We start from the raw sequence: 72089 nt of genomic DNA on the forward strand, positions 1-72089 counted from the left end.
TTGTCACTAACGTGTTCACTACTATGTCTTCTCTATGCAACACAAAGCCTGACCCAGGCTCAAAAAATTTGCATTGATTTAGTAGTTAGGTGCATTCACTGATGTACCAAAACACATTGTTTTCTGGATCTCTGTCAACAGATTTTATTTTATTTGTCTCCGTATCTCCAGGGCATTAGAAAGTACCTGGCATACGGAAGTAGGCATTTAATAAAATGTGATAGATGAATGAATAAGTCTACAGATCTTCTATAAATTCTTACAAGGTTCTTTTCTTAGTCTTAACCTAGTCAATGTTCTGAACAATGACTTGGCTGAAGATACATTAAAACAAGGGATTATCAGTTATTACAATTGTATACATTAAAACAATTAACACATGAAATACAATGGACCAAAAGGACATAGATCAATACCTATATGACAAAATTTAATATCACTAAATGTATATTTTAAAAATGCACAAATGAAGGATAGGGGAGTTCCCAGCGTGAAGTAATTTATTCTGTAAAAAGATATGACAGCTCTCATCAAAAAGACCACAGATAACAAACATTGGCAAGGATATGGAGAAAAGGGAACCCTGTACCTTGTTAGTGGGAATGTAAATTGGTACGGCCACTATGGAGAATGGTACAGTGGTTCCTCAAAAGACTGAAAATAGAACTACCATATGATCCAGCAATTCCACTCCTGGGTATATATCTGAAGACATGAAAACACTCTTAAGGGAAATCAGAAAATATTTTGAATTGAATGAAAATAAAAATAAGACATACAAAAAATTGTGGTATACGATGAAAGCAGTGTTTATAGGGTAATTACATCATTGCTTATTTATATTAGGAAAGAAGAAATGTAATCCACTATATTAATAGCCAAAAAAAACGCATGATCATCTCAACTGATGCAGAAAAAAATATTTGATAAATTCAACATCCATCCCAGATAAAAACTCTCAGCAAACTAGGAATAGATGAGTTCTTTCTCAATCTATTGAGAAAAGGCACCCTCAAAAAAAAAAAAAAAAAAAACCCTACAGCTAATATCATACTAACTGATGAAAGACTGAATGTGTTCCCTCTAAGGTCAGAAACATTACAAGGATGTTCACTCTCACCACACCAATTCAACATCATACTAGAACCCTTAACCAGTGAAATAAAGCAAGAAAAAAAAATGCACACAGGTTTGAAGGAAAAAATAGAACTGTTTTACAGACAATGTGTAGAAAATCCCAAGGGAATCTATAAAAAACCTCCTAGATCTAAAAAGTGAATTTAGCAAGATCACAGGCTACAAGGCCAAAAGACAAACGTCAATCATATTTTCATTTAGTAGCAATAAACAATTAGATACTGAAATTTAAAACACAATACCACTTACAGCAGCCCCCCAAAATGAAATATCTAGGTATAAATCTTGTAAAATATTTACAGGAACTGTATGCTGTAAACCTCATAACACTGGTTTTAAAATAGACCTATGTAAATGGAGAGACATACTATATTCAAGGATTGGAAGACTCAGTAAAGATGCCAATTGATCTACAGGTTTAATGCAATTCCAGTCATAATCCCAGCGGGATTTTTGATATATTTGGGAAATCTATGGGAAAGCAAAGGAACTAGAATAGCCACAATAATTCTGAAAAAGAGAAATAAATTTAGAGAAATCACACTACTCTATTTTAAGTTTTACTACAAAGCTACAATAATCAAGAGAGTATATTATTAGCACAGGAATAGACACAAATCAACAGAACAGAATAGAGTCCAGAAATAAAATCACACATATATTAATTTTGACAAAAATGGAAAGGCGTTTCAATGGAGAAAGGATAGTTTTCTCAATAAATGGTGTTTGAACAATTGGACATCCATATGCAAAAAAAAGAACCTCAACCCATACCATGAATCATAAACAAAATTTATCAAAGTGCGTCATAGATCTAACTGTAAAACACAAAACTATACAATGGTTAGAAGAAAAAAAATAAGAGATTCATGGCTTGGGTTTAGGTAGAGTTCTTGGACATGACACCAAAAACACAATCTATAAAAGAAAAAAATTGATAAACTGGACTTCATCCAAATTAAAATTTCTATTCTATTAAAGATAATCACTGTTAAGAGAATGAAAGACAACCTACAGACTGGGGGATATTATTTGCAAATCATATGTTTGTTAAAGACATATCTATTATATATATGTATATATATATATATTTCTCAAAACTCAATAATAAAACAACTTAAAGGTTGAGAAAAAAAACTTGAACAGACATTTCACCAAAAAGGATATACAGAAGGCAAATTAGTATAGTCCAACATCTTTAGCCATTAGGGAAATGCAAATTAAAACCAGGATGAAATCAGTAAACACTTATTAGAATGGCCAAAATTTTTTAATACTGACAATACCAGGTACTGGCAAGTATGAAGAACAACTGTAACTCTCAAATATTGCTGGTGGAAATGCAAAATGGTACAGCTACTCTGGAAAGTCATTTGAAAGTTTTTTTATAAAGTTAGGTGTATCTCAACAATTCCACTCCTCAGTATTTAGGAGAAATGAAAACTATGTTTGTACAAAAACTGGTACATGGGTGGTTATAGTAACTCTATAAAAATTGCCCAAAACTGGAGACAACCAAGTATCTTTAAACTGGCAAAGAGATAAACAAGCAATGGTACATCCATACAATGTAACACTCAGCAATAGAAAGGAATGAACTATTGATACATGCAACAAGTTGAATGAATCACAAAGGCACTATGATGAGTGAAAAAAGCCAGTCCAAAACTTACATACTGAATGATGCCAACTGTATGACATTCTTGAAAAGACAAAACTATAAGTGATAGGAAACAGACTAGTACTTTCCAGGGCTGAGAAGTCAGAGGACGGTGTGATTACAAAGGTATAGTAGAAGGAAATTTGAAGGCAGGTGGCGAGAGATGGAATTGTTTTGTATCTTGATTGTGGTGGTGGTTACACAAATCTATACATGTGTTAAGATTCACAGAACTGTTCACTAAAAATGTTAATTTCACTGTATGTTAATTTTTTAACTATACAAATTTTAAAAATGAGATATGACAGTTTTTATTGATCACAGTTCAGTATATGCCAAAAGTATGATGATTACCAAAACAAACAAACAAAAAAAAACAACAAACAAAAACCAACCAAACAAAACCCAGCTTGGGCTCCATTAATGGGAGAACTAAATCCAAATCAAAGAAAGTTATAGACCCATTAGACCCTAAATTGATCAGACCACATCTATAGTATTCGGTTCCATTTGGACGTTGATAAAATTAACTGTCTTGAGGAAGGAGACCACGATAGCTAGGGGATGGTGGAAAGAATTGAGATATTTAACTTGGAGTAAGGAAGGAATGACATGGTAACTCTCTCACTATAGGAAAATTGCCCATTAGTTTACTAAGTCTTATTCTTTACTACCCCTGAGGCAAGAACTGGGTTCCCTAGAAAGTAGCTGCAAGAAGGCAGACCTCAAATCATTATACAGAAAAGCTTTATTATAATTCAAGATGGGAATAAATAAAATGACTTGCCTAGGTAAGCAGTGAGCTTCTTGTCATTGGAAATGATTAAGCAGATGTTAAATAACCATCTATCAAGGTTATTGTCAAAGGGATTACTTCATTGAGTAGAAGATTGATCTCTTTAACCTCTAAGGTCTCTCCAAACCCACCTCCTTTATTCTAAATTATAAAGGATGTTGTAAATCACTCTCACCCCATGTGTACCTCCAACTCCCTACAACTCATTACATTGTACATTATATAGAGTGCTCACAAAATCCCTGTGGACTCCTCCTAACACTAACTGTCCCAAAACAGCCTTCCAGGATGTTTTAATGATTTCCAACCAGCAACAGGGAAGAGGTGCAGAACATGTTAAAATTTTTTAAATTAAAAAAAATTTCAAAAAATAAACTAAACTTGTGCATAGAATAGGTAACTTCTAACAAGAATATACAGGGAATGTTTGGCCCTGCTCTATGTTCGAAGAGTTATTGTATCAACCTAAAAATGCACTAATGTGAGGTTTGAGACCTATTTTGAGTTACCTTTGCTCTAGTCTAGAAAAGGAAACTGGGAAGTTTCATGTCTTAAAATTGACCAAAAAAAAACACAAATGCCCCTATTCTTTCCTGTCCTTTTCAATTCCTTGAATCTCACTCTTCATGTTTTACTCTTTCGTTTTTCTCAATCTGCATTACCTAGGCCTAGACCTTTCAGAAGTCTCCTACAAATTAAGAGCAAGAGCACCTGGTTAAGGCCATAGTGGGCAGCACAGCGGGCTTAGCAGACAGCAAGCCAACAGGACTGGGATGAGGGGAAGGCTACGGAGGTCAGTTTTGTCTGGCAGGTCATGAGTCAGGGCAACCGATTAGTACTGGTACTCTCTGAAGTTGGAAGAGCAAAATTTAAAGCAGCAGATCAGGCATGGGTTAGACAGGACTTCAATCAGAGGTCTGGTGGTACCCCAATGATTGCAAGAGAGCCAAGTTGTGTTGTCCAGGTCCAAGGCTGTAATGATGCCTTCCCACATCAGAGTCCATAGGCCTACCTGGCTCTGAAATATTTACACCAATGCAACTTTACTCTTTTCAGAGTGCTTATGAAGGTATAATAGTTAGTTCCCTTTATGAGTCCATTATAGAACCAAAAAAACCTGCTTGGCAGACAAAAATGATATATGGTATTAGAAGCCAGGTAATTTATGTGGCAGGTAATCACTGAAAGGGAGCATAGTGGGGGGTTCTGGGGTGCTGGTTATATTTCTTGATCTAGGTTCATCTAGATTTTTTTTTTTTTTTTTTTTTACTCAGCGGCATGTGGGACCCTCCGAGACTGGGGCATGAACCCGTGTCTCCTGCATCGGCAGGCGGACTCTCAACCACTGTGCCACCAGGGAAGCCTGCATCTAGATTTTTAAAAATTCTAGTTGTATACTTATGATTTGCACGTTTCTGTATTTATGTTATCCCTAAAGATAAGGAAAAAGCCCTTGGCAGGGGCTTCCTAAAGCCATTCTGGTGAGGGTGCAGCCAGCAATGCAAGCGCTAAGCCTCAGCCCTGAACTCTCAGCCCTCTTTCTTTCTTTCCCTGTGTGTGTGCAGGCTCACACATGCTCATTGTACATACACACACCCAAACACAAACTAGATCTGTTCAGAGACAGAAGAGGCACACACCTGAGGAGTGCATTTGCCTTCTCTTCCCAACCCTGTCCCAGATGCAGCTCCAGGGCTTGGCTGATGTCACTCTACAGACCAGGATTTGACATTCTATACTCAGTGTTGAAAAGGGGCTCCTCCTTCTCTCGGTAGAAATCCAGACCCCCCAGGTGGAACAAATAGGATAATTTTAAGCATCAGTTAACCAATGATACCATATGAATATATTATTCATGAATGTTTAGCAAAAAAGGAAAAAAATATATCAAATGTTAACCATTATTATTGCTGAGCTATGGGATAAATTGAATATTTTTCTTTATCCTTTTCTCTAATTTTTATGTTTTCTATGGTGACTGTGTACTTTTTATAATCAAGGGAAAAAATGTGCTGTAAATAAAAATTTATGTTTGTGTAATAGAATATCACTTTCAAATTTATAAGCATAAGTTTTCTCAATGGATTCTCTGTATATGTAGAATACAAATCCTTTATCAGACATGTGTTTTGCAAATATTTTCTTTCAGTCTGTAGCTTGTCTTTTCATTCTCTTAACAGTCTCTTTTACAGAGCAGAAATTTTAAATTTTAATAAAGTCCAACTTATCACTTTTTTTTTCATGGATTGTACTTTTGATTGTATCTAAAAACTCACCGCCATCTGTTGATTGTTACAATAATTCTCTGACATTATTATCTCCATTTTGCAGATGAAGAAATTGAGACTTGCTAATTTGACTAAGCTCAAACAGGAAGAAGTAATAGATTTGGGACAGATTCCAATACTCTTTCCACTCTACAAAGTTGTGCTGCTATCTAACCCTATCCTTCTTGCCTTTTTTCTCTCTGCCTTTCTTTCTTTTTTCTTTGAAGTTTTTTTTAAAGCTTCCCCACCACCCTCCTTTGGCCGATGCACGGCTTGTGTGGGATCTTAGTTCCTCCACCAGGGATCAAACCCGTGTCTGCTGCAATGGAAGTGCAGAGTCCTAACCATTGGACCTCCAGGGAATTCCCTTAAGTTTGTTTTTAAACCTAGGGTGAGCATGGTTTGCCAGGAGAAATGGCAACTTTCAAAGAAAAAGAGATTCATGAAGCTAGTCTAAAGTATATAATCATGGCATTGTTAGAGCATGCTCTAATATAGCAATGTCAAGTGTTATGGGAGCAAGGAACCTGTGGGAGCATATTACTAAAGGTAAGAGTCCATTTCCCTAGAAACACACATGCACACATTTTCCATACAGTTTAAGGGGTTCTGGATGCCATAGCGTCTCTAGACAGAGATATATCTAGAATTAGTTTAGCACCTGATCATCTGGGTGAAATATAAAATACTAGAAAGAAATAATATCCATGAAAGCACTAGCATAGTTCTTGTGCCTCAGAGGCACTCAATACATTCTCATTTAATTTGAAGTCTGGTTAATTTGGTTAATAGTACAAGTAGACAAGTAGGGAATCCACACCTACTCTGTTTAATACAGTCTATTATAAGAATTTACCACAGGGTGTCACTATCATTCTAAAGAATAGCTTAAACGGAATCCACTCCCCCCCACCCACTCACACCCACACCTCCCCTTAATCATATGATATCACTTATATGTGGAATCTAAAAAAAAATGATACAAATGAACTTATTTACAAAACAGAAACAGACTCAGACTCTAAAAACAAACATGATTACCAAAGAGGAAGGGGGGGAGGGATAAATTAGGAGCTTGGGATTAACAGATACACACAACTATATATAAAACAGATAAAAAACAAGGTCCTACTGTGTAGCACAGAGAACTATATTCAGTATCTTATAATAACCTATAATGGAAAAGAATCTGAAAAAGAATGTGTATATATGTGTGTATATGTATATGCATATGTATAACTGAATCACTTTGCTGTACACCTGAAACTAACAAACATGGTAAATCAACTATACTACAATTCAAAAAAAATTTTTTTTAAAGACTAGGTAATGCCTACATAGTGAGGAGGGAGAGGGCACTACTTTTGTATCCTGAGCTCTTTTTTTTTAAATAAATATATCAATATAATTCATTGTGTTTGAATGTTCTAAATATACTGCATCAACACATTTCAGAGCACACTGCAGTTGTCCCAGGTGTAAAAAAAAACAAACTGAAAACACTGCTTGTGTTCAGAGACTTTACTCCAACACAGAGGATCCATGGGGAGTCTCAGTCACTCATTTATTCATTCATCACAGACTTATTGAACACCTGCTATGTTATAGGCACCATGCAAATCAGAGTATGCCAAGAGGTTTGGGCATGTCTGGTCACTCTCACCATAGCTCTGGATAATTAGGCCTTGCTTAGGGTAGCAATAGAGTAGGGATTTGGTTTAGGATCCCTGTGGAGAACTTGGTCACCCCAAATAGCCTCTCACAGTTACTCAACCTGAAAACTGTCATCATAATCCTGCATCCTGTAGTGCTGCTATCCGTCTATCACTGCTAAGGTGAGCAGCAGTCATCTGTAAAATATCCATCTGGCTGGTGCCTTCTTCCTTCTCGGCACTGAGGCAGAAGAGGTAAAGCCAATAACAATCACATGAATGGTTTTATTTTATAATAGCATTTTTGAGATACTTACATACCATGAAATTCACCCACTTAAAGTGTACAAGTCAGTGTTTTTCTTGCATGTTCAGAGAGTCGTGCAATCATTACCACTATCTAATTCCAGAACATTATTGTTACCCCTGAAAGAAACCCCACACCCACTAGTAGTCACTCCCCATTCTCACCCTTTCCCCGGAGCCCTGGCAACCACTAATCTACTTTCTGTCTCTACGGGTTCCCTTATTCTGGAAATTTCATATAAATGGAACCATAACACATGAACTGTTTCAAAATGGCAAAGGAAAGCAATTCTTTATCTCTACTCCAACTACCATGACTTGATTGGGTGGATTTCTGCTTTCAGAAAAGTGCTTTCAGAGTAGTGACCAATATACAAATTTATACATCCTTATTACTATACATCATGGGTTCCCTTGGGGGGAATTTCTAACTTAGCTAAACTCTACAGCCAAATTGAAGTGAAGTTGATTTTACTCAGGACAAAAGTGGCTGAAATTAATCATCTTCTGAAATCATTATTTCTTTTTTTTTTGGCGGTACGTGGGCCTCTCTCACTGTTGTGGCCTCTCCTGTTGTGGAGCACAGGCTCCGGACGTGCAGGCTCAGCGGCCATGGCTCGCTCCGTGGCATGTGGGATCTTCCTGGACTGGGGCACGAACCCGTGTCCCCTGCTTCAGCAGGCGGACTCTCAACCACTGCGCCACCAGGGAAGCCCCACTATTTCTTAAGTATGGCCTGTGAGAATGTGGAATCTGTTTGGGTACAATACTTGTATCTATTATCTTATATTCTGAGGTAGGAGACAAGAAAACTTAACTGCAAAATTGCTAGTCTCTCCTAATTAATCCTTAAGTAAACATCCAAGGCCTCCATCCAGGCCCACAGGGTAGAACGAGCTGACAATAACCTGCCTGGAGATGGAGAATAACATCAACAGAGAGAAAATCACGCCCCAGGCATTGTACTAGCTGTTTCCTTCCCACCAATCCTGCAAGATAAGTACTATTAAAATGAGAAAATAAGACTCAGTGAGCTTCAATAATATACCCAAGTGCAGTTGCATCCCTCGTATGTGGAAGTGTCGAGTAATGGATAAAATCACAGAATCAGAACCACACCTTCTGGGTTCAAATCCTGAATTCTATAACATACCGCCTGTATGACCTTGGGCAAGTTCCTTTACCTCTCTGTGCTTCAGGTCGCCTCTGTAAGGACAGGATGCTAATACCCACCTTCTAGGGAGGCTGTAAGGTTCAACTAAGTTAATACCTAAAGCACTTAGTACAGTGCCTGGCATATGAAAAGCCCTATGTAAGTATTAACTATTACTATTATTAGAATCCAGATTTGCCTGGATTTAAAGTCCTTGACCTTGATGAAAACCATGCCTCTCCACGCCTACCCCATATTCTTGCAAGTTAAAAAGGTGACTGAGGAGGCCTGTGGCCTGAGCTGACCTGGCAGTGCTGCAGGATGTGGGCTCTCAGTCAGTCCCGACCTGGTACAGTGAGCACATTGGAGATGCCACCCTGCTCACACTCCAGATGTCTGCAACTTGAATTTTAAGTATTCTTAGTAAAATGTATTATCTCTTTATCTGTATAATTGCCTGCTTGTCTCCATGGAATCATTCTGGAGAATTAACAGGGGTAAATAAATAAATCCCTGCTGTTTGTAACATTAGTACTGCTGTTTAGGGTTGATCATTTAAGTAGAAGCTCATTAACAATACAATACCTACAATTTGGAACACCTGCCACTGTGCAGGTGGCACAGAAACCTCTGTTTCATTTTTCTCCAAATACTTAGGTATTCTATAAATATCTAGGGTATCTCTCTTTATTGAAGGAATTCTCAACCTTGGTTATACATTGGAATCACATGAGGAGCTTAAAAACCATTGATGCCTGGGCTGTGCCCCCAGAGATTCTGACTCCATTTGTCCAGGGTGCAGCCTGGGCATCAGGAATCTCAAAGGCTCCCGACTTATAGATAGCCAAGTTTGAGAGCCAATGCTCAGTTGGTAGTCACATGACCTCTGGTCCTGCCTCAGTTTCAGCTGTTGGGGAGAATGGCTACCCATATTTTCAGGTTTCCTTAGAGGTCCCTCCATGACCAAGTGAATTTTCATTTTCTACATGCCCCATGATCCAAGTATTATGTCAGATGATTCCAACCCAAGCCTTCAGGGCAGGTCTCCTAAGTGGCCATGAAATAGTGACTGTTAATTTTCTTATAAACTCAACAGAGATGAACCTGATAGTTACCCAAGTCTAGAGATGATCTAAAGGAAGAGGTTGAAGATAAACTTAGAAAAGAGTCTTAGTTCTGGTAATGAGTGTGGATTGTTTAAAAATTATATTCATATGTTCAATTCTGTTGCTCTTCTTGTTTATATTATATACTAGAATCTATACTTCAGTATAGATTCCTAGATAAATATGTAGCATAGTTAAAATTTGTAATTTGGGCTTCCCTGGTGGCACAGTGGTTGAGAGTCTGCCTGCCGATGCAGGGGACACGGGTTCATGCCCCGGTCCAGGAAGATCCCACATGCCACGGAGCGGCTGGGCCCGTGAGCCATGGCCGCTGAGCCTGCGCGTCCGGAGCCTGTGCTCCGCAACAGGAGAGGCCACAGCAGTGAGAGGCCTGCGTACCGCAAAAAAAAAAAAAAAATTGTAATTTAACTGTAGTGTATTTCCTTTTTTTCTTTTTTTTTTGGCTGTATAGGAAGATGAAGATCACAATGAAACCAAAGAGCAAAGACAGAACATCTCATAAGAAAATTGGGCCAATGAGAATGAATTGAGCATTGAATCATTTCCATTCCACATTTATAAAGTATCTACTAGGAAGCTGGCACTGTGCTAGGTACTCAGAATTCAAAAACATCCCTTGTAAGGCTGACCATCTAGTGAGGGAACAGATAATTTCACTATATCGTGGACAGTGCTCCAATAGAAGAGAAAAACATAGAAGGAGTCTTGAACTCAAAGGGGAGAATGGGGGTGGGGGCAGAGAAGCCTTCTGGTGAAGGTAATGCCTTACTAAATTTTAAAAGACAAGTGTTGGCCAAGTGAAGTGCAGTACTGGGGTTTAGGGGGTAGGGTCTCAATTATATTCCAGCTTCCCTCCAGGTTCTGAACCAATTGAGAAATTGACCTATGCGTCAACAGGGATCAAAATCTCAGCTTACTACTGTTATTTTTGCACTACTCTAAGAATGACCATGACTTTGCCGGAAGAGTAGGAAACAGTGATAGAAAGAATCCTGTGATTTTTCAGCTCCTTCTCACAATGTGGTTTCTAGTCACATTTCCTAGAATCTATGGTTATGTAAACATGGCAGTTACTTAAGTATGTTCAAATTTTTCCTTATCATTCACTGAGCAAAGCAACTTTATCACAGCCCTTAAAATACCCACAAGAACATATTTTTATTTCTCACAAATTATAACTGAAGAAAAAGAAACCTTCTTTGTTTTTATTTGAACTCATCCCAGAGTCAGCCCTAAACTATATAGTCTATTTTGCACACACTAACTTTTGGATGCTCATTTTTTAAAAATATTTATTTATTTAGTTGCTTCGGGTCTTAGTTGCGGCATGTGGGCTCCTTAGTTGCGGCTCACCCGCTCCTTAGTTGTGGCATGTGAACTCTTAGTTGTCGCATGCATGTGGTATCTAGTTCCTGGATCAGGGATCGAACCTGGGCCCCCTGCATTGGGAGCGTGGAGTCTTACCCACTGGACCACTAGGGAAGTCCCTGGACACGCATTATTTATTATCAATCCTGGTCCTAAAAGCCAAATGGGAAAAATCAAGCCCAGCTTCTTGTAGAGCCCAGAGGCCACACAATCATGTGACAAAATTTTAAGAACTACTATAAGGCCACCTCAACTGGAGTAGGTAAGATTAGGTGGGATGTTTAGCAATTATTTTTTGCCGCTCTTTTTCATCCTTCCTATACCTTTTTTTTTTTCTGCTCTATTTCCATCTTCCCTAAGTTAAATGTTTTCGTCTTCCTTTGATTCTAAAATTATAATAAAGATATATAAAATATAGTACCTCGATATTTGGAAACACTTCCTTTAATTTTTTTTAAGTATAGCACTTAATTTTTGTAAAGATTCATTTTGATTCACTTAATTTACAAAATTTCTGCTAATTTAATTTCTTTTTTTTTGGCTGCCTTGGGTCTTCATTGCTGTGCGTGGGCTTTTCTCTAGCTGCAGCGAGCAGGGACTACTCTTCCTTGCAGTGCATGGGCTTCTCATTGCGGTGGCTTCTCTTTGTTGTGCAGCACCGGCTCTAGGCGTGCAGGCTTCAGTAGTTGTGGCACAAGGGCTCAGTAGTTGTGGTTCGCGGGCTCTAGAGTGCAGGCTCAGTAGCTGTGGCACACGGGCTTAGTTGCTCTGTGGCATGTGCGATCTTCCCAGACCAGGGCCCGAACCCATGTCCCCTGCATTGGAAGGTGGATTCCTAACCACTGCGCCACCAGGGAAGTCCCTGCTAATTTAATTTCCAATTTTCATATTAACATTGCTCTATGGCATGAAGAAATAACAACTGCTGTGATCACTACATTTAAAGCTTCCTATTGTGAATTCAATAGTCTGAAATACATTCCCATATGTGGATTCACTTACAAATATAGTTTGGAAAAGACAACCAACAAGGACCTACTGTGTAGCGCAAAGGAACTATACTCAATATCTTGTAATAACCTATAATGGAAAAGAATCTCAGAAAGTATATACATATATATATATATATATATATATATATATATATAACTGAATCACTTTGTGGTACACCTACAACTAACACAACACTGTAAATCAACTATACTTCAATAAAAAAAATTTTTTTAAGTATATATATACATAGTTTTGAAATGCAATGAAAATGTTTCACTTGAAAACATGAGACACTGATAAGGTCTTTTCTTACCTAAGATAAACGTGTACATTTGCAGCTCAAAAAAAAAATTAGAGTCACTTGGTCACCTGAAAATTAAACATGGCCTGAGGTGAATTTGCCTTTTTAAAAAATGCCTTTAAAATAGACATTATAATTAATCTAATTAAAGAAAACTATGGTAACTTTTGTCAAAACTTGTAGATACTTTTTTAATGAATTTTTCACGTTCATCCAAGCTAATAAAAAACACATAGCTCACTGGTTACTTGAGTCCAGTCCTTGAGAGAGGAAGTTTTTATAAACTAGTCCCAGTTTATTCTGGGAACCTGGTTAAGTTATTTCTGGCTTTTGATTAGGAATGCACAAGGTTGAAGGGTCCAAAAGTCACTGATATTGTCAATAATAGGTGTTTGGTGTGGGTTGGTGAGGAACACAGAGCTCCAGTCCCTCCCGATTCCATCTTCACTCAGCTTAGATTGTGGCCTCATACACAGCTCATCATCCACCCGACTCTCAGTCCATTAGAAGGCAGACATTAAAAATCAGTGACTCAGTGAGAAAGGAATGAGTGAGGATCTGAAAACATAAATAGAATCCTATTATGCCTGCTCCTCTTTCAAATATGCCTTTGGAGTGAGTGAGAGAGAGTGAGTGAGTGAGAATGAGTTAAAAAAAACATGTGCATTTGAGCAACAGAATAAATCTCTACAGTATTGGATTATAACCCAAAGAATAAATTAAATGTCCATGTGTCCATACTGACATAAAAAATGATTGAATAAATAAATAATAGAAGAGAAGGGAAAACCTTTCTTACAGAATTCCAAATAATATATTTAGATACTTCCCCCTCCAGGATATGGAGCTCAATTCTCCTTCCCCTAAGTGGGGGCTGGACTTAGTAACTCACTTCCAAAGAATAGAGCATGTAAAGAGAAAAATAGTAACTTTGCTGTGGAGAAACCTGTCTAGTTAAGACACCACCTTAACTAGAGATCAATGTTGACATTATTAGTAACAAGTCAGGTTGGTATCTATATACCCCCTGATTTGATACCTACACACAGAAGAATATATGTACTATGATCCCTTTCATTTATTTACACACTTGCCTCAGTTTAAGGATATGTATGTGTGGAAGTGTATTCAGGAATACATAGAAGAGTTTTAGGAGGAAATAGACCAAACTGTTAACAATGGTTACTTCAGGGGAGAAAAGAGCTCTTGGAGGAAAGGGAGCAGATGAAGGAGTACTTTTACTCTTCATTCTATTTATTTCTGTATTGTTTTAAAATTTTGCAACAATTGTTTTTGTAATTTTTACTAATTAAGAAAAATAGAAATGTTCTAAAAGAGAGAGTGTGAGCTCTAGGGAGGAATTTGCAATTTTTCACTCCATAGCTCTTGTCTCCCCCCAAATATGAAGAAGTTCTCTCTTAAAGCATGTTTTGAAGACCTTTCCTGATGAGTCATTCTTTACTTTCACTTATTTTCAAAATACTTGACTCACACCAACATAATTTAATGCTACTCTTAAATTTGAATTTTCATTTCTCAAGTCCAAACTTTAATGTCTTTTCCACCAGGAATGTTAAGGCTTAGTTAGGTGGCAAGTGCCTATGTCTGAACTATTCCATAGGCCTCTTTTGGCAAATCCAGGATGAAGCACTGATATACATCAGATGTTGGAGTATCTAAGATCTAAATGACGTCAAATGAAAGAAAACTGAAATATAAATGAAACATTGTTATATATGATTATATAACATCAAATTCTCTCAATGTTAAGACGGTAAAGTGTGAATTTATATTTCCCTCTGATGTCATGTAGATAGAATCTTTGGCTATCTTTTTTCACAAAGCTGAATAAATGTTAATTAATTGAAGAATAATACTGCACTGAATGCAAGACAGTGGTATGTGGTAAGTGCTATTGGAAAAGATAGTCGCTCCCAGGGCCCTAGGAAGGAGTCTTAAGTCCTAATCTTTGCCCATCCCCAGCTGATGCAAGTGGCAAGTGTGTGAATAAGAGAAGGCAGGTGTTACAGACCAGGGGAGTTCCCTGGGGGACAGTGGCGGTGCTTCCACTGCCATGGCCCAGGTTCAATCCCTGGTCAGGGAACTGAGATGTTCCTGTTCCACATAGCAAGCTGTGTGGTGTGACCAAAACATGTATTACAGATCAAAGAATCACTGGAGTTAGAACATGAAACCTATGAGAATGACTATAAGAAGGGGAAAGAACATTCTACTTCTTCATTGAATTCCCAAGATATCATCATTTTCATATGTGAAAATAAGTATTAATCTATATGAACCTCAGATGTCAGCGGTATCACCTTGCCTGTAACAATCAGACTGGCTAAAATATCACTCCAGATTCTGTGCAATATCCAACTATGTACCCAAGATGTCTGTGATATCCCAGAGGGTTTATCTTCTCATAGTTACATACAGCTCCAAGCTTTGACTTCCTCTGAATTAACTGGTTCAGATTATGCATTGCTGCATCTGCACAAACCCCTGTCCCTGTTCTGAACCACAAAATTTAGCACCACTTTCTGATTTCTACAGGGGGGAAGACATTCCCACAAAGTCTTTGCGTTTTAATAGATTTTTTCTTAAAGTTCTGGGAGATGAATGGGGTTTACATCACAATTCTGCAGATAACTTAAAATCCAGAGTCAGAGGCCCATGCCATTCAAATGACCTTCTGCCATTATATTAAAATTGCCATTTCTCCTGCAGCCTACCTCCAGGCTTCTCGCCTTCCCTCCCTCATTGTTCCTCCTCCCCTCACAATATGAGTATTCTAAAAGTATATAAGGTGACAGCCTCTGGAAAATATTTTTCATATTGCTTACTTTTTTATTAGTACAGGTAATATTATAGCTTACAAAATGGATTTTCTAAGCTTTACTAGTTATGTTACAATCAGTAGATAATAGGAATTCTAAGAAATAGACAATAACTTTTTTCCTCTATCTATAACCTCTTTAATCTTTAAAATTCAACCCAATGGTTAACGTACTGTAAATAGTTCAACATCATCAGATTGTTTTTGTCTTCTGGATTTGCATGAAAGAACAATAACAATTAAATCCATTCCATTCATGATGTTTATGTTTAATGCTGTGAGAAGTTGCAATTTTATCAGCCCATTGAGCACTGAACCTCAATTTGAGTGTACAAACTATACTATAAAACAAAATAATAACCTTCTAAATGTGTTACTATGTACTATTAATGGCATGCTATTAAAATAACTTTGGGCACCACAGTAGATCTACTATGGAGGTTAGAGTTTAAATTGTAAAATGTTTTATAAAAATGACTAACAATGAAATATAATTATATTTTCTTTGTCCTTTTTTATACCGAAGGCACACAGGAGTCATGGCATAGATCAACTTAGATCAAGGCCATACAATGTGTATAGTATAATGGATATTATGACAATATATCCATATAAATGGATATACATATAAATGACTGACTGGCTTTTGATAGGGTGATTGCCACAGAAATATCTAGCATTTTGTCAATAATGGTCAACATATAAAAGCTTGCACAGGGCTTCCCTGGTGGCGCAGTGGTTGAGAGTCCGCCTACCGATGCAGGGGACACGGGTTCGTGCCCCAGTCCGGGAAGATCCCACATGCCGCGGAGCGGCTGGGCCCGTGAGCCATGGCCGCTGGGCCTGCGCGTCCGGAGCCTGTGCTCCACAATGGAAGAGGCTGCGGTGGTGAGAGGCCCGCGTACCGCAAGAAAAAAAAAAAAAGCTTGCACATTTTTCAGTGGAGGTTTCGGGTAATATAAATATGAATACAGGAGTATAACTTGATAGTCTGATAGGTTTAGATTGGGGAGAAGAGTGTATCCAGGCGGAGAACAGCATAAGGAAACGCACAGACACATACTGAATCAAGAATCAAGAATTCAATAGTTCAGAATTCCTGGACATTGGCAAATAATGCGGTGTAATATTAGAGTTCTAGGGTAATCTGGCTTTATAGTGATAATGGTAAGGATAATTATAAAGAGATAACTATAAAGGCTGAAGCCTTGTAAATGTTAGGGAAGAGACACTGAAGTATGGTAAATGGAACTAGAGTGATTCACTTAGGAGTCATTGGTTTGTTTCTAATTTGACCAGATTGGACATCAGTGGAGCTGTTGTTCTTGAGAAGAAAAGAGACCTGATTCCTCCCATGACTAGCATCAAAACACAGGGACTGCAGCTATTACAAAGACAACTAGGCATCTTAGTAGGAAGGCATGAGGTGATGAGCACATAGCCTTCTTCACTTCCCTACTCTACCTTTTGCTCTCCCCATAAAAAGTGGGATCTGTGTACTCTGCATAATCCGCTGCCAAACTCCTACACTAAACATCAACTCAATCCAGTCGAGCAAGAACACATCTATCTTGGATGTGGTACATTAAGAAAATGAACATGTTTTTAAGCATGGCATACTGTTCTTAATTGCATATATTAATTGCTGATAAGTTTAGTCACAAATTGAGAATTTTTGTGTTTCATTCAGTTACATGAGCAGTGTTTCCTTTTCAGTGATACAAGAAAATATCATTTCTTTCTTTTTTTAAAATTTATTTAGTTAGTTAGTTATTTTTGGCTGCGTTGGGTCTTTGTTGCTGCACGCGGGCTTTCTTTTTTCTAGTTGCGGCGAGCGGGGGCTACTCTTCCTTGCAGTGCGCAGGCCTCTCATTGCGGTGGCTTCTCTTGTTGCGGAGCACGGGCTCTAGGCGCACAGGCTTCATTAGTTGTAGCACGTGGACTCAGTAGTTGTGGCTCACGGACTCTAGAGCACAGGCTCGGTAGTTGTGGCGCACTGGCTTAGTTGCTCTGCAGCATGAGGGATCTTCCCAGACCAGGGTTTGAACCCGTATCCCCTGCATTGGCAGGCAGATTCTTAACCACTGTGCCACCAGGGAAGCCCAAAAACATCATTTCTTAATGCACTCTCTATGATGTTTAGAAACACATCCTATAGAACATCTTGTACATAAACCATAAAGTTTCACTTTAATTTGCATAAGCTTGAAATCCGAAATGGATTCCATAACTTCTTTATAGTAAGAAAATCTTTGCTCAACAAAAGAAGAAAGGATTCCATAAATTCAACATTTCAGTATACAGATTAAATATCTTAAAATAAAATGTTTTAGGGCTTCCCTGGTGGCGCAGTGGTTCACAGTCTGCTTGCCGATGCAGGGGACGCGGGTTCGTGCCCCAGTCCGGGAAGATCCCACATGCCTCAGAGCGGCTGGGCCCGTGAGCCATTGCCGCTGAACCTGCGTGTCTGGAGCCTGTGCTCCACAGCGGGAGAGGCCACAGCAGTGAGAGGTCCGCGTACAGCAAAAAAAAACAAAACAGTTTTATAGTAACATTAAAACCCTCTCATAGCTCTTCTATGTTTTAAAATGGATTGTAATAAACACTGCTCAGGAACTTGTGACATGTATCTAATGACTATCTTCACATAGAAGTTAAGGAATAGATCAAAGTTAAGGAATAGATCAAACACTTGGACTAGAACAAATATAATTACTTCTCTCCTTAAAGGCTTTTTGCTTAATATCAATTTTCTAGTAGTTGTACTTGTAAAGTTGTTTCTAAGTGCAATAATTTTGTTTTAAGATAGGAATATATTTCAATAACATTGATTGCCGCCTAACTGAACAAAGAGTAAAATATTTGCACTGAAGCATATTTTTATGTTTTGTAAAATCTAGATTTTAGAGTTTTTTTAATCTTAAGGTTATAAAATATATTTTGGCTTACTGAATGTCTTCCTAGTACGTTGTATCTTTACAGAGGAAAAGACAATATGTTGGGGCATCCAAAATATTGTAGACACTCAATGAAGGGTAAAAGCTGACACCTTAGAGGAAAAATTCTTGTTATTACCCATGAACTCTCAACATTAATAAAGGTGATCATTTTAAAAGGAGATGGGTGGAATAGGGAGAAGAAATGACTCAGTGACATAAGGATAACAACTAGTTTTTTATTCTTGTTTTGACTCTATTGTGCTTCTTTGCTATCTAGACTGTGCACTCTTTCACTGGACTCTAATGTTGTTATACCTTTTCCCCCCTTCAAGGCCTTAACTTTGCTTTTAGTATTAGAATAGGTGCTCTTGAAAGGAATGTGCAGGCAAGAGTAGTTCAACAAATGGTGCTAGATACTACCCAAGGCAATCTACAGATTCAAGGCAATCTCTATAAAACTATCAATGGCATTTTACACAGAACTAGAACAAATAATTTTAAAATTTGTATGGAAACATGAAAGACCCTGTATAGCCAAAACAATCTTGAGAAAGAACAACAGAGCTGGAGGAATGATGCTCCCTGACTTCAGACGATACTACAAAGCTACAGTTATCAAAACAGTATGGTACTGTCACAAAAACAGACATGTAGATCAATGGAACAGAATAGAGAGCCCAGAACTAAACCCACACTATGGTCAATTAATCTGTGACAAAGGAAGCAAGAATATACAATAGAGATAGGGCAGTCTCTTCAATAAGTAGCACTGGGAAAACTGGACAGCTGCATGTAAAAGAATAAAGTTAGGGGGCAGAGTCAAGATGGTGGACTAAGGATGCAGAATTCGCATCTCTGCACAACTAGGGCACCAAACAGGCACCAGTGGGGGACCATGGACACCTAAGGGGAAGGGAGGGACCCCCAGTGACCGGGTAGGATATGGGGCATGGGGGGGAGTGAGGGGGGAGGAGAAGTGGAGGTGGGACAGGACTGGTGCCCCTGAGGGGTGGCTGGGGGAAGGGAAGGGATCCCACCCCTGAAGGGGGAAATTGGGGCACCATCAGGAGGGCAGAGGATCAAAAGGGAGTGTGGCCAGGTTTCCCCTGCCCACTTGGGCCCCGGGGAGCCTGCTGAGATCCCAGGCCTGATCCTCTGCCCACCGAGGCCCCTTCCAGCCACATGGGTCCTGAGGGAGTGGGAGGGAGGGAAGGGGGAGCAAAAGTAAAGGTCACACCTACAGGACCAGCACCCCTGAGGGGTGGCTGCAGGAGGGGAGGAGTTCCTACACCCAGCGGGACCCACCCACTGTTAGGGGTCCAGCGGCAAACAGGGAGTCCCTGGGTGGGGGCAGAGGAATGAAAAGGAATGCAGCCAGTGCTTTCCCTGTCCACTTAGACACTGGGGAGCCTGTTGGGCTCCTGGGCCTAATCCTCTGCCCTTGGAGCCACCCTCCTACCATGCAGAGCCCAAGCCCCGCCTCTACACCCCCATCCAAGGCCCAACCTCTACACTTAGAGACCCCATCTGAGACCCCCTCCAACTGCACTGGGCCTAAACCCCACACACACACACTCACCCAGGGCCTTACCTCCGAACTCCAGAACTCCACACTCTGGAGGTCCCCCTTGGACATGCTGCCTCTCCCCTTCCATGCAGATCCTAAGCAGAGGCCCCACCCCACCCTAAACCTCACCCTAAGTTCCACCCCTGCCTAAACTCCACCCCCCATAGCCAAGGGTTTTTGTTTTTTGTTTTTTTCTTCTTTTAGGGTAGGGATCTGTTTTACCTTGTTGTTGTTGATTCATTTATATTTTTATTTTTTCTAATAAATCTTTTATTTTTCTAATTTTATTTTATTCTTGATACTTTGTTATTGTTCTGCTCCTTTTGGCCTGTTCCTGCCCCTTTTTATTTCTTTTCTTTTTTCTGTTGTGGTTTTGTTTTACCTTGTTGCAGTTGTTTCAATTATATTTTTATTTTTCCTAATATAATTTTGATCTTTCTAATATTATTTTTTTCTTTGTTATTGTACAGCTCCTTTTCTTTCTTTTTTTTTTTTTTGCTGTGCCACGCAGCTTGCGGGATCTTGGTTCCCAGGCCAGAGTTTGGGCCCAAGCTCCTGTGGTGGGAGCACTGAGTGCAAACCACTGGACTAACAGAGAACCTCGGACCCCAGGGAATATTGAAGTGAGGCCTCCCAGAGGTCCTTATCTCAGCACCAAGACTCAGCTCAACTGCCTGTAAATTCCAGTGCTGGATGCCTCAAGCCAAACAACCAGTAAGACAGGAATACAGCCCCCACCCATCAAAAAAAAAAATGAAATGACAAAAAAATATGCTGCAGATGAAGAAGCAAGGTAAAAACCTACAAGACCAAATAAATGAAGATGAAATAGGCAACCTACCTGAAAAAGAATTCAGAGTAAGGATAGTAAAGATGATCCAAAATCTCAGAAACAGAGCTTAACTGAAGATGGCAGAAGAGTAAGACGAGGAGATCACCTTCCTCCCCACAAATACATCAGAAATACATCTACAGGTGGAACAACTTCTACAGAACACCTACTGAACGCTGGCAGAAGACCTCAGACCTCCCGAAAGATATATTTCTTTTCCTTTTTCTCTTTTTGTGAGGGTGTATGTGTATGCTTCTTTCTGTGACTTTGTCTGTATAGCTTTGCTTTTACCATTTGCCCTAGGGTTCTGGCTGTATGGTTTTTTTCTTTCTTTTTATTACTTTTTAATTTTTAATTATTTTTTATTTTAATAACTTTATTTTATGTCATTTCATTTTTTTCTTTCTTTCATTCTTTTTTTCTCCCTTTTCTTCTGAGCTGTGTAGCTGACAGGGTCTTGGTGCTCCGGCCGGGTGTCAGGGCTGTGCCTCTGAGATGGGAGAGCCAAGTTCAGGACATTGGTCCACCAGACACCTCCCAGCTCCACATAATATCAAACAGCGAAAGCTCTTCCAGAGATCTCCATCTCAACACTAAGACCCAGCTCCACTCAACGACCAGCAAGCTACAGTGCTGGAGACCCTATGCCAAACTAGCAAGACAGGAACACAACCCCACCCATCAGCAGAGAGGCTGCCTAAAATCATAATAAGGTCACAGACACCCCAAAACACACCACCAGACACAGTCCTGTCCACAAGAAAGAAAAGATCCAGCCTCATCCACCAGAACACAGGCACCTGTCCTGTCCACTAGGAAGCCTACACCACCCACTGAACCAACCTTAGCCACTGGGGGCAGACACCAAAAACAGCGGGAACTACGAACCTGCAGCCTGCAAAAAGGAGACCCCAAACACAGTGAGTTAAGCAAAATGAGAAGACAGAGAAACACACAGCACATGAAGGAGGAAGGTAAAAACCCATCAGACCAAACAAATGAAGAGGAAATAGGCAGTCTACCTGAAAAAGAATTCAGAGTAATGCTAGTAAAGATAATCCAAAATCTTGGAAATAGAATGGAGAAAATACAAGAAACGTATAACAAGGATTTAGAAAAACTAAAGGGCAAACAAACAGTGATGAACAACACAATAACTGAAATTAAAAATACCCTAGAAGGAATCAATAGCAGAATAACTGAGGCAGAAGAACGGATAAGTGAGCTGGAAGATAAAATGGTGGAAATAACTGCTGGGGAGCAGAATAAAGAAAAAAGAATGAAAAGAATTGAGGACAGTCTCAGAGACATGTGGGACAACACTAAACACACCAGCATTCAAAGTATAGGGTTCCCAGAAGACAAACAGAAAAAGAAAGGGTCTGAGGGCTTCCCTGGTGGCGCAGTGGTTAAGAATCTGCCTGCCAATGCAGGGGACACGGGTTCAAGCCCTGGTCTGGAAGATCCCACATGCCGCGGAGAAACTAGGCCCGTGAGCCACAACTACTGAGCCTGCATGACTGGAGCCTATGCTCCCCAACAAGAGAGGCCGCAATAGTGAGAGGCCCGGGCACCGTGATGAAGAGTGGCCCCTGCTCGCCGCAACTAGAGAAAGCCCTCACACAGAAACGAAGATCCAACACAGCCAAAAATAAACAAATTAATTAATTTTTTCAAAAAATAGGGTCTGAGAAAATATTTGAAGAGATTATAGTTGAAAACTTCCCTAACATGAGAAAGGAAATAGTCAATCAAATACAGGAAGTGCAGAGAGCCCCATACAGGATAAACCCAAAGAGAAACATGCAGAGACACATATTAATCAAACTATCAAAAATTCAATACAGGGCTTCCCTGGTAGCGCAGTGATTGAGAGTCCACCTGTCAATGCAGGGGACACAGGTTCGTGCCCTGGTCCGGGAAGATCCCACATGCTGCAGAGAGGCTGGGCCCATGAGCCATGGCCGCTGAGCCTGCACGTCCGGAGCCTGTGCCCCACAACGGGAGAGGCCACAACAGTGAGAGGCCCGCGTACCACAAAAAAAAAAGAAAAAAAAATTCAATACAAAGAAAAAATATTAAAAGCAGCAGCAAGGGAAAACCAACAAATAACATACAAGGGAATCCCCATAAGGTTAACAGCTGATCTTTCAGCAGAAACTCTGCAAGCCAGAAGGGAGTGGCAGGACATATTTAAAGTGATGAAAGGGGAAAACCTACAACCAAAATTATTCTACCCAGCAAGGATCCCATTCAGATTTGACAGAGAAATCAAAAGCTTTACAGACAAGAAAAAGCTATGAGAATTCAGCACCACCAAACCAGCTTTACAATGAAGCTAAAGGAACTTCTGTAAGCAGGAAACACAAGAGAAGAAAAAGACCCACAGACAAACCCAAATCAATTAAGAAAATCGTAATAGGAACATACATATTGATAATCACCTTGAATGTAAATGGATTAAAGCCCCAACTAAAAGACACAGACTGGCTGAATGGATACAAAAACAAGACCCTTATATATGCTGTCTGCAGGAAACCCACTTCAGACCTAGGGACACATACAGACTGAAAGTGAGGGGATGGAAAAAGATATTCCTTGCAAATGGGAATCACAAGAAAGCTGGAGTAGCAATACTCATATCAGATAAAATAGACTTTAAAATAAACACTGCTACAAGAGATAAGAAAGGACAATACAAAATGATCAAGGGATCAATCCAAAAAGAAAACATGGCAATTATAAATATTTATGCACCCAACATAGGAGAACCTCAATACATAAGGCAAATGCTAACAGCCATAAAAGCAGAAATCAACAGTAACACAATAATAGTAGGGGAATTTAACACCCCACTTACACCAATAGACAGATCATCCAGACAGAAAATAAATAAGGAAACACAAGCTTTAAATGACACAATAGACCAGATAGACTTAATTGATATTTTTGAACATTCCACCTGAAAGTGGAAGCATACAATTTCTTCTCAAGTGCACACGGGACGTTCTCCAGAACAGATCACACCTTGGGTCACAAATCAAGCCTTGGAAAATTTAAGAAAACTGAAATCATATCAAGAATCTTCTGCAACCACAATGCCATGAGATTAGAAATCAATTGCAGGAAAAAAAGTAGTAAAAAACACAAATACATGGAGGCTAAACAGTACACTGCTAAATAATCAAGAGATCACTGAAGAAATCAAAGAAAAATATTTAAAACACCTAGAAACAAATGACAGTGAAAATACAATGGTCCAAAACCTATGGGATGCAGTAAAAGCAGTTCTAAGAGGGAAGTTCATAGCAATTCAAGCTCACCTCAAGAAACCAGAAAAATCACAAAGAAACAATCTAAACTTACACCTAAAGCAATCAGAAAAAGAAGAACAAAGAAAACCCAAAGTTGGTAGGAGGAAAGAAATCATAGAGTTCAGAGCAGAGATAAATGAAACAGAGATGAAGAAAACAATAGCAAAGATCAATAAAACTAAAAAGTTGGTTCTTTGAGAAGATAAACAAAATTGATAAACCTTTAGCCAGACTCATCAACAAAAAAAGGGAGAGGACTCAAATCAATAAAATTAGAAATAAAAAAGGAGAGACTACAACTGACATTGCAGAAATACAAAAGATCATAAGAGACTACTTCAAGCAACTATATGCCAATAAAATGGACAAATAAACAAAAATAAACAAATGGGACCTAATGAAACTTAAAAGATTTTGCACAGGAAAGGAAACCATAAACAAGACAAAAAGACAACCCTCAGAATGGGAGAAAATATTTTCAAACAAAGCAACTGACAAAGGATTAATCTCCATAATATACAAGCAGCTCATGCAGCTCAATATCACAAAAACAAACAACCTCATCCAAAAATGGGTGGAAGAAGAAATGGACAAATACTTGGAAAAGTACAACTTTCCAAGACTGAACCTGGAAGAATCAGAAAATATAAACAGATCAATCACAAGTAATGAAACTGAAACTGTAATTAAAAATCTTCCAACAAACAAAAGTCCAGGACCAGATGGCTTCACAGGCAAATTCTATCAAACATTTAGAGAAGAGTTAACACCTATCCTTCTCAAAATCTTGCAAAAGCTTGCAGAGGGAGGAACACTCCCAGACATGTTCTACGAGGCCACTATCACCGTGATACCAAAACCAGACAAAGAAACTACAAAAAAAGAAAATTATAGACCAATATCACTGAACATTGATGCAAAAATCCTCAACAAAATACTAGCAAACAGAATCCAACAACACATTAAAAGGAACATACACCATGATCAAGTGGGATTTATCGCAGGGATGCAAGAATTCTTCAATATATGCAAAACAATCAATGTGATACATGATATTTACAAATTAAAGAATAAAAACCATATGATCATCTCAATAGATGCAGAAAAATCTTTTGACAAAATTCAACACCCATTTATGATAAAAACTCTCCAGAAAGTGGGCACAGAGGGAACCTACCTGAACATAATAAAAGCCATATACGACAAACCCACAGCAAGCCTCATTCTCAATGGTGAAAAACTGAAAGAATTTCCTCTCCTCTAAGATCAAGAACAAGACAAGGATGTACACTCTCACCACTGTTATTCAACATAGTATTGGAAGTTCTAGCCACAGCAATCAGAGAATAAAAAGAAAGAAAAGGAATACAAACTGGAAGAGAAGAAGTAAAACTGTCACTGTTTGACAATGATATGATACTATACATAGAAAATCCTAAAGATGCCACCAGAAAACTACTAGAACTAATCAATGAATTTGGTAAGGTTGCAGGATACAAAATTAATGCACAGAAATCTGTTGCATTCCTATACACTAACAATGAAAAATCAGAAAGAGAAATTAAGGAAACACTTCCATTTACCATCGCAACAAAAAGAATAAAATACCTAGGAATAAACCTACCTAAGGAGGTGAAAGACTTGTACTCAGAAAACTATAAAACAGTGATGAAAGAGACATACCATGCTCCTGGATTGGAAGAATCAATATTGTGAAAATGACTATACTACCCAAAGCAGTCTACAGGTTCAATGCAATCCCTATCAAATTACCAATGGCATTTTTCACAGAACTAGGACAAGAAATTTTACAATTTTTTTGGAAACACAAAAGACCCCGAATAGCCAAAGCAATCTTAAGAAAGAAAAATGGAGCTGGAGGAATCAGGCTCCCTGACTTCAGACTATACTACAAAGCTACAGTAATCAAGACAGTATGGTACTGGCACAAAAACAGAAATATAGATCAATGGAACAGGATAGAAAGCCCAGAAATAAACCCACACACATATGGTCACCTTACCTTTGACAAAGGAGGCAAGAATATACAATGGAGAAAAGACAGCCTCTTCAAGTGGTGCTGGGGAAAATGGATAGATACATGTAAAAGAATGAGGTTAGAACACACCCTAACACCATACACAAAAATAAACTCAAAATGGATTAAAGACGTAAATGTAAGGCCAGACACTATAAAACTCTTAGAGGAAAACATAGGCAGAACACTCTTTGACATAAATCACAGCAAGATCCTTTTTGACCCACCTCCTAGAGTAATGGAAATAAAAACAAAAATAAACAAATGGGACCTAATGAAACTTAAAAGATTTTGCACAGGAAAGGAAACCATAAACAAGACAAAAAGACAACCCTCAGAATGGGAGAAAATATTTTCAAATGAAGCAACTGACAAAGGATTAATCTCCATAATATACAAGCAGCTCATGCAGCTCAATATCACAAAAAACAAACAACCTCATCCAAAAATGGGTGGAAGACCTAAATAGACATTTCTCTAAAGGAGACATACAGATGGCCAACAAATACATGAAAAGATTATCAACATCACTAATCACTAGAGAAATGCAAATCAAAAGCACAATGAGGTATCACCTCACACCAGTCAGAATGGCTATCATCAAAAAATCTACAAACAATAAATGTTGGAGAGGGTGTGGAGAAAAGGGAACACTCCTGCACTGTTGGTGGGAATGTAAATTGATACAGCCACTATGGAGAACAGTATGGAGGTTCCTTAAAAAACTAAAAATAGAACTACCGTATGAACCAGCAATCCCACTACTGGGGATATACCCTGAGAAAACCATAATTCAAAAAAAGACATGTACCCCAATATTCACTGCAACACTATTTACAACAGCCAGGACATGGAAGCAACCTAAATGTCCATCAACAGATAAATGGATAAAGATGTTGCACATATATACAATGGAATATTACTCAACCATAAAAAGGAACAAAATTGAGTTATCTGTAGTGAGGACCTAGAGTCTGTCATACAGAGTGAAGTAAGTCAGGAAAAGAAAAACAAATGCTGTATGCTAACACATATATAGGGAATTTTTAAAAGTGGTACTGATGAACCTAGTGGCAGGGCAGGAATAAAGATGCAGATGTAGAGAACGGACTTGAGGGCACAGAGCGGGAAGGGGAAGCTGGGATGAAGTGAGAGAGTAGCATTGACATATATACACTACCAAATGTAAAATGGATGGCTAGTGGGAAGCTGCTGCATAGCACAAGGGGATCAACTCGATGCTTTGTGACGACCTAGAGGGGTAGGATAGGGAGGGTGGGAGGGAGGCTCAAGAGGGAGGGGATATCAGTATATATGTATACATACAGCTGATTCACTTTGTTGTACAGCAGAAACTAACACAACATTGTAAAGCACTTATAATCCAATAAAGATGTGAGAAAATAAATTAATTAAATAAAATTACCTATATCAAGTAAAAAAAAAAAAAAAGAGTGAAATTAGAACATAACACCATACACAAAAATAAACTCAAAATGGATTAGAGACCTAAATGTAAGACCAGAAACCATAAAACTCCTAGAGGAAAACAGGAAGAACACCCTTTGACATAAATCATAGCAATAGTTTTGTCTCCTAAAGCAAAAATAAACAAATGAGACCTAATTAGACTTAAAAGCTTGTGCATAGCAAAGGAAACCATGGCAAAAACAAAAAGACAGCCTACTGAATTGGAGAAAATATTTACAAATGATATGATCAATAAGGGGTTACTATCCAAAATATATAAACAGCTCATACATCTCAACATCAACAAACAACCTGATTAAAAAATGGAAGACATAAATAGACATTTTTCCAAAGAGGAAATGCAGATGGCCAACAGGCACATGAAAAGATGCTCAATGTCACTAATCATCATGGAAATGCAAATCAAAACCACAATACCACCTCACACCTGTCAGGATGGCCATCATCAAAAAGAACACAAATAACAAATGTTGGTGAGGATGTGGAGAAAAGGGAACACTTGTACACTGTCAGTGAGAATGTACATTAGCACAGCCACTGGAGAAAACAATATGGAGGTTTCTCAAAAAACTAAAAATAGAACTACCATATGACCCAGCAATTCCACTCCTGAGTATCTAACCAAAAAAACCCACAAAGACACTAATTTGAAAAGATACATTTGCCCCAATATTCATAGCAGCATTATTTATAATTGCCAAGATATGGAAGCAACCTGAGTGTCTGTCAACAGATGAATGGATAAAGATGATGTGGTAGAGACTTCCCTGGTGGTCCAGTGGTTAACACTCTGTACTCCCAATATAGGGGGACCAGGTTCGATCCCTGGTCAGGGTACTAGATCCCACATGTATACCACAACTAAGAGTTCCCATGCCACAACTAAAGATCCTGCACATGGTAATGAAGATCCTGCATGCCACAACTAAGACCCAGTGCAGCCAAATATATATATATGATGTGGTATATATATATACAATTGAATACTAGTCAGCCATAAAAAAGAATGAAATTTTGCCATTTGCAGCAACATGGATAGACTTCAGACAAAGAAAGACAAACACTGTATGGTATCATTTATATGCGGAATCTAAAAAATACAACAAACTAGTGAATACAACAAAAAAGAAGCAGACTCACAGATATAGAGAACAAACTAGTGGTTAACGGTGGGGAGAGGGAAGGGAGGAAGGGCAATATAGAGGTGGAGGATTAAGAGGTACAAACTATTATGTATAAAATAAGCTACAAGGATATATTGTATAACATAGGGAATATAGCCAATATTTTATAATAACTATAAATGGAGTATAACCTTTAAAAATTATGAATCACTATATTATACACCCGTAACTTATATATTGGGTTGGCCAAAAGGTTCTTTCGGTTTTTTCCGTAAGATGGCTCTAGTAGCACTTAGTTGTCTTTAACTTCATTCGAAACAATTTTGTTAGATTGTATGTGACAGCTGTCATATCAGCATGCATTTTAAAAAAAGACATCAAAATTGATGAATTTTTGTGTAGCCATTTTAATATGGAAGATGGAGGGGAAAAAAAGCAACGTTTCTGGCATATTATGCTTTATTATTTCAAGAAAGGTAAAAACGCAACTGAAATGCAAAAAAAATTTTGTGCAGTGTACGGAGAAGGTGCTGCGACTGATCGAACATGTCAAAAGTGGTTTGCGAAGTTTCATGCTGGAGATTTCTTGCTGGACAAAGCTCCACGGTCGGTAGACCAGCTGAAGTTGACAGCAATCAAATCGAGACATTAACTGAGAACAAGCAATGTTATGCCATGCGGGAGATAGCGACCTACTCAAAATATCCAAATCAAGTGTTGAAAATCATTTGTACCAGCTTGGCTATGTTAATCGCTTTGATGTTTGGGTTCCACATAAGTTAAGCAAAAAAAAAACCTTCTTGACCGTATTTACGCATGCGATTCTCTACTTAAATGTAAAGAAAACGTTCCGTTTTTAAAACAAATTGTGATGGGCGATGAAAAGTGGATACTGTACAATAATGTGGAATAGAAGAGATTGTGGGGCAAGTGAAATGAACCACCACCAACCACACCAAAGGCCGGTCTTCATCCAAAGAAGGTGAGGTTATGTATATGGTGAGATTGGAAGGGAGTCCTCTATTATGAGCTCCTTTCTGAAAACCGAATGATTAATTCCAACAAGTACTGCTCCCAACTAGACCAACTGAAAGCAGCACTAGACGAAAAGCGTCCAGAATTAGTCAACAGACTAATCATCCATCAGAGTAACGCAAGACCGCATGTTTCTCTGATGACCAGGCAAAAACTGTTACAGCTTGGCTGCGAAGTTCTGATTCATCCGCTGTATTCACGAGACATTACACCTTCGGATTTCCATTTATTTCGGTCTTTACAAAATTCTCTTAATGGAAAAAATTTCAAATCCCTGGAAGACTGTAAAAGGCACCTGGAAGAGTTCTTTGCTCAAAAAGATAAAAAGTTTTGGGAAGATGGAATTATGAAGTTGCCTGAAAAATGGCAGAAGGTAGTGGAACAAAACGGTGAATATGTTGTTGAATAAAGTTCGTGGTGAAAATGAAAAATGTCTTTTATTTTTACTTAAAAACCAAAGGAACTTTTTTTTTTTTTTCCTCACTGTTGTGGCCTCTCCCGCTGCGGAGCACAGGCTCCAGACGCGCAGGCTCAGTGGCCATGGCTCACGGGCCCAGCTGCTCCACGGCATGTGGGATCCTCCTGGACGGGGGCACGAACCCATATCCCCTGCCTCGGCAGGCGGACTCTCAACCACTGTGCCACCAGGGAAGCCCCCCGAAGGAACTTTTTTGCCAGCCCAATATACCATTCAGAGGAGTGATTTTGATGATGGGGGAAGCTATTCATGTAAGGGGCAAAGGGGTATATGGACATCTCTGTATTTCCCTCTCAATAAAAAAATTCAAGGGGTACAACTTTGATATTACTTTGAAGGAAATTTATCAAGCTAAATGTACGTATTAAAGGAAAAAAGACTTTTAGATTAGTGATGCATTCATTCCAAGAGCAGGGAAGAAAACCCAAAGAAAGTAGAAGGAAATTACAAAGTAGAAAATAGTGAAGGAGATTGGTTCAAGATAGCGGAGTAGAAGGACGTGCTCTTACTCCCTCTTGTGAGAACATCGGAATCACAACTAGCTGCTGAACAATCATCGATGGGAAGACACTGGAACTCACCAAAAAAGATGCCCCACATCCAAAGACAAAGGAGGAGTGACAGTGAGATGGTAGGAAGGGTGCAATCACAATAAAATCAAATCCCATAACTGCTGGATGGGTGACTCACAGACTGGGGAACACTTATGCCACAGAAGTCCACCAAGAGCCCGCAAGCCACAACTACTGAAGCCTGCGCACCTAGAGCCTGTGCTCTGCAACAGGAGAAACCACCACAATGAGAAGCCTGTACACCGCAATGAAGAGTAGCCCCCGCTCACTGCAACTAGAGAAAGCCCACACACAGCGATGAAGACCCAATGCAGACAAAAATAAATAAATAAAATAAATTTATTTTAAAAATTATATACTATATATACTCTTCTGTATCTGGCTTCTTTCATTTTGCAGAATGTTTTGAGGTTCATCCATATTGATACATGTATCAGTAATTTGCTCCTTTTTACTGCTGTCTTATTTTGCATTCTATGGATAAACTGCAGTTTGTTTCACATGTTGGACATTTGGGTCATTTCCAGTTATCATTAATAAAGTTGCCAATAGCAATCATATAGTATATAATTTATTACACCATTTATATAAAATCCTAGAACACACAAAATCAATTTACAATATGGCACTTTTTATGTTATATATATACATATATTTTACCACAACAAAAATAATGAAAAAAAATCTGCAGTGACAGAAAGCAAACAAATGGTTTCTGGAACCTGAAGTTGACTGCAAAGGGGCATGAAAAAACTGGGGTGATGGAAATGTTCTGTAGCTTCATTATGGAAGTGGTTACATGGATGCATATAATTGTCAAAATTCATCTAAAATGGGCATATTTTATTATATGTAAATCATACCTCAATAAAATTGAGTTAAAAAGTAAAAACACGGGCTTCCCTGGTGGCGCAGTGGTTGAGAGTCCGCCTGCCGATGCAGGGGGCACAGGTTCGTGCCCCGGTCTGGGAAGATCCCACATGCCGCGGAGTGGCTGGGCCCGTGAGCCATGGCCGCTGAGCCTGCGCGTCCAGAGCCTGTGCTCCGCAACGGGAGAGGCCACAGCAGTGAGAGGCCCGCGTACAGCAAAAAAAAAAAAAAAAAAAGTAAAAACACATACACACACAAAAAACTTTACTTACAAATGCAGGAGAAAAAAAAGTCTGGGAAACAAAGTATATGAAGGCCCAGTTAAAAGCACTGAAAAATAGTCATTTCAGTCTTTGTTTCAAAGGTCCTACTGTGATGTCAGGGCGTTAATTTAATGTTGCTGTAATAAATTATCACCATCTCAGATGTTTAAAACAATACAAACTTATTGTCTCACAGTGTTTTCTGTGGGTCAAGAGTCTGGGCTGAGTTCTTTGCTTACCTGGAATCAAGGTGTCTGCAGGGATGTGATCTCATCTGAGGTTTGGGGTCCCCTTCCAGGCTCATTCAGATTCCTTAGCAGAATTGGTTCCTTGTGGTTGGATGACTGGAGTTATTGTTTTCTTGCTGGCTCTCAGCTCTTAAAGGCTGCCCTCAGTTCCTAGACATGTGGCTCTCTCATAACTTGGACACTACTTCAACAAAGCCAGCAAGAAAATCTCTTTTAAGGGCTCACCTGATAAGTTCAGGCCCACCAAGGATAGTCTCCCTTTTGACTAATTCAAAGGGCATTAATCGCATCTGCAAAACTCTTTCATCTTTGCCATACAACATAATCTAACCACAAGACTGATATCCTATACATAGATTCTTCCACAATCAAGGGGAGGGGATTACATAAGATATGTACACCATGGGTGGGAATCTAGAGGCCACCTGGAATTCTGCCTATAGCCCTGAACAATTCATGCCTCTCCCAAAGGAAAAAAAAAAAAAACTGTGTACTCCATCCCAAGGTTCCCCTCTCATCACATTACAGCATCAGCTCAAAATCCAAGATCTCATCATCTAAATCATTTACATCTGAGCAAATGAGGCCCCTGGCTATAATTCACTAAGTGCAGTTCCTCGAAGCACAATTCCCCTTAGTGACCTGTGAAACTATAGAGATCAGTGCTCCCAACACTCCCATCATACAATGGTGGGACTGGCATAGGAGAACAGTTAGAGACATTCCAGTTCAACAGGGGGGAAATGGAAGGTACAAATGAGCCACTGCCATGTAACAATTCTGACATCCATCTGTGCAAATGTTGGATTTTTACTGCTTAAGGTTTAAGATCTGGGAATAATCTTCTGTGGTACTCAGATCCTCTGAGTCATCCTTGCTTTCTCATGAAATATAGCACATGTTTACAGGTGAGTAATTTTTTTTTTTTTTTTTTTTTTTTTGGCCACACCTCGCAGCTTGCAGGATCTTTAGTTTCCCAACCACGGATCAAACTCAGGCCCTGGCAGTGAAAGCGCCAAGTCCTAACCACTGGACCACCAGGGAATTCCCAACAGGTGAGTAATTTTATCAGCCTGCTTCCCACCAGCAGAATTTTGCTGGGTCTAATAGCCTCAGCTATTTGTTAGAGTAGCACACCACTCCTGATACCAATCTCTGTCTTAGTTTTCTATTGCAGCATATAACAAATGACCGCAGCTTAAAACTACAGACATTTATTATCTCCCTGTTTCTGTAGATCAGAAGTCCAAGCATGACTTACCTGGGTTTTCTGCTTAGGGTCACAACCAGGCTGCAATCCAGATACTTCCTGGGGCTAAGGCCTCATCAGAAGTTTTACTGGGGAAAGATCTGCTTCCAAGCTCATTCAGGTTGTTGGCAGATTTCAGCTCCTTGCACCTATAGGACGTGAGACCGCTGGCCCTCAAGGCGGTATCATAGCAGGTGGCTTCTTCAAGGCAAGCAGGAGAGTCTCTCTCGCTCCAGTCAGCCGAGATCCAGCCTTATTTAACATAGTATAAACATGGGAATGATATCCCATCACTTTTACATCCCATCATCTTTGCTATATTTTATTAGCTGGATGAAAGTCACAGGTTCTGCTCACATCCAAGGGGATGGGATCATACAAGGGCATGACTCAATGGAGGCCACTTTAGTCTGTGTCCACCACACGTTCCTTTGTCTCCATTACCTTCCTCAACCTGAGAAAAACTCCTCATGCCTTTCATATGAATATACCCAGTATTTGGCACAAAGCCTGACACACCGGAGTGCCAGATAATTTAAAGTGATCAAACTTTTGATCCCAGGACCCCTTTACACCCTTAAAAATATCATTGAGGATCTGAAAGAGCTTTTATTTATATGGGTTATAGCTATTGATATTTATTGTTTGTTTCTTTGTTTTTGCGGTACGCGGGCCTCTCACTGTTGTGGCCTCTCCCGTTGCAGAGCACAGGCTCCGGACGCGCAGGCTCAGCGGCCACGGCTCACAGGCCCAGCCGCTCTGCGGCATGTGGGATCCTCCTGGACTGGGGCATGAACCCGTGTCTCCTGCATCGGCAGGCGGACTCTCAACCACTGCACCACCAGGGAAGCCCTGATATTTATTGAGATGTTTAAAAATTCACTTAATTCATTTATAAGTAAAAATAACTTCATTATATATTAACATATATTACATTTTTTAAATTATATTTTCAAAAAATTGTGAGAAGAGTAACATTGTTTTACATTTTTGCAAATCTTTTTAACATCCAGCTTGATATTAAGACAGCTGTTTTCTCATATATCTTTTACATTCAATTTCACATCATGTGGCTTCTAAAAAACTCCTGTACACTCAAAGGGAGACTGAGAATTAAAAAGACAAATAGTGTTATTAAAAATACATTTGGACCTTGTGGGCACCCTGCAAGGATCTTGAGAACCTCCTGGAGTCCCCGGACCACACTCGGAACCATTGATTTAGAGAACTGTCATGAACTGAGGGAAGGACAGCACTTTGATACATTCGAAAAGTACTTACCGAATGCCTACTCTGTGCTCGCGTGGGTTCAAAGGGAACTCTGTCCTCAAGGTACTCACAGCAGAGCGAGAGAAGAAAGGTTAAGGACCGCTTTAGTTCACTTTTGAGCTGCGGCTGAAGTGACAAAGGACGGGCCAGGTAGAGATCTGGAGAACGAGAGTTCCAGACAGAAAAAGGGGGCGCCCTCCAAAGGCGCTGAGCCCTGCCTGGTTGGAGAGCAAGCAGAAGGCGCAAGGACGGCATGAGGTGGGCTGGGCCGGAGGAGGCAGAGCCAGACGAGGAATTTCGAGTTTTAAGTCTACATTTCTCTCTTTCTTTTTTCAGACCGCACCATGCGGCTTGCGGGATCTTAGTTGGCCCACCAGGGATGGAACCAAGGCCACCAGTAGTGGAAGCGCGGAGTCCTAACCAGTGAACCGCCTGGGAAGTCCCTAAGGCTAAATTTCCCGACCATGTAGGGAGAGGAACGGAAGGGGGTGGGAGGGGAGGAACGGCTTAAGGAGGCGAGTCTGGAGGTGCGGAAGGTCACTCAGAAGTCAAGCACCCGCTCCTGCGCCGGGGCCAGTTCTGTTTCTCTGAGGCACGGAAACCTGCCTGGAGCCTCAAATCCGCTTAACTACACCCCAGGGCCGGGAAAGCGCGCACACTACCTCGAGGAAGTTTGGGTCTCGGCGCCCGCCGTAGACGTCGTACCAGAGGCGGCCCGTTGTCTTGGAGCCGGCGAGACGCCGTTAGGCCTCCCCCGCCGCGGTCACCATGTCAGTGCTGGATGCGCTTTGGGAGGACCGGGATGTCCGCTTCGACGTGTCCTCGCAGTGAGTCGCCAAGATTCCCCAGTGGCCGGGAGCCTGTAGAGGGCGCCGCGGCGCGATTTCCCGACCCGCGGGCGGAGCCTAAGGCCCTCGCGAGGGTGGGAGGAGGTTGGCGTCTGCTGTCCTCAACTCAGGAGACCCCAGACTGTCCGGGGCCCAGCGGCCCTCTGCAGGAGCCACAGCCGGAGCGCGTCTAGATTGTACGCAGTTTCGGTCCCTTACGAGCCCCGGTCGCGTCTTGACCCGGGGGACCTGTCGGCAGCTGAGCCCAAACACGGCAGGGACCACCTTGGGCTTGGGCGTCCAGTACACCCCAGTGAGCTTGCGGTGCCAGTTTCGTATGGTGGAAGGAACGTGGAGCAGGGACTCTGGAAACGAGGGTTCGGAAACTAGGTCTAGAATAAGGACACACATTGTGGGCCCTTAGAAAAATGACTTCACCGTTCTAAAGCTTGAGTCTCCGAGGGAAGTGAGAGTAAGCATTCTCCAAAATCCCTGACCATGGAGACTTTATTTCCGTGGTAAGCTTCGTTTCTAGTTATTCATCTAAATCACCAACAGGAAGAAGGAACCCTCTTTTGGAGCTTCTCAAACAGAAGGCCTGTTTTTGGAAATTTTCATGTTTTAAAGAGAATAGTTAGAAACCTCCTGCCGGCAGTCCAGGAAAAAAGTGCCCATTGGGATAGTAAGTGTTGGAAAACAGTAAAGCTAAGGTTCTTGGGTTGATGGTTTGGAGCTTCTTAGCCAATTCGCATGATTCTTTATTATGAACAGAACTTTCTTAGGTGGAAAAAATGAAATATTAATTTTCCAGGCTTAGCTGTGGCTAGATATATAATACTGGCATGGTCTTGGATCCTTTAAGGCGTTGTGAGGGAAGGGAATTTATAAAGTTATAAGCAATGGTTACATATTGCACAGGTTCTTTGACTTTTCCTGCTATTCTTGGAGGGTTCTTAAGCAAAGATTCATTTCATGAACATTTTCAGTTTATTAAACATTTATCAGATGCTTACTACGTACTGGTGACTGTGCTGATAGCTAAAGATACAAAAATAATAGGAAATGACACCCTTCCCCCACCCCACCCCCATTCTACTGCAGGAGATAGATGCAGACAACTAACTATAAAAAATGTGGTAAATACCGTCATGGAAAAAATGAACAAAAAGCTGGAGGACCATAGAAACAGAAAAGTTCATTCTTCCTAGGGAAGGCCTCAAAGAAAAAATAATATTTGAATTGAGCCCTGATGAATGGTCAGGGCCTTGCTAGGGTATACAGGAGGAGAGTATTCCAGAAAAAAGAAAAGGAAGAAAAGAAAAAAAAAAGTAGATGCGCAGTCTTAGAGGTATAAATCTCATTGGCTAGAAGCAGGGTCTGGCAGGTAGAGAAAGGAGGTGCAAATAGAAAGGTAGATTAGCTAGATTGTGAAATATTCAGTTGAAGATTTTGGACTTCATCATCTAGGTAGTGGGGTAATATGGCTTTTCAACAGTGAAGTGTATGATCATGTCTGTATTTCCAGTAGGTAATTGAGTTGGCTTTATTGAGAATGTGTTAGAAGGCTCTACCACATATTCTGCTAGGTTTTTCCTTTCTTTTCTTTTGGCACTCTAGATTGCATTCTATCAGTCAGCAACCTATTCTTCATTCTTTATTTCCTTTTGTCTCCTTTATCTGATTGTTTACCAAGTCCAAATGTTGCTTTGCTTGTATCTGTTCCTTCCATAACTGCATGACTCCTTTGCTTTACTCAGAAACCTCTGGGGCTTCTCCACTGTCCACCGGATAAAACCCATATCTATCTGACTGACATTCTAGGTTATCCATAATCTGGTTCCTTCTTACCTACTACTATATTTTTCACTGCCTCTCAACATGTACCTTCTTCCCCAGCCAGGCCAGTCTTCCTACATTCTCTTATCATTTCTTATTTCTGGTCCTTAATCATAGATTCTCCTCTCTCTCTTTTATTTCTCCAAATCCTACCTCTCCTTTAGTTCTGACTTCTCCCCATGTCCCTGGTCACTCCAGGCCCCACTTGATCTCCAGGTTCTTTAAGTTCTTGAAAACCTTATTTTCAAATGCCTGAGCATTTGGTACTGTATTATTTATACTTTTGTCTGTTTTATATGCATGTGCCTTTTCTCTCCCTCACTAGATGGTAAGCGGGTGTAGTTGTAGCTAAAAAATTAAAGCCTTTTTTATTTATTTTAGACAAATGAAAACAAGACCTGGAGAAGTCCTTATTGATTGTTTAGATTCAATTGAAGACACCAAAGGAAATAATGGGGATAAAGGTGAGTATATTTCTAATGTATTTTATATTTCTGGTTTAAATTACAAATGTTAAGTTATATTAGCTGGAGAATAAGATATGAAACAGCATTATATGTCAATTATGGTTCCTGATGCCCCACCCCATACCATTGTAATAAGTCCTTCTGTAAATAAACCCCAGTTATCCTGATTTAAGTGAGCCAACTCTTTTCTGTTTGACCCTGACTGATAGATGCAGGTCTAGTCCTCTGTGATCTTGTGGGAACTTTACACTCTAGCCATGCTGGGTGACTTACTATTTGTCAAACATACCATGTAATGTTCCACAGTTTCTCTTGAGAGCGCCTTCCTTTGTTTTTAGGACCTCCTATCCCATCTCACTCCAACATTCACACAGGCTTAGTTTCTCTGATTTTAGATATTCTAGGGGTTTTTTCAGGGAGGAAGGAGTATGACATGGCTATAGATTACTCATCAAAAGAATTCCATTGTTATAATTTGCTGAAGAAATGTGTTAAAGTTAAGAGAGTTAACTTAGTTCAAGATATTAGTTCAGGGGCTTCCCTGGTGGCGCAGTGGTTGAGAATCCGCCTGCCAATGCAGGGGGACATGGGTTCGTGCCCCGGTCCGGGAAGATCCCACATGCCGCGGAGGGGCTAGGCTTGTGAGCCATGGCCACTGAGCCTGCACGTCTGGAGCCTGTGCTCCACAAAGGGAGAGGCCACAACAGTGAGAGGCCCGCGTACGACAAAAAAAAAAAAAAAGATATTAGTTCAAGATATTTCAAAACTATCCTCGTATACTAATTGTATTACAAACTTCTAAGACACATAGTTTACCATGCACAGATTTACTTGACTTTTTTTTTTCTTGGAGCATCTATAGGGACTACTATTTAATAGGACATACTTTGAGAAATGAAGTTTATCTAACTTGGTACATATTTCAGTGTAAGGACATCAGTTTGAGGCTAAGAATGAAAAGCATAAGCCTTTAACAGACTTCAGCCTAGCCATAACTTCATATGAGGAAAAAGTTTGCTCACAGCAAAAAAACTGGGTATATGAGTATATGGCTCATTTAAATGAGAACTGCTAAGAGACTGCTCAAATGGCAGGGATTCATATATATATGAGAGTTCTTTGAGAAGTGTGATTTCACTGAATGGCTTAATAATTATACTGTCCTGTACTCATACTCAATTGGACGCATATAACTTACTGGGACACCCAGAACAGCTTCTACTGAGAAAAAAAGAAAACAGTACAAAGTTTTCTCCTCTGTCAGTTGAGTCAAATCAAGGTGTTGGCAGTGAATACCTGTATTTTTTGAGTAACTATCAGATTTTGTTTCTCTGAGATTCTGAATCACACATTGTATACCTTACCTAGAATGGATATGCGCAATAAGTATTTTCAATTAATAACTGTATGAAAAACATCTGTGGGTGTTGCTGTTGGTACTGGGCCAGAAGTTTCATGTCCATCTCATTCTATACTGCAAAAATGGGTCCTTATTTAAGGTAACTTATTTTTCTGTTTGTTTGCTTTTAGGTAGACTCTTAATAACAAATTTAAGAATTATCTGGCACTCTTTGGCATTACTCAGAGTCAATCTTTGTAAGTATCTTTGTTAGCATGAAAGAAAAAAAAATAATTTGTCAAGTAAACTTGCACAGTGGCTCGACACCAAAAGAAGCTATACTATGAAATATGTGAAAAACTTTAATTGATAAAAACTTAAGAAATCCTAGACTAACCACAGACTGCCTCATAATGCAAAAAGAATATTTTTTTCAGTCTGTCCATTTTGTCTCTTGGACATATACAAGATTAGTGCTTTTACACTGAATGATTTTTGGTTTCGTTTTTTACTTTACTTTGAAACTTGCTATAACCTGTTTCAAGTAATACCAAAGAAGGGAGATTAAATTCTAATAAAAGTACAATCTTTCATTGTGTTAAATTTTGTTTCATTTGTTTTTTAAAGGTATTGTAGATTTTCCAGCTAGACTTTTTCTCTTGATGTTGTGGTGCTAAGATTTTTAGTAAATAATACTGTATGGGTTTTAGAGAAGCAAACCTCCTTTTTCCCCATGTTGAGAATATTTTTGTTCAAAAGAGGCAGAATCATCTTTCTAGTCCTTTTAATTATTTAACTTAAATTTGTAGATATTTCATTAAAAAATTTTAATTGTATTTTTATATATATTTAATTTTTTAAACTTAAAAGTTCTGTATATATAGTTTTTCCCTCAATTTATTTTATTATGTTCTTTAAATTCTTTGCTTTTAAATTTTAGCTATTGGTTACAACTGCATATTGAATATTACAACAAGGACTGCTAATTCTGTAAGTCTGAAAAATCTTATTGAAATATGTATAGTGAAGAAACAGTAGATATTTGAGGTTGATGTTTGTTTTCTCTATAAATGAGAAATTGCTCTTAAAATCTGAAGCTTTAAATAAATTTGTCTTTACAGAAATTACGAGGCCAAACTGAAGCTCTTTATATACTAACAAAATGTAACAGTACTCGTTTTGAGTTTATATTTACAAATTTGGTTCCTGGAAGTCCTAGACTTTTTACTTCTGTGATTGCAGTACACAGGTATGGTAATACTTTATAGATTATTGAATATTTTTAAGGTAATTCTATGATATAAAGGTTTAGAGGGTAAAATTTCGACATGTGGTGCTGTCTTCCTCCAAGCTCTATTGCAAGCATCCTGAAGATACATAGAACATGTTGCATTACCATTTAATAAACACTTTGAAGGTATTTATAAAACACATAAAACTGCTGAAGAGTCTATTAAATTAGCTACCAAGGTAGTTAAAAATGCAATAGAGAATTTGTTCAGTGTAGATAACCAAGTTGAATAATTCAATTAAGGAATTAAGGTTATTTTTCTAACAGTAGAAGGCATGATTGGGTAATTTCTCTAAAGAGAAATTTTTTGTTGTTTTGTGGTTGTTTTGATTTTTTGTTTTCTTAATTATTCTCTTTTTACTACCCCAGCTCTTTTTTTTTTTTAACCAGCCCTAAGTACTATGATTTTTTTAAAAGTTTGGCTAAGATGACAGGCCAAAAAAAAAAAAAACAACCACACACACAAAAACTTATACACACAGATAGATATAGTATGTATATATACCATTGTTTTAATTTGAATTTCTTTTATTACTAGTGATGTTGAAAGTTTTCATATTTGTTGGCTATGTATAGTTTTCTGTTGTAAATTTCTTAATTTTACTCCTATCTGTCATGTATGTTGCAAATTTATTTCTTTCCTAGTTGTTATTTTATTTTTTAATTATGTTTATGATTTTTTAATCTATATAATTGTTCGCTTTTCTTGGAGATATATATAACTCACATAACATAAAATTTACCATTTTTAAGTTTACAGTTTGGTAGTGTTGCATATTCACCACTACTCAATTCCAGAATATTTCCATCACTCCAAAAAAGAAACCCCCATAGTAGTCACTTCCCATTCCCTCATCCCCATGGTCCCCTGGCAACCACTGATTTACTTTCTGTCTCTGGATTTGCCTATTCTGAGCAGTTCATATAAATGAAATCATACAATATAGTGGTATTTTATGTCTGACTTCTTTCACTTATGTAATGTTTTCAAGCATGCTACATGTTGTAGCATATATCAGTACATCATTCCTTTTTATAGCTGAATAAGATTCCATTGTATAGATACATATTTTGTTTATCCACTCATCAGCTGATAGACATTTGGGTTGTTTCCACTTCTTAGCTGTTAGGAATAATGCTGCTGTGAGCATTTGTATACAAGTTTTTGTGAGAAAACATATTTTTTTAAGCTCTCTTAGGCATATACCTAATTCTTATCTTTTTATTTCAGTTTACTTAGAGAAGTAATATGAAATGGAGTATGAAGGGAACAGGGAAGCTACTTTTTTTTAATAGTATAAAAATGTTATGTGTTCCCTCCAAAACAATTTATAACATGAATAGTTTCCCTTTTTTCCACTGGTTAAATATTGATGATTACCACCCTAAAGGAAATTAAGATTTATAGTCAAATGCTCGAATCCTGCTCTTTCATAATTTATATACTAGAAGATTAATTAATATAAAAATCAGAAGTTTAACAATACATATTATAATTTATATAAATGATTTCGAAAGTTACTCAGGCAAAGAAAACCCTTTAGTTTTATTAAAAGGGTAAATTAGCCTGTATTTTTGCGGAGTTAAAATTAGAATTAACCAAAATTTAATCAGAATTTTCTTCTGTGTTTATTATTTATCAATAGGGAGGCATGGAAAGAAAACAAAGTTATAGGGATTTTATTACATACATACACACACACAGATACATACACTGTCCTAGGGTACCTTTTGGAGTTGGTACAGATTCATTCTAATTTTCTGTATAAAGGTAGATGTGAGCATAATGTTTTCAGGTTTCAGTGAGAAAAGTAATTGCAGTCTTATATCAAAAGAATAATGGTGCCTTTAACTAAAATAGAGAAATGAAGGGAAGCTTTTTGATAGAAAAATTAATTTCCATGTCTGTTTTTGCAAGCATTGTTCTTCAGCTTAAAGAAAAAAAATCTGCTTCCTCTCATTTGTGCCATACTATATATATTGACTTAAAAATTAGACATCTGGGGACTTTCCTGGTGGTGCAGTGGTTAAGAATCTGCCTGCCGGGCTTCCCTGGTGGCGCAGTGGTTGAGAGTCCGCCTGCCGATGCAGGGGACACGGGTTCGTGCCCCGGTCTGGGAGGATCCCACATGCCGCGGAGTGGCTGGGCCTGTGAGCCATGGCCGCTGAGCCTGCGTGTCCGGAGCCTGTGCTCCGCAACGGGAGAGGCCACAACAGTGAGAGGCCCAGGTACCGCAAAAAAAAAAAAAAGAATCTGCCTGCCAATGCAGGGGACACAGGTTTGATCCCTGGTCTGGGAAGATCCCACATGCCACGGAGCAACTAAGCCCATGTGCTACAACTACTGAGCCTGCTCTCTAGGGCCCATGAGCCATAGCTACTGAGCCACATGCCATAACTACTGAAGCCCACGTGCCTAGAGTCTGTGCTCTGCAACAAGAGACAAGCCACCGCAATGAGAACCGCGTGCACCGCAACAAAGAGTAGCCCCCGCTCACCTCAACTAGATAAAGTCCGCGTGCAGCAACAAAGACCCAACACAGCCAAAAATAGATTAAATAAAATAAGTTTTTAAAAAATTAGTCATCTTAAATATAGGTACTGAGATAAAATGTGTAAATACTACACTGAAATGACAAATACAGTACAAAAGACTATAATCACCAAAACTTATTGAAAAGAAAAAATTTTTAATGTACCTTAGTAACTATTTGAGTATATAACTGTGTATTTTTGTAGATAAGTAAACATAATCTAAGAAAATCACATTTTCAGTTTGGATTAGTCTTTTGTTCTTTTTTATAGAGCATATGAAACTTCTAAAATGTATCGTGATTTTAAATTGAGAAGTGCGCTAATTCAAAATAAGCAACTAAGATTACTACCACGAGAACATGTATATGATAAAATCAGTGGAGTATGGAATTTATCCAGTGATCAGGTACCATGCAAAGAACTAATGAACCTTTTGGGGCAGTGCTTTCTTTGGTAATCATTTTTGCATTTATGATTGGGTTTGTATATTTATTTAACTGTTAAAATAAGCATTAGAGCTCTTAATTAACATAGCTCTTGATATACATAATATTCTGATTTTCATATTTGTATGGTTTTAATACTCTGTTTATCAACATTTGTTATGTGTAGACTTAGAGCTGGAATGGGCCTTAAAGGTCATCTAGTCCAGTCTCTATTCACTTACAGATGAAAAACTCAGGCCCTAAAGAATTAAGTGGCCTCCACATCTATTCTGTCCCACAGCCACGCTCTTCCCCCATACCACACTCGCACGCTCTTCCCCCATACCACACTACCCTCCACATCATGATAACTTAGGCTGATTGAGGAGAGTCATAGGATGGACAGTCATGGAAGCCTTTTAATCCAGTCTTTATGGAATTAAACATATAACTCATTTGATGACTCCTACATCCATGATTGTAACTTTTCATTTCCTCTTGAAATTATGATCAGAGGAAACATATAAGCAACTAATAGTTGGAATAAGAAACAAATCAATTTCTAGAGAATAATTTGTCTCTTACTAAGAATAGTAAGAATAGTTTCCAGCCTTTGTGGGTGTTACAACCTAGATTCGACTGATAATCAAAGCTGTAGCATTTGATTGAAGAGCTCTTGCTAAACATGGAATCATAAGCTTAAATTGTAAATAAACTTTGCACACTTGAAAAGTTCTAGTTTTAAACTATGATAAATATTCTATAGGATATAGACAGCTCCCCATCTGAATAACTACTCATAATACTCAATTCTGGTATTTTATGCTGCTGTGAGAATCAGAATTATTCTTGTGTTTAGAAAATAAAGAGTAAGTATTCAGACATGATTGTTGATGCCTCTCTCATCACTCTCTTTTACAGGGAAATTTAGGAACTTTTTTTATTACCAATGTGAGAATCGTGTGGCATGCAAATATGAATGACAGTTTTAATGTCAGTATACCATATCTGCAAATTGTAAGTGCATGCATTTTGATGACCTTGTTTTAATGTAGAATAAATAATTTCTGTTCAACAGTTAATAGGACTTTTGGGATTAGATGAGTTTTCTCTCTCCCTAGTGGCAACAGTTTAGCTGAGAGCATACTTTTTAAATGTTGATAATCAAAAAAGACCCAACTGTACTTCCATTCAAGGGAAACGGCACCATTATCACCTCGCTATTAAGAGAGAAATATACTGGAGTCTAAAAATTTTAATAGTTATCATACAGATAAGGTGATTTTTCTTAGATTTTATTCAAAGGGCTTTTAGCTACTAAAGTTTTCCATAACCTTTCCAGGAGGCAAGTATATAGTGGTTCTTTGGCATGGCTTCAGCTCACTGACCCACACACTTTATGGCTGTCTTGCTACTTTCTGCTCAAACCCTTTTAAAGCCAGAGTGAATTCATTAATTCTGTGAATAAACAGTTTTTATTGTATTCGGATACAGCATGTACTATAAGCTGGATTCATACTACAAGTTCAGTGAAAGGAATCAAGATGGTTTTTAGTCATAATGGTTTTAGCTTAAATTAAAGCTGTTAAAATTTAGAATAAGAACTAATTACACCTGAGACCAGTTTGTTGGGGGGTAGATGAAGATGGTTCTTTTTACTCTGCTGCTGCTATCATGGTAAGTATGTGATTCAGTGAAACAAGTAGTAAACTCCAGTAATCTGAAGAATTTCATCTTATATATTAAAAAAAACCCCTACTTATTGGACCCTAGTGCAAATTAGATGGAACATAAAAATAGTTAATGAGGATCCTGTGAGGCTATCCTATGATAATCACCCTTATTACAGAATATAAGTAGTCTTAAGACTAAATAGTTTCATTAATAAATATTTATTGAGTATTAGATACAATGTATGTGATATCTGGAAAATGTCATTTTTTAAAGAGACCTCTTAACCTGTGGGAAAGATGATTCTTTGCAAAATATTCCCAAGTCTATCTTTTGCTAAATTGTTTGATTCCTGAGTTACTTTAAAATATTTGATCATTCATTTGCCAAATACTGAGCACCTGCTCTATGCTCAGTGATGAAACTCATGAACCAGTATGCAGTTTCTGCCTTTAAGGAGCTTTCAGTCTGGTGGAGAAAAGCAACACATTAAACAGAAAATCATAGGATCTGATAGGAAAAAAATTATTTCTGGACATCTAAAGAAATATGAGAATTTATAAGCATAGCTGGAAATATGTGACAGAGTCTACATAGGTATTTGATAAGTTGATGTTTGTAGTGTTCGTTGCTGTTTTATACTGCGTTTACATATCAACGTCTATTATGCTGAATAATTACTGAGTAGTAAACAACTTTGTGATTTCTGTTCTTCAAGTAGGATACTTTTCGTTATTTAAGAATACCGTTGCCAAATACGGATTCTGGAATGAATTCAGCCTGGCCCAAACAACTTGCAATCTGATATCATCACAATCTGTCACTGGGGCAGTCATGTTCTAACTTCAGCTCTGGGCCTCAGCCATTGTCCTGACTCCCTTCCTATAGATGTATATTTATATGTGTATCTTCTTGCCAGTTTCTATCTTACCAGCCTGTGTCATCCACGGTTACCTGGTTAGATTACCTATTCATAAGCAGGATGCCAGTGTTCTATGGTTCTTAACCAGGACTGTGTGTACTCCTGGCAGGGTGTGAAGTAGTCTAGATGGAAGCCCATGTTTTCATAACAATTACCATTTAGGCTGTCTGTCTGTCTGTGTCTCTCTTTCTCTCTTTTTCTCAACTTCCAATGCCCATCTGTCTGGAAGTATGATACACAGTCACCTACCACAGATTATTATCCTTCTTGGACTTTTGGTCTGCTGGTTATAATGTTAGATCCTCCATGGTTCTCTCTAACCCTACCAGCAAGTACGTTTTGTTTCACTTTCTACAGGTCCTGCATGTCATTATGCTTCTGCCCCTCTACCCTTCTCTCAGGCCACTGGTATCACTGCTCATCCACTAGCCACGCTTCACCCTCATGTCACACTTACCAGTTGAGTTAATTATATTTGACCTATCCTAGCCTTCTCTGATACCCAGTGATGAATGCCCATACTTTTTTTTTTTCAATAAATGCAGTGGAGGTTCTTTCAGAATTTAGTCATTTATTGTGTAAGAAGCAGAAGGCACATGCAACATTTTTTTAACTTCTTTATTGGAGTATGATTGCTTTACATTGGTGTGTTAGTTTCTGCTGTATAACAAAGTGAATCAGCTATACATACACATATATCCCCATATCCCCTCCCTCTTGCATCTCCCTCCCACCCTCCCTATCCCACCCCTCTAGGTGATCACAAAGCACCGAGCTGATCTCCCTGAGCTGATCTCCCTGTGCTATGTGGCTGCTTCCCACTAGCTATTTTACATTTGGTAGTGTATATATGTCCATGCCACTCTCTCACTTCATCCCAGCTTACCCTTCCCCCTCCCCGGGTCCTCAAGTCCATTCTCTACGTCTGCGTCTTTATTCCTGTCCTGCCCTTAGGTTCTTCAGAACCTTTTTTTTTTTTTAGATTCCATATATATGTGTTAGCATACGGTATTTGTTTTTCTCTTTCTGACTTACTTCACTCTGTATGACAGACTCTAGGTCCATCCACCTCACTACAAATAACTCAATTTCGTTTCTTTTTACGGCTGAGTAATATTCCATTGTATATAGGCACATGGGACTTTTAAAGACTAACCCAGCCTTAGGAGCCACAAAAGACACTGGCTCTCCATAACTAAAGGATTGCTGGCCTTTGGTTTAAAATATTCAGAAAAGTTGTGGACTCCCTGAAGCAGGGGACATTTAAGTCAGAATTTGTACATATTTCAGAGATGTCATCTTTGTGTTGCCTTACAAATTTGCCACCTATTTCCAGTATGAAAATTTTCATTTAATTGATCTCTATAGGAGTGTAAGGAAAAAGGAAAGAGGAAGAGTTCTGTTCTTCGGACTATGAAAGTAGTTACTGTGTAAAAGTTGAAAAATGTGTTAAAGTGTCAGTACTATCAGATAATAAAAACAAGCTTTTTTTTTTTTCATTTTATATCTAGCGGTCAATAAAGATTAGAGATTCAAAATTTGGTTTAGCTCTTGTCATAGAAAGCTCTCAGCAGGTAAGATACTTTATATTTCTATTAATCTTTAATAGATTTAAAAAACTATGTGACAGTCTGTATTTTTAATTTTAGTTTTATAGTAACCAGTTTATATCCAAGAAGAGTATTAGCTGTAACATGAGATTATATGAAGAGTTTGAGTTTGAAGTCATATAGTAATTGTCCCCATGGGAAGAATCCTGCTTATATTTCTCTTTTGGGCAGACATATTAATTATGATTACAGTCATGACATTATTTCAATCTTTATACAACCCTATGATACAGTTACTATTTTTTCCCCATTTTATATTCAAGGAAACTGAGACTTGGAGAAGTTAGAAAACTTGCCAATGGTCTAATAACAGTAAGTGATAGGGCTAGGTTTTGATTCCAGGTGTGACTGATTCACAAGACTGTCTTTAAGCAACACAGGTCTATACAGATAAACACACCCTATTTGAGATTTTATACCATCAAACTCAGATTATACTGTATCTAATTATAGACTGCTATGCCCCGTTATGCCTGGTTTTTGCATTTATTTGTTTTAATAAATTTTTTTTAGAAAGAGATTTTTCTCTTCTAAATTCTAAATTTAAATACGAATGTCTACTCACTCCTTTCCCCAGCATGATACAGCTAGTTGTGTGATGTAAACCATACATCATATGTAGTGTTGTAAAACCAGGATTTGAACACAAAAGTGTACGCTCTCAACCATCACCATATGGGTACTTAATTTTTTAACACTTCTTCTCCAACAAACTGTCATGGGCAGGTTTCTTTCCTAATTCTTCAAGGACATAGCCTCAGGTATGCCATTCCCTTTTTTATTTTAATATATAGTCTATTCCTTTTCAAGGTCTAGCTCAGGAAAAACTCAGTTCCCTTGGCCTTCACAATCTATGGCGTATTTTTTTTAATATTGAAATACTAGCTTTGATACTTACAGATGAAATTATGTGATATCTGGATATATTTCAAAATAATCCTGAGTGGGTAAGGGGAGGAGATTTAGGGGATGGGGAGGTTACATATGGAACAGAGCTGGCCATATGTTGTTACTTGTTGAAGCTGGATGATGGCTACATGGACATTGATTGTACTCTTCTATTTTTGTATATGCTGGAAGTTTTCATAATAAAAAACTTAATTTTAAAAAATCAGCCTACAGGGCTTCCCTGGTGGCGCAGTGGTTGAGAGTCCGCCTGCTGATGCAGGGGACACGGGTTCGTGCCCCGGTCTGGGAGGATCCCACATGCCGCGGAGCGGCTGGGCCCATGAGCCATGGCCGCTGAGCCTGCGCGTCCGGAGCCTGTGCTCCGCAACGGGAGAAGCCACAACAGTGAGAGGCCCGCGTACCGCAAAAAAAAAAAAAATCAGCCTACATATTGTGCTCTGAAGTAAGGACAGTTAGAGCTGTAGTTTATCATATACTGTAAATACTGTTCCTTGGGCTTTTCATTTTTTCATTATTTTCTCTTACAGAGCGGAGGATATGTTCTTGGCTTTAAAATAGATCCTGTGGAAAAACTACAAGAATCAGTTAAGGAAATTAATTCACTTCACAAAGTCTATTCTACCAGTCCTATATTTGGAGTGGATTATGAGATGGAAGAAAAGGTAATTTGTTCAGTGTGTGATATACAGAGTTTGCTCAATTGCCTTTACACAATCTATAAAATTCAGATATACACACATTGTGTACAATTTAATTTTAAACTGTGTTTAAAATGATGAATATACAGGCTCTGCTCAGTGAGTATGGCCAATGCTAATTTGTGCCTACCACCTGTTTTCTCCCTGGCTGCTTCACCATTCATTCCTGCCTGTCTAGGTAGCAGCCTATCCAAGATGTCCCCATATGCAAGGCTCTCCTGATGTAGAGACTTGAATCTCCCACTCTTTATTTTTATTTTATTTCAGCTTTATTTTTATTTTACTTCAGCCAGCCATTAGCATTTGGTTAAACCTTACAGGCCTCACAGACACCATTCTCTTCCCCCAATGACCCACAATATAGCAACTCCAGGAGGCTGCTCCATTAATATGGCCTGTGTCTGTTCCTATTCATCAGATCCTCTTCCATGTCAGTTGTGAAAATTTTTGAATATCATGCCCACATGTCTGCTCTTTGCCTTCCTCACAACTTCTGGTTTCTGCACCAGTCCCACTCTCCAGGTACATCAGCTGTCTTTTGGGTTTACTCTTCAGCCTCTGCAGCTGGGCCCCTTGTCATCTGGTGTTTCACTGTTGTCCTCACCAGCCACTTCATTAGAGACTCCTCGCCGTCTGCTCTGACAATGGTACCCTTGCCAGAGGCGCTCTGTCACACCTTCCCTTGCTGTCTGTTCTTGTCCTGGGGCCCTCACCATACGCTCTATTGCTGGTGTCCCTGCCACCCACTCTTTCATCAGTGTCCCTGCCAGTACTCAGCATGTTGGGCCATATCACATACATTATCTGTCTCTCTTCCTGCTCTTGGACTACAGCAGGTGACCAGGAAGGTCAAGAAGTAGGATTGGACAGCTAAGTACAAATTCATACCCTCTGATTTCAACCTCGTTGTGCTCCATATACTTAATTTGTTTGTCTCCCTGTCAAATTCCATATATATCCCTTTCCCCTTCCAGCTGAAAATTGTCTCTGGATTGTTGACACCATATTGTACATACACTCTATTTCATCTCCTTAACCATCATTTTCTGCTTTCTTCCCAACCTGCACTTCTTTCAGCATTCTCCCTTTCACTCTACCTTCGCTGTATATTCCTCAGTAATACCACCTCCTCCTCCAGTTTCTTCAAGTTGTACTTCTGTAGATGACTCCCAAATCTTTCTGATCTTGGCATACTCTGTAAGCTTAGCAGGGTTCCAAATATTTCTTGAATATTTTCACATAGATGAGCATTCCAAATAACATGAATTGAATTTCTCATTTAAAAGTTTATCTTAGGGTCTTCCCTGGTGGCGCAGTGGTTGAGAGTCAGCCTGCTGATGCAGGGGACACGGGCTCGTGCCCCGGTCCGGGAAGATCCCGCATGCCGCGGAGCGGCTGGGCCTGTGAGCGATGGCCGCTGAGCCTGCGCGTCCAGAGCCTGTGCTCCGCAACGGGAGAGGCCACAACAGGGAGAGGCCCGTGTACCCAAAAAAAAAAAAAAAAAAAAAAAAAGTTTCTCTTAGTAATTTAATTAATAATTTTCCAAGTCAGTAAGTTACACTAGGACATGGCTGAGTATTTCAAACTTGGCATACCTAAAATCTTGTCATTTTTCTCAAAAGCAGTATCTTGCTGATTTATCTATTTATTTATTCACTACTTATTTATTTTTAACATTGTCAAAGTCAGATGTGCTCAAAACTCCAGGGTTTTCCTTTTTTATTTTTCCCATTATCTTACTTTACACATTCAGTCAGTTGTACCAGTCTCTCCCCTTTTCCTATCCCTTTCTTTCCATTCAAACTGCAGTTTCCTTTGCTACTTTTGCTTGTAGAATAATGTTGTAGAACAAGCATGGTCCTTGGAACCTGACAAACCTGACTTCAGTCCCAATTTCACCATTTATTTGTGATCCTAGGCAAATTTGAGCTTCAGTTTTCACATTATAAAATGAAGGTAATCTCTCTTACAAAGTTATTGATCATGTCTGTGAAGTGGCTGGCACATTAGAGACAATATGTTAGTTCTCCTACCCATTCTGTCTGTACCTTTCATTTCTCTTCTTTTCCCCTTCTTTGGCCCTCACTCAGTACATAATAATAACCAGCCATTGTAGCTTGTTTTGTCACCACATATAAGTCCTTACTCCAAAGCCACTTCTTCAGGGAGGTCTTTGGACTATCCATCTAAAACACCAACCCCCGTCACTTTTTTATCCCTTGTTCTGCTTGTTTGCTCACTTGCTTGCTTGCTTGATTTTTGGTAACACTAATCAGTCTCCTTCACTATAAATAATCTCCATGAAGTCAGGGATTTTTGTCTATTTAATCATTATATCTCCAGCAATCAAAACTAGCACATAATAGGCTCTTAGTGAATATTCATAGTTGTTAAATGGCTATGTTGAATACCTACTCTTTGCTGTTCACTGCTCTAAGAACTTTATATGCCTCATCTCGTTTAATCCTCCTAAAAACACTATAAAGTGTATCATCATCATTATTATTAGCCCTATCTCACAGTTAAGGAGACTGAAGCTTAGATAGGTTAATTTACTTGTACGCAGTCACACAGCTGTGAACGTGGTTGAAACACCAGCTGTCCTCGGACTAGGGCATCAGGTAACCTCTTGTCAGCAGTACACTTCTACCATCAACTTTACGCCACCAATTACCTATAAGTAGTCCACATTCTCTGAACTGGTATTAAAAAATTTCAGTAAACTTCAGTCTATCTTTCCCACCTTATCTGCACAGCCACAGTGTCTGGTTCTGTAGGCTGTGCACTGCCCAGAGAACATTGTTCACGTAGACTCCAGTGTGAATGATACTCCTTGGCATTATTCAGTACAATATTCTGTGTAGCTCCTTCTGTCTTGTGGGACTCTCATATTTTGACCATATTGGATTATTCATCTTCTTCGGCTATATCCTGTGGTTTCTCACCTTTGCTGATACTGATCCCCTCTGTCAGGAATACCCTTTCCCCTAATCCCACCTATGAAAATCATCCTCATCCTAAAAGCCCTAGATCACGTGCCAGCTTTTTCTTCATGAAAGTTTCTGGCATGCACAAGCCAGAAGTTGTGCTGTCTCCAAACTCTTCTATTATAATAGATATTGCATTTGTTACAGCTATTTTTTGTAGGTTGAACTATATGATATTATTAATATTTGACCATTTTTTACTAAAATGGCAATTTCATATAGTTCAACCTGATATTTAGTTATTTATAATTGTGTTTTGTCCTTCACTCCATTCCCACTAGATTACACACCTTTTGTGGTAAGGGCAGAGACTTTAAACCTTTGGTAGTACCAGCATGGTACCTCATACACTAAAGATTTTCAGATATTTGAAAAATGAATTAATAGATACCAGCACTACATTTATTCTGCTTTACCTTTAGAGTATTCCATACAAATCTTAGTTCTTCTTTTTCACAAATTTCTTTTTTCACAAATTCTATTTAATGACTATTTTGAGGAAAATTTAAAACTTGCTATTATACAAAAGTTAGCTTTTTAAACTTAAACTAACAGATAGTTTTTAACTATCAGAAAATCAGATAAAATCCAATGAGAGATTTTTTCTTGATATTTCCAAGTATCATATTAAGTTTGTGTAAATTTGTCATTTTAAATCTTTTGATGATATTGACTTCAGATTTAAAAGCTTGGGTTTAACTGACTCTTTTATTATTCATGTTAGTTTTAATAGAATATAAATTATGCAGTGATTTTTGTAAGACTTGAGTGGTTGGTAACTGTGATATCCTTTTACAGGTATTTACAATTCTCACAGCACATTTTACTAAAATTATTTATTTGATTAATATTGTCTCTGATACATTTTAACATCTGATTTAACTGATTTTCTTTTTCTTTTTTCTTTTTTTAACATCTACTGATTTTCAGCCACAGTCCCTTGAAGCTCTGACAGTTGAACAAATTCAAGATGATGTAGAAATAGACTCTGATGATCACACAGATGCTTTTGTGGTGAGCATCAGAAAGAAGAGCTACTAAATTTCTTGTGATTTTTTTTTTAATCTGAGTCATGTTTAATTAAATAATGCTTTAAGTGTGTAAAATAGCATAGAACTTGAGACTTTAGAATGTCTTAAACATGAGTTGAAGAGTAGTTTTTTTTTCAGGTTAGGGATTTTTTTGTGTGTGTGAAAATACTTTTAAATTACCAAACTGGGAAATAGTTTGAGAACATACTTATTCAGAGGATTTCAGATGTGTGAAAAGTTTTTTCACACTTTAAGATAACAGAATATATTAAATATAGTTAATTTAATTAATTTAAAGTCTATACTTTCCATAAGTAACCTTTATGAGATGGACCTCCCTCCTTTCAGTTTATAGGTATATTATCTTAAAATGGATTTCTATTTGAAGAGTAAACTTTCTTGTTTCCAAATTTGTACTATTTAATTAATAGCCAAAATAATAATAATACTTTCTATGTACTGTGGTCTATGAATCTGACTAGACTATCTCTCTGGGAATGAAAGTTTTTAAGCAAAGTGTGAAATAAGTATAAGATAGTTAATAATAAACTACTACTGCCTCAGTGTATGCATTTGCTGACACATTGAAGCACTGATTGCTTTGTTTTGTTTTGCCAGCATCTTCTTCTAAACCAAAAGTAGGGATGAAATTTTATAGCTGCTTAGTCATTCTTTGTATCTCCTTTCAAGTTAACAATGCTAATTATACACCAATTACAAAGCACATTTTTAGCGCTTAAAGCGTAACTCTTGAAGACATAAATGATTGACAGAGGTGAATTCTGCTACCAGCATTGTAAAGATAGGTGAGAAAACCATTAGACACACAGTAACAGAATATAAAATAGTTAGTTACAGAATTGTTCTGTAAATTAATTACCTGTTCCTTGGCCTATTAACCTATTATATATCAAGTATGTGAAATATAATTTTCCTTGTCTTATAGGCTTATTTTGCTGATGGCAATAAGGTAAGGATATTTTACCTATAGTATATGAAAAAAATTTTCTATATTCCAGTATTTAGTATTCACAAACTTATGTGAAACCTATTTTTTGTTTTTTTTTCCTCTTCCTTGCCCACCTTCTCTATTCCCATCTCATCCTCTTAATCTCCCAAAAAGCAACAAGATCGTGAACCTGTGTTTTCAGAAGAACTGGGGCTTGCAATAGAGAAATTGAAGGATGGATTCACCCTACAGGGACTTTGGGAAGTAATGAGTTGATCTTGAGTTGAGCTGGGTTTCTATTTAAAGATATCTCAAGATTAAAGATACTAGTCGCCTGCTGTAAGGCATGGCATAGTTTTTACAGAAAAAGCTTTTCAGAGTTTTTTTAATGATTAAGGAAAAACTCATTTGTCGAAGATTTTATTGCCAGTCTTCTAAAAATTATATTTGAAATTGTAATCAAAATGTATCTGGTTTGTTGTAAATATGTTTATTTTGTAACTAATACTTGTAAATTATTAGTCCATGGTTATTAAAAGACTATATCATGTTGAGTTTAATAAAGAATTTATGCAGCACCATTAAATGTTTTGAAAGTGTTATCTAAAAGCATAAGACTATTCTTACGGAGTAATCGAAATGCTGCTTTATTAATTATAAAAATCTGGTTTAAATATATTTATCACATAGTTCCAAAGGTAAGCCAACTCTCATATAAATTAGAAACCTTAAGCTTGTCATTTTTAGGTAACCATTTATGTAAAAACTAAAAATTTTAGCTAACTTTGGAGGATATCAACCCCTATGTAAAGTTTTGGCCACTATTTTGGAAATAATTTCAATATCGTTTTGGCAAGAATACATTTATTTTGTAAGGAAATAGTTTGTAAATAAATAGTTTATTTGTTGACTTGCTCTTTGTTTGCATTCATTGAAACTTCTTTGAAGTTTTCAAAAATATGATATTATTTTCTGATTTCTTGGTCAGGGAAGATTTGGTGACCTCTCTTGCATAAGTGTTTTTTGCCACTGCTTCAGTATAAAGAAACTTTGTAAGGAACTTTTGTCAAAACATTAACCCTCTTTTTCTAGAGTGAAAAAAGTGAGTGTGTAAAATCATTTAAAATAAGATGCAACTGTATGTACAACCGTAGACACATAGTACAATCAAGGGCTAACCTGAGTTTAATAAAGATCAGTGAACAAAAGCTATAAATTGGTTTCTTCATTTAAATAGGAAAGGATTTTTACATTTTTAAGGGATGGGGTTATAATAACCTATATTAGGGGGAAAATGTTGCTTGAAAAATGTGTACAGGTCAAAAAAATGCAGCTAGGAATATTGTTTCAATAGTTTTTCAAGCAAAACAGACTATAAAATTGCCAATTAGTAAGGAATAATCTCAAAACGTCAAAACACTGTGCATCTGACTCATTAATCTTTTCAGATGTTAGGTGTTACGTGTAAAGAGAAATGAGTCATTTATTGTTTAAACAAGGGAGCAGCTGTTGGTTTTTTCTAGTGTGTTGAAACCTTTAGTGGCCTCTATAAATGGAAAGAGTCAATGAGCTCTTCTCTCAGCTGTTGTTTTAGCAGCTGACAGTACCATTGACTTCACCATGATGTAAAATAAGGGAAAAAACTTTTACTGATGGATGGAGACCTTGAAGTTTAAAAATACATAATTCCCTGATCTGAGGGCATTCATTGATTCACTCAACAAACATTTATGGAGCACCCGTGAGGCCCTGTGGCTATAGCATTGAGCAAAACAAACCTCCCCCAAATCCCTCTCTTTATGGACTTTATGTTCTTTTGAGCGTGTTTAAGAATACCAACCTTTGAAATTACAGGATTTTTACAGCCCCACTGAGTTTTTAAAAATGTGAGAATATAATTTTGTAATAAAATATTTCATGAAGAAGTATATGATGCTATTTGTATGTAAACAGAGGATCAATTTTTTTTCAAGTCACGCTTTCTGCATCCCATAATTAATATGGTGTGTTCTATTATAATCAACAACTTAAATTGTGATTCTAGTCATATACTTTTTGTGTGTGTGTATAAAGCCTGGTTTTCAAATTATACCAGGAATGTAGCACTTCGTCCTGATTTTGCTATGTTCTATTGATTACATTGTTCTCATGGGGTTACAATACATCTTTTTTATTTTTTTAATTTTTATTTAATGAAAGATCAACACAAAACCACAGACTATCTTTAGTGATCATACTGTATGTGTGTAGATTTTTTCTTTCCCTAGGGCCGACTTTTAACCTTTTTTTTTTCTTGTCTTAATGTTTGCCACATCAAATCCTTTGTAGAGCAAGGCAGGGTGTGAACAAATTAAATAATTTCATAATTTAATTCAATACTAATTATAGTTTTTCCACTTAGAAATACCAATAATTTGGAATGTCTTAGAAAATAGCAGTTTCTCTGCATTTATTTTCAATCATGATGGGGGGATATTATTATTTTAAAGGTTTTTTTTCCAAAAAAATCTATAATTATAGTACCTAAGTAGAAGTCTTTGTTTCCTACTTCTAAAGGAAGATTATATATCCCACTGTTTTGAGTAGAAAATAAAAATTTGTAGCAGTTATTGGAAAGGGGATCTTGCTTATGAGTAAACAAATGAACTCAGCTCATATTCTTGAACTTTGCATCATTAATTCAGATAGCCAAGTAGCTTGCCACTAGACCATTTTTAGTGGACTGACTCATTTTTATGATTCAGTTTTCTGTTAGTTTAATAAACATTTTCTTGCGGTAGCCTTTATTAGCATTTCTTCTAATGCTTTATGTATTTTAAAGCCTTCCACTTCATTTAAATCTCTCGTTTCTTAGCTGTTTCCTTAGTGATTAAAAGTTCCAGTTGTTCCTTTCAATCTGTAACAGCTGCAAGAACTCTTCTTTCCAAACTAGCTCTCCTAAATTCCCTTGTTAGAGTTGGTATCTATATTTAGCTGGTGGGATTAAATTGCAAAGGCTTCAAGCTGGGCAAAGCACACTGATCTGCCTTTTTACTGCTAGACCTGTGCGCTGTGAGGAGCTAAGGCCTTAGTGTCCCCTTCCTTACTCAGGTTACTCACAAAATGGATTCCCAGCGGGAACTTGCAGAGGAACTGCGGCTTTACCAATCCACCCTTCTTCAGGATGGTCTAAAAGATCTCCTGGATGAGAAAAAATTCATCGATTGCACACTAAAAGCAGGTGACAAAAGTCTTCCTTGCCACAGATTGATTTTGTCAGCTTGTAGTCCTTACTTCCGTGAGTATTTTTTATCTGAAATTGATGAGGCAAAAAAAAAGGAGGTAGTACTAGATAATGTGGATCCTGCTGTACTGGATTTAATCATTAAGTACCTGTACTCTGCCAGTATTGATCTCAACGACGGAAATGTGCAAGATATTTTTGCGTTGGCCAGCCGCTTTCAGATCCCCTCCGTGTTCACTGTCTGCGTTTCTTATCTTCAGAAAAGACTTGCTCCTGGTAACTGTCTAGCTATCCTAAGATTAGGACTTCTTCTTGACTGCCCGAGACTCGCCATCTCTGCCCGTGAATTTGTGTCTGATCGCTTTGTACAGATTTGTAAGGAAGAGGACTTCATGCAGCTGTCTCCACAGGAGCTGATCTCAGTCATTTCCAATGACAGCCTAAATGTAGAAAAGGAAGAAGCGGTATTTGAGGCAGTGATGAAATGGGTGCGAACAGACAAAGAAAACAGGGTTAAAAACCTTAGCGAAGTGTTTGATTGTATCCGTTTTCGCCTTATGGCAGAAAAATATTTTAAAGATCATGTTGAGAAAGATGATATAATTAAAAGCAACCCAGAACTCCAGAAAAAAATCAAAGTTCTCAAAGATGCCTTTGCAGGCAAACTCCCAGAACCTAGCAAAAACACAGAGAAGGCTGGGGCTAGTGAGGTGAATGGTGATGTTGGTGATGAAGATTTACTTCCTGGTTACCTGAACGATATTCCTAGGCATGGAATGTTTGTCAAAGACCTCATCCTCTTGGTTAATGACACAGCTGCAGTAGCTTATGATCCCACGGAAAATGAATGCTACCTTACTGCACTGGCTGAGCAGATCCCCAGAAATCATTCCAGCATTGTTACCCAGCAAAATCAGGTGTACGTGGTAGGAGGCCTCTATGTGGATGAAGAAAATAAAGATCAACCTCTACAGTCGTATTTCTTCCAGGTAAGAAAGAATATTTTGATATATGTAGAGACATAAAGGAAAGGCTGTTAGTCACCATCTAGTTTGCTGACTTGTGAATTATTCAGGCTGCTTGTATTTTATTCTACTTGATGTGCTATTCCAGTCCCTTGAATTTTCATTACTTAGAGGGAGGGCTGACAAATATTTGAATCAGTTAACTGCTTGTTAATATTTAATAAACGTTTTGGTAAAGAATGAGGTTCTAATTAATGTATAAGTGATGGCTCACGATTTTCTTTATGCACTTTTACCCAAAATGTCATGTTTATAGTTGATTGTGACTGTAATCCTTTAAAGTCCAGTATTTTAGTAAAAACAAAATTTAATCTTGTGTCCTCTTTCTGAAAAACAGATTACTGTATTTCCAAAAATCAAAGTACTTTACACATTACAAAATGTTATAATTGATCAGATTTTCTACCTTCTTCCAAGTTTCCTTGAACTGATTTTAAGTTCCTGGAGGTAGCATTTCATCTCTTATTTATGGTTACTGCCTAAAATATAGTTTTGTTGAAAATGAAAAGAACTTGTATACATATTTTACATGCTTTGGATTACCTGCTAGGGAACACTGTCTACACAAGTGTCACTAATTTGGATTAATTGTATTTAGAAATATTTATGATAAATGATCAAATTTATTTGGATCAGAGTTGTACTTAGACATATTGGCAACTTAATCTGTATTATGAAACCATAGAAGTTTCCAAGAAAACACATCCTCCTAAACTAACACTCTTTGTAGTTTGTTTGAAAGGAGTTCGTTTCATATTATCAACACATTATATTTACCAGTTTATGAAGGAATCAGTTGCTTAACCTTCATCTTTAATAATGTCAGTCCCAGTACTTTGTAGCTTACAGATAGTTCAAAAGAGTTTGTTTAGGTCATGGCTACTTATGGCCTGGGGTTTATGGGCACTTGAGTTGGAAAGGCCAAAGATAAGCATGTGTAGAATGTCATACCACAGTCACTGAATGCTTTCAAAGTGTGTAACATACAGTGCATTTATAAAGCACACTCTTTTTTTTTTTTTTTTTTTTTTTTTCCTTGCGTTATGCGGGCCTCTCACTGTTGTGGCCTCTCCCATTTGCGGAGCACAGGCTCCGGACGCGCAGGCTCAGTGGCCATGGCTCACGGGCCCAGCCGCTCCGCGGCATGTGGGACCTTCCCGAAACGGGGCACGAACCCGCGTCTCCTGCATCGGCAGGCGGACTCTCAAGCACTGCGCCACCAGGGAAGCCCAGCACACTCTTTTTTTGTGTGTGTGCCGTACGTGGGCCTCTCACTTGTTGCGGCCTCTCCCGTTGCGGAGCACAGGCTCCGGATGCGCAGGCTGAGCGACCACGGCTCACAGGCCCAGCTGCTCTGTGGCATGTGGGATCTTCCCTGACCGGGGCATGAACCCGTGTCCCCTGAATCGGCAGGCGGACTTTCAACCACTGCACCACCAGGGAAGCCCTAAAGCACACTCTTTAACCAGCTTTTTCTAATCTTGAAAAATGTAATAATACATGTTAATCACGGTTCTTAATTTTCCAAGTTGCATTAAAGAATGTTAACTATGAAATATAAAGATAAAATAGAAGCTGTAATCATAAGTATTTGTGGGCCAGAAAATTTCCTAAGCCCTAATTTTAAATTCAGATAAATTTCAGGAAGGGTAAATTCAATTGAAAAGGCAATAATTTTATCTAGGAAGTAAAAATGACATCAAAATACAGACAGACAGATACCTGGAAATCATAGACCCAAAGAATACTTAATAGCCTTATCTTTATTCTCTTCCATCCTGTTACTGCCCTTGCTTTTATTGACACAGCCTCTCATTTCTGAAACCTGCTTGATGTTGTTCCTTTTAGCTACAAAAGTTATACAAAGTTGAAAGGTTCGGCTCCCTGTCATTTCCCATGCCTTGCTCCTTCTAAAAGGCACAAATAGTGGGCCAAGATGCCAGGATAAAAACACCTGACTGTAAAAGAGGGTTATGACTCACAAGAAAATATACATATGAGAATCTCAGGCTTTGTATTTTCTGCTTGGTCACCTCTGTTTAAAATGTATTAAGTTAGGGGCTTCCCTGGAGGCGCAGTGGTTGAGAATCTGCCTGCTAATGCAGGGGATACGGGTTCGAGCCCTGGTCTGGGGAGATCCCACATGCCGCAGAGCGGCTGGGCCCGTGAGCCACAACTACTGAGCCTGCGCGTCTGGAGCCTGTGCTCCGCAACAAGAGAGGCCGCGATGGTGAGAGGCCCGCGCACCGCGATGAAGAGTGGCCCCCCCACTGCTTGCCACAACTAGAGAAAGCCCTCACACAGAAATGAAGACCCAACACAGCCAAAAAAAAAAAAAAGTATTAAGTTAGGATTCATATGACCTTTGATTGTATACTAGAATTAGATTATGAGAATTTTTTTACCTAGGTAAGAGCCGGTTTTTTCCATAGACTTAATAGTTTCATCAAATCTTTGAACACCACAACTTAAAGTAATCTAGGTCCAAACTCTAATTTTAAGGGTGAGAAAACTGAAGCCAGAGAGGTTAAATAGCTTGACAGCTCATCTGTAAAAAAAGCCTGGCAGGCAGTCTACTGTCTCATCTGCTGTAGGAAGTGCCCTATCCGGGGTAGTATGGGAGTGTAGACAGTATTGTGTAGTGTGGGCAGTAAACCCTCCGGTTTGGGATTATGATGGCTGCTGTTCCCATTTAAAAAGATAAACTATGCGCTTCCCTGGTTGAGAGTCCGCCTGCCGATGCAGGGGACGCGGGTTCGTGCCCCGGTCCGGGAAGATCCCACATGCCGCGGAGCAGCTGGGCCCGTGAGCCATGGCCGCTGAGCTTGCGCGTCCAGAGCCTGTGCTCTGCGACGGGAGAGGCCACAACAGTGAGAGGCCCGCGTACCAGAAAAAAAAAAAAGACAAACTATGAATTTGTATAGCTTGCATCAAGTATCACTTAAAAGCTCTGTGAGTTTGTGCAAATTACTTAACCTTTCTGTACCTCAGTTTCCTCATATGTAAAATGGAGAAAATAAAATTCCCTATCCTGCAGGACTAGATGAGATTACCTGTGTCAAGCATTTAGTATGAAGCCTATCACAGAGTAAAAACTCCATAAATGCTCATTATTACTGCTACTATACTACATACCACTTTATTGATAATTTTTTTTCAAAAAATGAAAACAGGGCTTCCCTGGTGGTGCAGTGGTTGAGAGTCTGCCTGCCGATTCAGGGGACACGGGTTCATGCCCCGGTCAGGGAAGATCCCACATGCCGCAGAGCGGCTGGGCCCGTGAGCCATGGCCGCTGAGCCTGCGCGTCCGGAGCTGTGCTCCGCAACGGGAGAGGCCACAACAGTGAGAGGCCCACGTACCGCAAAAAAAAAGAAAAAAAGAAAACATTAGTGATCACAATCTGGATGTTGAAATTTGTGACTGCAAACTAACAGTGTATGTGTGGGGATCAAACCGCTCATCTCTGCTAGTTTTAATTAGTACTTTGCTTTAACCAAGGTTACTAGACCAGATAGAGATAGGCTTCCATAGGGACCCCTCCCTATACCACAGACTTTAACATCTGCATCTATCCTTGGTATCCAATTATTCTGGGTTTTATTCCTTTTTCTTCGACTGCATAGAAGTAGCACTAGAGAGGACAACAAATCTGTGAATGCGCACCCTCAGAAAGCAGTTTTCTTGTGCTTTGGTGTCCTAAAATGCAAAGTGGAAAATCTTAAAATTACCAATAGTAAGTGCTAAAGCTGATGCCAGCCATATCAGTCACCTATCCCAGAGCGTGGGCTCTTGGAGCGCTGTCTTAGGCTTGCAGAATCGGCAGTAGCAAAAACAAGCAAAGTTACTTCCTAATATAAACGAGAGAGAGAGAGAGAGAGAGAGAGGGTATTTTAAATGACTCCCCGAAAAAGGCTAGGAAGTTATAGGCTATAACACCTCCCTATATCCGAAGTAATAAAGTGAAGCATGGAGAACCTAAAAATGTTGAAGGAAAGAAAAAAGATAGTGCCTAGTGCCCCAGCTGTCTGTGAACTGAGCGACAGGTCCAGCTGTCCCGGGCGCCAGCTTGGGAGCATGTTAAATATAGCATGCGGGGTTCAGTCATGTACTGTGACCCTCTTTTTCCCCAGTGTCCTAAAAGTATTATGATTCCTTGTTCAAACCTGAACAAGGAAACATGGGAATAAAATTTGACAAGAAATCTCACAGTTCTTAACTAATCTCCGGTGACTATTTTATTTTCTCTTTCTTCAGGTCCTGCAGGTTTGAGTACTTTTAGCTATTTTGGTAGGCCAAGTAGCTTTTCTCATTTTTCTCCATAATTCAAAGGTAAAATATGATCCTTTTGGGGTTGTAGTTTTACTTTTGAGAACTTTGACTATCTCAATGAATTCTAAACAACAAAGTATAGCATATTTTTTGGTACACCTGTAACAAGCTCCACAATTCCTCATATATTCTTTCTTTCAGCTTGATAATGTAGCATCTGAGTGGGTTGGACTTCCACCTCTGCCTTCAGCCAGGTGTCTCTTCGGTCTGGGAGAAGTAGATGACAAAATCTATGTAGTTGCAGGCAAAGACCTTCAAACAGAGGCTTCGCTGGATTCAGTATTGTGCTATGATCCTGTGTAAGTAAGTTGGCATGACATTCTCGTTTCCTAAGCATTCAGGTATATGAGTGCCTATATCAAAGTCATAATTTTAGAACCTGAAGTTCACTGAAAGCATATAAATTCTGTCTTCTGATTTTAGGGCAGCCAAATGGAATGAAGTTAAAAAACTTCCTATCAAAGTCTATGGCCATAGTGTGATTTCACATAAGGGGATGATATATTGTCTCGGAGGAAAGACAGATGACAAGTAAGTACCCTGACATCTCCTCATGGTTTATATCCAAGTGATTTTTTTATTACAAGGGTTCCTTCCTGTTTTCACTTGAATCTACATTCTGAAATAGGACTTGGTTCTCACCCATAACATTTTGAAAGTAAAATTTCAAAATAAAATTTTGAAGAGTTATTGGAGGATATTTAAAATGATTGATGAAAGAAAACTGTATACAATTTTAAAGTTGCTAAAGTCAATTTGTGTATGCCCAGCATATTGCTAAGAACAAACATAATATCTCCATCATAAGCATTCTTACAGTGGAAAAGCAGCATTTAGGAACATAATCAAGCCTTTTATTTGGCTAATTTATAATTATATTTTACTACATTAAAACCAGTGGGCTTTTTATTCATTTAGCCATAAGTAGATAAAAATTAAGTGTATCTCTTTACTATAATATTTTAAATATAACTATTAAAACAATAGTGCTTAAAAATCATGGATTTGTACTTTACATTCATCAGAGAGAATTCAGATAGTTGAGTTTGAAACTGGTGACTGGGGACTGAAAAGGGGGCAGTTCTTTCCTCAGCAATGTTTCACTTATTTACTCCTGGACAGGTGATATTCAAAATATTTAACAACTGGTCACAAACAGGCACTGATCAAACAGAATAGATATACCTGATATACCCAGTAGCACCCAGTCTCTTATGAGAAAAAGAGGATGAAGTTTCATATAACTTGCTTTCTAGGTACTTCTCAAGGCATAGGTAATTAGGAAAGCGATCTTATACCCCCAAGGGAGAAGTGAGTTTAGAGTGCTCCATAAGTCAATCAGTTAAGCCAGTAGCCTGTCTGGTAAAATGAAGATTTTTAGCTTCAATAGTGAGAACAAATTTCCTGCCCCTGAAAACTCTGCCTAATTTGGCTTGTATCATTTACCCAGTTTGTTCAAGAGATGCCCAATCCTGGAAAGGGAGTCAGAATTAAGAATTTAAGGGCAAAGCAGGAAAGGAGAGTAAAATATGGAAATGTGCTAGAATTAAAGAACTGTTTATTGTGCGGTTAATGACTGTTACTCAATTTAAATGACATATATTACAGAAAATATGATTTTTTAAAAGCAAAGGGTTTTTATACAGTCTGTCCATATTCAAAGATAATATATTCTGAAATTTTGATGTCCTCCTTAATGCCAGATATTCCCATCAAATAAACATTTAAAGGAAGGCCATATTATAAACACACTCAGAGCAAAATCTTGTTTGGGACATTTTTCCTGAGTAATAGAATGGAAAATCTGTATTAAGCAGTGTTATGACTGGAAACATAGTGACTCCGCCAAATGATTTAAATTGTTTCCTTCAAGTAGTATTAGTAACTAGGAAATTGATGTGTCATAAGAAGCATGCAGGTTTTGTCAGCAAGAATACATTAATCTTGAGAATATGATTAACCAAAACAACACTGTGGGCTTCCCTGGTGGCACAGTGGTTAAGAGTCCACCTGCCAATGCAGGGGACACGGGTTCGAGCCCTGGTCCGGGAAGATCCCACATGCTGCAGAGCAACTAGGCCTGTGCGCCACAACTACTGAGCCCACATGCCACAGCTACTGAAGCCCACGTGCCTGGAGCCTGTGCTCTGAAACAAGAGAAGCCACCACGTGAGAAGCCCGTGCACAGCAACGAAGAGTAACTCCTGCTCGCTGCAACTAAAGAAAGCCCGTGCAGCAACGCAGACCCAACGCAGCCGTAAATAAATAAATAAAGTTCCCTTTAAAAAAAAACAAAAAAAAACCCCCAGAACATTGCTTGACAAATGCCAAAGTCAAGAACTTTGAAAAGAGTCATTACCTAAAATAAGCACTGAATTATACTAGTTATCGCCACTGCATTTGAAGAACATGATTTTGGATTGTGTTTTATGGAGGAGTTTTAAGATAATACTCATAGTCATATATTAGAGGAAATGCTTCTACTCCAGATACCTGGTCTTTTATAAAACTAAAAAAAAATTGTCCTCACAAAAAGTTGAGGTTTTGTTTGGTTGCTTTTTGGCTTTACCAAATATATCCAGTTAATCAATTCTTATTTGGAATTCGAACTCCCATCAGTAAATTATGGAATCATAACAACATACTAAGAAGGATAATTCAGGTAAGTCCAGGTTTTTCTGGTACCATTTAGCATATAAAATTGTTTTCATTACTCATCAGCTCAGATGACTGTTGTCTAATCTTCAGTCCCAGATTTCTTAAAATGCATTGGTATATTAGTGGTAGACTAAAATAAAATGAGCCATCATATTGCAGTTACATTTAAAATAGGTACATTCACACCTAGTTATTTCTTAAGTTAACTGGTTCATTCTTAGGATATTCAGATAATGAAATGAATAAACGTTTTTGTTACTGAGGCACAATAAAGGGTTTATGAATTTTTGTTAACTCTATTGTGTATTGAATTTAGTAGCAGATAGGATTAAAATCTACTCTGCCTGGGCCTCTAGGCAATTGCCAAAAGTAAAGGACCCTACCTTCCAATAGTATAATTAAGATTTAAAATAGCTTTGGTCCTCATATTTGGAATTGTCCTTTGCTTGGTGATATATGTTCAGATTAAGAATTTTCCTGATCCTCACTATACTACGTATTTCAAACGAGAAGCAAAGGTGATTAGTGAAGTTGCTTCTTTCAAAAAAGAAAGCTTCTAAAAGGACCATTTTGTTGTGTTTTATGTTTACAGAAAGTGTACAAACAGGATGTTTACCTACAACCCCAAAAGAGGAGACTGGAAAGATCTGGCTCCAATGAAAACCCCTCGTTCCATGTTTGGAGTGGCAGTCCATAAAGGCAAAATTGTGATTGCTGGAGGCGTCACTGAAGATGGTCTTTCAGCTTCAGTTGAAGCTTTTGACCTCACCACCAATAAGTAAGCTGCCATCTCTTACTACAGAATATGAATCACCATACGTTTTAATTTCTAACTTTAGATAAAAATTAAGCTTTCCAATTGGGACATGGGGAGAAGAGGCAAGGGAGGCAAGGATTGAAGAGCAAGTGTCTTCATCTGTGTTTCTTTTGGTGTTATGGGTGTGAAATGCCTAACATTTTGATGCATTATGTGTGTTTGTAATTTGGAATACATGACCCTCAAGTAAATGCTGGAGTGATCAATCTATCCTTACTTGTTATTAACTTTGTGAATTTAGTCATGCAAAGGTAATACTTCTGAATAATTATATACACATAAATGGATATATATCTCTCTGTAAGTTTATTTGATTTGAAATATGTAGTTTCTTAAAGGACAAAAAGACCTCCACTTAGTTTGTGATATTTGTAATGCTTCAGATGTTTGATTCTTTTGTGTTCTTTATAATTTTTTTTTTCACTTTTAAGCTTGTATTGGCTTAAAGTTAATGTAAAAGATATTTGACAGATATTCTTTACATAGAATTAGTCCTTTTCAAGTTTTTGAGCTCACACATCTAGATGAGTATATAGGGGTTTTTTTGTTTTGTTTTTTTGTTTTTTGTTTTTTCCGGACGCGCAGGCTCAGCGGCCATGGCTCACAGGACCAGCCGCTCCGCGGCATGTGGGAGCTTCCCTGACTGGGACACGAACCCGTGTCCCCTGCATTGGCAGGCGGACTCTCAACCATTGCACCACCAGGGAAGCCCAAGTATACAGTTTTTATGCTCCTCGTTTAGCAATGAAGAAAAAATTACAGCACTATTATTACTTTTTTAAGGAACCACGTATGCCTGATTACAAAACAGACTTTAGTTAATCTGAAAATTACAAGGAAGTTTTATGGAATTAGATTTTTATGATCGTTAAAAATCATGTTTTTTTGAAGACTATATAATATGGGTAAAAACTCATGTTATAAGAAGTTAAAGCAGCAGCACACAAAACTGCAAATACTCTATGTCCTTAGTTTTGTTCATATGCATAGATGGATGTTTAAATTTATATGCGTTTTTTAAAATGACAAAATTATAGCAAAATATTGCTTATGATTATGTCTGAAGGACATGATCAATGGGTGATATTTGTTTTCTTCTGTACCTTTCTGTTTCTCCAGATTTTGTATAATGTACATATATTTTTATAATTAGAGAAACAGATAATATGTTTAGAGAAAAACTATGAGGTCCACCTTTTTTTTTTTTTGGGTATGCGGGCCTCTCACTACCGTGGCCTCTCCCGTTGCGAAGCACAGGCTCCGGACACGCAGGCTCAGCGGCCATGGCTCACAGGCCCAGCCACTCCGCAGCATGTGGGATCCCCCTGGACTGGGGCATGAACCCGTGTCCCCTGCATCGACAGGCGGACTCTCAACCACTGCGCCACCAGGGAAGCCCTGAGGTCCACCTTTATGCCAGAGTAATGGAAGAGAGCTACCAAAATGACTAACTCATTCTAGACTCTTGATACTTCCAATTAATTTGATTGATTTTATCTTTAGTGGTGCTATTTCATATAGCTATTAACATTAAAAGTTCCCTTAAATCCTTTACTTAAAAGGATGAAGTATAAACTATTAAAAAGAAAATTTCCAACCCTAGTTTGTAAACTATTCTTATCACATGCTTTATTAAAAAGGGTTTGGAGGGCTTTCCTGGTGGCGCAGTGGTTGAGAGTCCGCCTGCCGATGCAGGGGACACGGGTTCGTGCCCTGGTCTGGGAAGATCCCACATGCCGCGGAACGGCTGGGCCCGTGAGCCATGGCCGCTGAACTTGCGCGTCCGGAGCCTGTGCTCTGCAACGGGAGAGGCCACAACAGTGAGAGGACCGCGTACTGGAAAAAAAAAAAAAAAGGGTTTGGAGATTTCTTGAGACACTATGGAGATCAGAGTTTTTAACAATTTGTATTAGCATTCAAATGAAATCCAACACAGTAGGGCCTAGGAGCCCTAGAACTTCCCCCCAAAACTCCACTATTTTTTTTTTTTGGCCACGCTGCACAGCATGTGGGATCTTAGTTTTCCAACCAGGGATCGAACCTGTGCCCCCTGCAGGGGAAGCACAGAGTCTTAACCACTGGACCGCCAGGGAAGTCCCTCAAAACTCCACTATTCATGGCATACAGTTTGATAACCACTGCTGAAGGTGCTAACTAATGAAGGTGAAGTATTCTTGGATTGACATATTGAGGGCTTTAAAATCTAATTTGGTTACATCTTTCAAATAAAGGAATATTTAGATATTTTCCAGTAGCAAATTTAATCTTCTAATTTTGGATGTTTATGCTACTTGAAGTTTTTAATTATAATTTCCTATAATTGTTTGGTAAATACATTTGGCATTTTTTAAAGTTTTACATTAACTGTATCTTCAATAATTCCTAGGTGGGAAGTAATGACTGAATTTCCCCAAGAAAGAAGTTCCATCAGTTTGGTCAGCCTGGCTGGATCCCTGTATGCCATTGGTGGTTTTGCCATGATTCAGCTGGAGTCTAAAGAATTTGCACCCACTGAAGTCAATGACATATGGAAGTAAGTTTTCTTCACTCCAATTTTCTGAACCAAATATTAAATAAGATAAAACAATTTTGAATAAGAAGCCAGACTTTCCCAAAATGCACAGGCTCAGCAGCCATAGCTCACAGGCCCAGCCGCTCCGCAGCATGTGGGATCTTCCCGGACCGGGGCACGAACCCGTGTTCCCTGCATCGGCAGGCGGACTCTCAACCACTGCGCCACAAGGGAAGCCCTGTATGCTACTTCTTGATAGTAAACTAAACACTCTTTGAACCTGTTGAACTTTTACACATTGCCACTTACTTAAGCACTGCTTCTAGTTAGCTGTGAGCTTAGGAAAGAACTTATCGGGGCCTATTTCTTAATTAGAAATTGAGAGTTGGACAACTGATCCTTTAAGCTCCCTTCCAGCTTTAAAAGTGTAATGAACGCTCTAGGCATCCAGTAGAGCAAAGGCTTCCAAACCACTTACCTTTCTCCCAGAGAGTACTTTATTTCCTAAGAAGACAGAGTCTGGAATAAACACTTAAACTCTTGAGTTTTCCATGATTCATTAACTCTATTTTGAATCTAATTTAAATATTTTTCCAATTTTCTGAGGATTCAGTTATAAAAGCTTTTTAGAAAAGTGAAAAAGTAACAATCCACTTGACCTCCAAGATAGGTGCTGGGTAGGTCTCCCAAGTATAACACTTGCAGTTGTTACTCAATTGAACTATTTTACAGTTAAGCTTAAAATGAATGTATTTAAAAAGGTGTGTGTGTGTGTGTGTGTGTGTGTGTGTGTGTGTGTAGTTTACCATAGTTTCTAATGCAGTGAATGTCACAGAGGACCAGTGTATCCAGAAGTCCTGGGAGCAGAAGTGTAACTTGTGTCATGGAAGAAAGTCACATAGTAACATAGCTGGGGCAGGGCATACAGTGTGCAGACATCTGGTCACTATCAGATCACCACATGTGCTGTCTTCAGCCCAGGCACCATGCTTGCTGATCTAAGTTTACAGGAGGTAGATCTCAGTTGCCTGAGGTGAGCATGAGTTCATGCTGTATACTCATCCAGAAACTGCCAGACTTACGCTTCACCTGTCAGTTTAAAGGCCAGCCCCACTCCCAAGTCTGGATGCCCTTACCTGGCCTGTCACCAGATTGTCCAGAACCTTGGTACTCGAAGTATGGTCTGTGAACCAGCTGTGTTGGCATCTCCTGCGAGCTTCTTAAAAATGCAGAATCCCAAGCCCCAACCCAGACCTACTCAATCAGAATCTTAATTTTAACAAGATTAGTGGGTGATTTGCTTACACATTTAAGTTATAAGTACAGCTTTGGAAGAGTGATCAGTGAAGGCATAACACTGAGCCTGAGAGTGAAAAGTAGGTAACATTTGTTCTATACCTGAACCAGTACATGCCTTATTCCCAGCTGGTAAACTGGAAGGCTGAAAGGCTGGCAGCTTAACCAAACAATTATTTTGTGCATCAGACATCATTTCCTTATGTTGTTGTAACAGTAACTAACTGTGTAGGGGGCAAGAAAAAGTGGCTATAAAAGGAAGTTAACTGAGACTTGCCTAGTGGTGCAGTGGATAAGAATCCGCCTGCCAGTGCAGGGGACACGGGTTTGATCCCTGGTCCGGGAAGATCCCACATGCCATGGGGCAACTAAGCCCGTGCGCCACAACTACTGAGCCTGTGCTCTAGAGCCCGCGAGCCACAACTACTGAAGCCCATGCACCTAGAGCCTGTGCTCTGCAACAAGAGAAGCCACCGCAATGAGAAGCCCATGCACCGCAACGAAGAGTAGCCCCTGCTCGCCAAAACTAGAGAAAGTCTGCGCACAGCAACAAAGACCCAATGCAGGCAAAAATAAATAAATAAAATAAATACATTCATTTAAAAAATAAAGGAAGTTAACTATTACCTTTCTCCTTCCAAAAAAGAGGGAAGAAGATAAACTGGAAATTTCTAGGGAAAGCAGCACTCAAGGCTTTCAGGTCAGATCTCCCTTCCTTCCTTTTTACAGCCCTCTTTAATGGTCTTGGTTCAGATCATTTCTGTATCTTTTTTTCTTTCCATTATTCCGTCCATAACTCTCAAGTAGTTGCTGTTCTTCCTTATTTTCTAAAATTCATACCTCATGATTTAGTGGTTGTGTTTTTTTTTGGCCGCACTGCGCAGCATGTGGAATCTTAGTTCCCTGATCAGGGATTGAATCCACGCCCCCTGCATTGGGAGCATGGTGTCTTAACCACTGGACCACCAGGGAAGTCCCCTGGCTGCTTTTAAAATATACCAGTGCCTGGGCCTTCATGCAGACCAATTAAATCAGTTTCTGCAGGCAGGGCCTGGGCATCAATAGTTCTTAAAACCTTCCAGGTGATTCTAATATGCAGCAAGCCTTGAGAAACACTGATGTTAAGGAATGGTGTTATCAGCTGAACACCACATGAGCCACTCTGGATCCTAATGGTGATCAAAAGCCAAGTTGCAGGCTTCCCTGGTGGCGCAGTGGTTGAGAGTCCGCCTGCCGATGCAGGGGACACGGGTTCGTGCCCCGGTCCAGGAAAATCCCATATGCCGCGGAGCAGCTGGGCCTGTGAGCCATGGCCGCTGAGGCTGTGCATCTGGAGCCTGTGTTCCACGGCGGGAGAGGCCACAGCGGTGAGAGGCCCGCGTACCGCCAAAAAAAAAAAAAAAGCCAAGTTGCGTCAACAGAATACTGCAGACAGAAAAGGAAAGTACAGCATCTCCTGGTAATTTTAGCAGGAGGGATTCTGATTATGGTTCATTTTTGCGATTAAGGCAGTGCTTCTCAAAACTGCTTGCTCATTGGAATCACCTCGGGAACTTCAAAAAGCACTGACGCTGCCTCTGTTCCCCTCTATTGATTGTGACTTAATTGACCTGGGATTTAGTTTGGGCTTTGTAACTTCCAAAAGATTCCCAGATGATTCTAATGTGCAGACAAACTTCAGAACCACTGGATTTGGAAAAGGCAAGAGGAGGGGGCATTCATCATTATCTGCTTGGCTGTAAAATTTTAAATTTAGGTACTGGTATTTTCCATTTAGGTAATAAAATCTGGGGCAATAATTCTCAAACCTTGCTGGATATTAGAATCACTTTGGGAACTTTAA

At 38.8% G+C, this 72089-nt stretch overlaps 2 protein-coding genes across 2 annotated transcripts in view; both read left to right on the forward strand.

Annotated features, from left to right (window-relative positions):
• The first annotated feature begins 35624 nt into the window (after window positions 1-35624).
• On the forward strand, window positions 35625-54971 carry BBS5 (Bardet-Biedl syndrome 5). The gene is made up of 12 exons (XM_007452619.1): window positions 35625-35715; window positions 37933-38015; window positions 39549-39614; window positions 40298-40347; window positions 40479-40606; window positions 43454-43589; window positions 44530-44625; window positions 47713-47775; window positions 49248-49382; window positions 53336-53419; window positions 54383-54406; window positions 54560-54971. The coding sequence occupies exons 1-12, from the start codon at window positions 35657-35659 to the stop codon at window positions 54659-54661; spliced, it is 1026 nt and encodes a 341-aa protein (XP_007452681.1). The 5' UTR covers window positions 35625-35656; the 3' UTR covers window positions 54662-54971.
• A 2444-nt stretch (window positions 54972-57415) lies between these two features.
• KLHL41 (kelch like family member 41) overlaps window positions 57416-72089 on the forward strand; it is a 16211-nt gene continuing 1537 nt past the window's right edge. Inside the window, exons 1-5 of the mRNA XM_007452620.1 lie at window positions 57416-58597; window positions 63105-63262; window positions 63387-63494; window positions 66214-66399; window positions 68825-68971. Of these exons, the coding sequence (XP_007452682.1) occupies window positions 57488-58597; window positions 63105-63262; window positions 63387-63494; window positions 66214-66399; window positions 68825-68971 (1709 nt within the window). The 5' untranslated portion in view covers window positions 57416-57487. The remainder of the gene's footprint in view (window positions 58598-63104; window positions 63263-63386; window positions 63495-66213; window positions 66400-68824; window positions 68972-72089) is intronic.

Source organism: Lipotes vexillifer, unplaced genomic scaffold (genome assembly GCF_000442215.2).
Source record: "Lipotes vexillifer unplaced genomic scaffold, Lipotes_vexillifer_v1.1 scaffold454, whole genome shotgun sequence".
NCBI lineage: Eukaryota > Metazoa > Chordata > Mammalia > Artiodactyla > Lipotidae > Lipotes > Lipotes vexillifer.

Excerpts from the sequence above, each read along its gene's own strand:
- BBS5 (XM_007452619.1), top strand. The coding sequence starts at position 35,657 with ATGTCAGTGCTGGATGCGCTTTGGGAGGACCGGGATGTCCGCTTCGAC. Across the intron at positions 35,716-37,932 it reads CGCTTCGACGTGTCCTCGCA|ACAAATGAAAACAAGACCTG; the intron begins GTGAGTCGCCAA and ends TATTTATTTTAG. Across the intron at positions 47,776-49,247 it reads TCATAGAAAGCTCTCAGCAG|AGCGGAGGATATGTTCTTGG; the intron begins GTAAGATACTTT and ends TTTCTCTTACAG.